The 70799-nt window shown below is 42.5% G+C and overlaps 1 protein-coding gene and 2 long non-coding RNA genes across 6 annotated transcripts; 1 reads left to right on the top strand and 2 right to left on the bottom strand.

Moving 5' to 3' along the window:
* Nucleotides 1-14806: 14806 nt before the first annotated feature.
* Nucleotides 14807-28762, bottom strand: LOC115253182 (uncharacterized). Of its 3 annotated transcripts, XR_003891464.1 has the most exons (5): nucleotides 28588-28762; nucleotides 27897-28122; nucleotides 19823-19910; nucleotides 15838-18663; nucleotides 14807-15633 (listed from the first exon to the last, which is right to left on the bottom strand). It is a non-coding gene; the product is annotated as an uncharacterized lncRNA (long non-coding RNA). The 3 variants fall into 3 exon arrangements; XR_003891462.1 differs by having other exon boundaries at nucleotides 14807-18663; XR_003891463.1 differs by lacking the exons at nucleotides 14807-15633; nucleotides 15838-18663; nucleotides 19823-19910 and adding an exon at nucleotides 27011-27753.
* Nucleotides 19918-26866, top strand: LOC115253186 (uncharacterized). The gene is made up of 3 exons (XR_003891465.1): nucleotides 19918-21128; nucleotides 21229-21492; nucleotides 22391-26866. It is a non-coding gene; the product is annotated as an uncharacterized lncRNA (long non-coding RNA).
* Nucleotides 28763-59452: 30690 nt separating the features above from the next.
* LOC101070798 (transcription factor Sox-9-A) lies at nucleotides 59453-62887 on the bottom strand. 2 transcript variants are annotated; one of them, XM_029846978.1, is made up of 3 exons: nucleotides 62158-62887; nucleotides 61737-61975; nucleotides 59453-61609 (listed from the first exon to the last, which is right to left on the bottom strand). In XM_029846978.1, exons 1-3 carry the CDS (start codon nucleotides 62583-62585, stop codon nucleotides 60819-60821), a joined length of 1458 nt encoding a protein of 485 aa, XP_029702838.1. In that variant the 5' UTR covers nucleotides 62586-62887; the 3' UTR covers nucleotides 59453-60818. The 2 variants fall into 2 exon arrangements, with proteins under 2 accessions (XP_029702838.1, XP_003961414.1); XM_003961365.3 differs by having other exon boundaries at nucleotides 61725-61975.
* Nucleotides 62888-70799: the final 7912 nt, after the last annotated feature.

Genomic DNA, 70799 nt, shown 5'->3' on the forward strand with positions numbered 1-70799 from the left:
CTCTAGCAGAGGCCTGGGAGTCTGAGGGTTCTGTCCAGGATCTTAGCTGTTCCTAGGACTGCACACCTCTGAACATATGAGGACAGGCCCTGGTTTAGTCACTCTGGGTGGTCCCCTGATGTTAGCAGCTGTTCATCTGTGCTGCCAGGCGTTCATGGAATGCAGTCAGCTTCTTAAGCCAGTAGGCATGAATGTTATCCAGCCCTGGTGTTGTCCAGCTCTTCATTTTGGACACCCTTGTTTGGATGATAACTACTGGGTCTTGTTCTAGAAGTTGGCTGTTTTCTGTCTGTACGTCTTGCAGCCATTGGGCGTTAATGTTATGTGTTGCCTCTTTCTCCCGGGTACTCTTCCGTTATTGCTATTGACAACAGACCCTGTTGTCATCTCGTTGCCCTGCCATTGTGAGTAGACCTTCGCTGGATTGGTGGAGAACACCTCGTTTATTCTCCTTGACTCTACTTCTCTTGTTTGCCTCTTTAGTCCGGTGGCCAGGGCTGTGAGCCTTTCCTTAGCGGTCTCCAGCATCTGATTTAAAGCAACCAGAAAAGCAAATGAAGGCTAAAGACTAAGTCTCATTTCATGTTTATCTCTACATTTGACAGACTTGGGAAAGCCTGCAGCCACAGAGGAAAAGATCCTCGAGGTGCAGATTGATGTTTTTAGAGAGATCATCAGCTGCTTTTCGACGATACTGGAGAAACTTTCTTTAGACTGGATCCACAAGATTCCTTTTGGCATCACCTTAAGATGTTTGTGATTTCTTTTGACCAGACCATTAAACATCCCTTGGATGCACAAATATGTGTTTCCTGGACTTTGGCACAAACATTTTCAAAGAGGCAAATGTGGTCAGAGCTGTTTTTTCCCAAGCACAGATGGGAAACTGATATACCAACCACCTGATGAACACATATTCCCAGTGAGCTGTTCTACAACTGAATCAGAGTTGTAATCATCAGTGCCACTGTGCGACGGTGATCTATTGCCGTGAGGTGTCAGTGAGGTTCAGTAGCAGCTGTGAGAGTCTGCATTCAGGAAAAGTTGGCAGAGTTTGGGGCCCCAATTTGCTTCTAGAATCTTGTTCAAGCTAAATGAGACATTAAACTGTCAGGCTGCACTTCAGCCACTGTTGTTACGGTACGTGTTTGGCACGCTTTCAAATCAAATTAACTGAAAATCATCACAGATATGAATAACAAAGCTTTCTATCCACCACTGAATTATAAGCCCACATTCATGCTTTAATAGAGGGCAAACATGGGCTGCTCAAGGGCAGCTGGAGTGCGCGTCTGACACCGTTATTTCTGTCAGCACATGCACAGCATCATACAGAAGGTGAACAAATGCATGTATTTCATGATCCTGAGTATTTTGCGGGTGCGTTCCCTTGTGTATTTTTCCATCATGCGTGTTGTTTACTGCCTTTTTAATGGCTTTCACCCTTATTACCAGGCACTGCAGTGCACATAAGTGGTTTCTCAACATGGTACGCTCATGTGTTGCCAGTGTAATAATGAAACCCACAACACATATAAGAGGAGGAAATGATGGTGGTCAGGGGGTGCGGACTTGGATGGAAATCAGCCTTGGTAGGGGTTTTTCCAGTAATGTATGTCTGTGAAATTCACATGGAAACATGCTTGGACGTAGATGCCAGCCTCTGCAGAAAGGTATTGCTGTCAAAGGGGGGACCGCAAGATTAGGTTTCTTCGCTAAATGTCAGCCGAATATTGTTACCATCGAGGGATCAGAGAGCCGTCAGGCACCAATGAACCGTTTCGGGATGGAAATGACTTCTGCTGGATTTCTTGTCGTCAGCCTGGCCTCTCACTTTCCACACCACTCATATAGCTTTCACATGGCTCGATGTGGGGTTTGAGGGGCTTAAACGCAACAGGATTATGTCTGCATGTGTGGTTTTTGACATGTACAAGTAAAAACTACCTTAGCCTTTTACTTTATTATAGTTTAGCCCTGATGTTATGGATGTGTTCCTTGAAAGTGCTTATAAAGTGACTAGTTGCCCATGATTGTGAAAAGTGGCGACAAATGCCACCTTTTTCCTGCACATGCTCATTTCCCGCAATCATAAAGAGACAATGCAAATTGAAGTTTCTATATTTTAAAATTGCTTCATGTCAAAAACCATTGTGATATATTGGCCTTTAAAGTCTGTGGTGTCACCTAAATGAAGCTGTTGTCCTTGCACAGGAGCCCAAAATGAGCTTAAATGAATTGGATTGCGGTTCTCATTACATCCCAGAACGACCACACTTACGCTGGCAGCACTTATTTGTAAATCCAGGGCAGTTTTTGCAAAGTTTGATTGGAACCTTCATCACTTCTAACATTCGGGTGCTTTATTCCTTAAACATTATAATTTCCATATATTATTTCCCCAACAAATTAGGACAATGTAAACACAAATTCTAGAATACAGAGACTCAACACTGCTGAGCTCATGTGTCAGACTGTATTTTTTCATTTCACCTCTAGTTTCACAAGTACAGCTGACGTGAAATCGAACCTGTCCAATAACAACATACCTCAGTATTTAATCAGTACAGACCCGAAGCAGCACACAAGTTATTTTACAACGGTGGCAACAACACGATTATAAAAGACAGTTCCAAACCTGAACTCTTTGTAGCCATTATAACCAACAAACTAGTTTAGTTTCAGCCAGTGCAGTTTTTGTCGGTCTGCTTAGATTTATAGACCATCGACATCATAAATACACTGGAGAAGAATTTATACCATAACAACAATAACTTGGAGTATTTTTAAACAAACCACATTAAGACTCAGTAAAAAAAGAAACACATCAGTTCTCAACAATGATTAGATTTACTGTTACTTTCCTGCTGTATTTTGTAGCCTCATTGTCCCTTTTAATATCAACCTCACCAAAGCAACACATTGAGCACAACCATCTACAGCAATGTGATCAAACCAATTCAGTCGCCATGTCGGCCATTTAAAAAAAAAATGCTGGTAAAAAAAGATTGTGACACACAGAAATGGCACCTCTGCCAATACTGCCAGTGCCGACAGTATGACAAGAAAATGCACTAAGTTTTGCTTTTAGCTCATTTGTTTGTCAGTCACAAATTAAAGGGAAACTAAGACTCAACAAATGTGTGTGTGTCTGTCTCTGTGTGTGTGTGTGCGTGTCTGTCTGTGTGTTGCTGAAAGCTTCAGACTGACCTCATATTCTCCCATTGTGACTGAGGGCCTATCTTGAGGACACCCATGTTCCAGTGTCTGAATTGACTGAAAAGGTTTTTGCACATCTGTTCATGAAATCAACACATTTCCAAATGTTGATTCACCCATCACTCCCTCTTCTGCCTCTCTGCTTCCATCTACTGTCATCTCGAATATTAAACTTTTCAATTTGATATAATTCACAGATGACAAACAAAATTGAGTGAATCCAGATCCCTGCAGCCAGTGGGTCCACCAGATCTGGTGTCTTCCTCAGTTTTAGACACTCTGAGGTTCATCAGTAGTGCTGGGGAAGACTTTCAAACATAGCATTATAAACCAATAGATTTTTTTTTCTTAATCATGGATATTGCTGCTGTTCTACAATATTGTTATTTTGGATGCTGCACTGTATCATTTCCCCCCCTCTATTTTACAGTATATGTCATTTTAATACACTTTTACGTTATTATAATGTCAATGACAAAAAGCCCAAAGCCATTAAAGACGGCTTGTATTTTGCCTGGATTTCACAGAAATCTTTGTGCCTGGAGTAGCCCAGCCACAATATGGCTACTTTTGAAGTTCAGGATCCATTATGACATTTTCAAAGCACTTCATGTCCTGTCCCGTGTACATTTCAGAACTTTCCACCCCGTCATCGAGCAACCACTCGTGTCATCAGTCAAAATTTACGGGCTGTATCCTGCAGTGCAGCTGCTCACTTGCTGTTCCCCCTACTATCACCTAAGAGTTTGTTGACAGTTTTAAACAGCTTTAAACACACTTTGGCATTTTATTGGTCTAAAAATGTAATTTGGTAGGATCTTTGCTGCTTTAATCATTACTCCATGTGCCATTTTCATGGATTACCTAGCAGGGGGTTTTCTATATCTGTGCATCTTTACTGTATTTCTACAAGCAAACAGCACAAAATGACCTTCAGCATCTTCCTGCTCCACCTCCAGAGAAGGTCATCTCATTTTAACAGAAAATAGAATTTGTTCTAAGTGCTGATGCATGTGTTTTCCTTGTATTTGTGCCATTAAATCAATTGGAGCTCGACTTGGATAACATTTCCTACTTTGACACATTTTGCTCCAGTTTTTTTAAGTGACTGGAAGTGCTTCATAAACATCGTCTCATATTAAATCAACAGCCTTTTATTTAGATGAAATGATTAATGAACGTCAGTGTCAGGCAGAATCAAAGCTGCATTCAAAACACGCCTCCCTGTCGGTGTTTATACTTTCTCCATTTGTATTCCCCAGTCGCATGACGCAGCTCTAAATTAGCGTGTTACCTAATTTACTGGAGATAATGGAGCTCAGAGGGGAGCAGTTAGGACCGAATGTGACGCCATTCGCCTGAAAAGTGACAGCAGGGTTTAGTCCACTGGGCTTCGTCACCATCCACCACCTTGTCCTGCTCAGTGCCTCAATCCAGATGCCTCAGAAAGGATGAATTAAAACCTTTCCAGTTTTTGCTTTTCAACACCTTTTTTTTAAGTGCAGATAAGATGTTAAGCGCAGCATTTCACATCACTCCAATATAATTAGAAGTGAACACAAATCAGTGTGGGCAAGTTCCGTGATCTGTCAGTAGATGGTTTCCTCTGGGATCTCCTCCCAGACCTGACGATATCTTGGGCAGCAACTTATGCACTGATACATAACTCACCACAGCTGTTCTTTGGGCGCTATGTCAGAGGAATGACACAGCCAGACAATGGCATCATGTCTTTCTCATTCACCCATCTGTCTCTGGACTCCTGCCATCAGGCTGGCCACTGTCGCGCACCTGGAGGAACCCCAGGATCCACCCGAACCTGCATGAGTTTCATCCCGGTACCCACAGGAATGAAGCTATATTAACTGTAGCTGTGTCAATATGAAGGGTGGAGCAACCTAAGAGGGTAAAACACATAAAATTTCTGCAGCTCATCATGAAGATATGGATTTTCACTTTGCATTTGCTTTAACAATACAAACCATCAGCACTGAAGGTCTTCTCCACGCTAATACACTTTTGTCATTGTTATGCTGCTCTTTTGGCCTTCAATTGCCTTGGGGACAAATAAAGCCTTTTGAGTCGAGCCCAATTGAATAATGTCGATCAAAGCCTTGACAGCATCCAGAATCCCAAACTGCCCACCACTTCGCCTCCTTGGCACATGTCACAAATTCACAAAAGTCAGATGGCTGACATGTGCACATCTCGCATTTGCCTCTCTGTAGCTCTTATACAGCACAGATCCAGCACTATAGATCATCAATTTCAAGAAAATTCCCACTTCAGCTCGGATAAGTACAAATCCATAAATCTTCTTGGCACTCTTCTCTCAAATGTTGTTTGGGGTCCTATTTGACGACTTCTGATTAGTATATTGTTACACAAAACTCTATCTGAACCACTCCAATCTTTTCTTGGAAGTTCTGGCAGCTGGAAATGAGCAAAAACTCTCTATTTTCCAACTTGGATTGGGAGCTGAGGTGCCGCATGGGGTAAGAATAAGGCTTTTTAGACTTGATGAGATTAAATCAGATGAAGCTTAAATGATATCCTTTGAGAAATATCGTTATTGCAGGAGCAAGAAGTAATAGGATACATCAAAGAAAAACAGGATATGAATATAACCAGAGTAAATGGGGGTTATATAAACAGACAAAACTGAGAATAATCTACAATGACTACGTCTATGCAATTTATTTTATGGCAAATCTTCAACACCAAATGTGTAGTATTGAATTATGGGCCACATGCTCCAAGCATCTTAGGGAATTTAGCCTTTATTTCTAAAGAAATGATTATAGATTGTGCAGTTCAGATTTCCTAAATTCACATAAAGAATGTAAGAACGATAGCAGAACACACGCCACAGTGTGTTTATACTCCATATGAGCCAGTGTGTGTGAGTGTCGTTGCATTTGCGCACAGCTGTACTGTGTGTGTGTGTTTGTGTGGTTGACAGGGCTGATAAACAGGCAACGGGTTGGAGGTGGAAGAACACCACCGCCTCAGATTATTGACACAATTCTGGCAGAAAATGATGCTTCATGCTCCAAAAAACCCGGCTGGTGGGGTTCAGTGCTGCAATCCGATCCCCCTTCCATCTAACAGATCGCAAACACACACACATACGGGCAGCTCGGGACAGAGCTCTTCTATTCCTATACTATAAATGCTGCAGCTTGTTTTACCCTAGATTTTCCTCAGTACCTCTCCTCTGTGTTGTGTCATGGTAAGAGATTTTAAGACCACATGCAGGATTTTGGGTTCAATGGATTGTGCATTCCAAACTGTAGGACAGAATGTGCATTTGTGAGGACATATGTAAAAGTTTGGGAATGCAGAGTTTAGGTAAAATGGCCTTGACTCTAAAGTGAAGAAGGGAACATTTTGTTCCTCAAAAACATGACACTCGGATCACATTTGCTTTGTTGATCTTGCTCCCCTCCGTTGGAAGTCCATACCTAACCCATGACTGATCGACTGCACGTTGGGTTTATTTTACTATTGATTGTGTTTCCGTAAACTACACTGTCTTCGCTGTTGTGTTGATATTATGAATCATTTTGCCAGTAGGTCAAAATTCACGTTGGTTTGGATGATCGGCTGCTCTAAGCGGGACGACTCGGACATGGACACATTCACAGGTGTGTCCAAGCAGTGTCGCGGAGGATTCCCTATAGTTGAGCGATTACTGAACCTAAAGAAAGTGGCTGCGAAGAGATGCATGGGCGAAGTTAATCTCCTTTGGTAAACAGCAGAAATCAGAGTTGCATCAACATCTTATCTGAAATGTAAACTTCATGGCCGAGTATAAGCCAACGTGTTTGTGCTCTCAGCAACACTTTAATGACTACAAGATGCCATCTTCAGAAACTCCAATTAGACTCTTGTACGACACCAGAAAATTACAATCAATCAACTTTTTGTTGAGTTACCTGATGATCGTGGATTTCCCATTGTGCACCTGGCATGTGTGTTTAATTAGACCCCACTGTCAACAGTGCTGACTTCTTGAACTTTGGAATGTTTTTTTTTTTCAGAAACTTGCTGAAAAAGCGGATAAACCACTTCTAAGTCTTTCTGGTGATGAATGGCCTGAATCTCATGTGTAACATGAAGTAAATCTATAAATCTCAGGTTTGAAACCCCCAGTTTTATGGTGCACATACAGACAAATGAGCCTGGTGGTGCAGTGGTGAGTGCTGTGGCCTCTTAGTAACAAGGATTCTGGGATTGAGTCCCACATTGGGGCTTTTCTAGTGCTCTTTCTCCTACAGCAAAAGGACACACACATTATTGCTGCCGTTACATTGTTGTGTGATTGAATAATGCCTGTGTTGTAATACACACGCACACATACACACACACAGGGAAAGTGGATAAACGTGGTAAAAATGGGGAAACATGAACCATATTGATGTTGTGTTCTACTCTGCAGGTGATTCTGAAGCAATCTGATCCTTCAAATCGTTTTTCATCCACTGACAGAAAACATGTTGAGGTCAGCAAATCAGCAGCACATGTTTCATAAAGTTGCCGTTTACTGTTGTTATCATGACATCACCGGCCATTGTCTCAGCCTTGATTATAAGTCAAGATACGTGCTTTTTAAAATAAACATTAAGACTAACTCAAATTCTCCTCCTTAAACAATCCCACTGATCAGCTTCTGTGGGGAACAACTGGTGAGGAAGACATAGCAGCACATTCTTAATTTAATTATTCAATTATAAAAAAATGTTTCATTTGATTAAAGTTCTACAACTTTATCATCTTCACAACCAACAAAACCATAATAAATGGGTTGTTTCAACGTCAGGGCCAATATCTAAATTAGCCACTTTAATTTACTGCTGTATGTTTACAGGAGAGAACCCGAGTAAGGGTTAAGAACATAAGCACTGCCATGTGTTTTGCTAGTTTGAGTGCATCTGTTTTGCCAGGCCAATCTTTTACTCTTGGCTGTTTAAACAACAGAGCTGGAAACTGGTACCATCCTCCGTTGCCAGTAAACTTGGCTTAGTGCAACCCCTTCCCTCGGTGGCACTTACTGCAGCGCCACGCAGCCAGTAGATGAAGATCGTTTGCAGAGATGGACTTGAAACAAGAGTGTAGGCTGGGATATCATCTGCAGCAGCGTGCCCGGCAGCTCTCCAGTAGCTTCTTGTGTGACTGATGCGAGGCCATGCTGCTTGACTAATGAATGCTGTTTTGCTAGCAACAGCAATGTTTACATTGATGAAAACTGATCAGAAAATGATAATGTGTGTGTTGGTTGTAAACCAACATAAGGACAACTTATTCCCAGAAGAGTGATGTGTTCATTTTAATGCTTTTAAAAGAAGACACTTTTAAAAATGGTCTTCCTGTTTCTGATCGGCTAATGTGTTTTTAGCTTTTAGTATTACCAGAATGAGAGTTGATGTAAGGAAAAAATTTTATTCAACGATGATCTAAATTTTATTCACAAATTGACTTTGTGCTGAGGAATGCTGATTGGTGGAACACAGCCTTTACAATATTTAATTTCTACAAGATTCTCTTTTGTTTTTGTCTTGATCATTTGGGAAATAGAGCAAAAGCTGAGAAGCCAGTGGTTGGAGGATGAGGTGTGGGATCAGTGAAGTGGATTTTGCAAAGGAACAAATTCAGCGTAACTTTGAGGATTCATCGCAAGAATAACCAAGCTGGCAGAGATAAATATCAGACACACACTGAAGCAAGATTGTGAAAAGATGAACAAAGCTTTAACAAATTCTAAGAAGGTGAAAATCTGCAGTGGGTCTGACCACTGAATCACTCTTCTATATGCCCTGATTTGATCAGATTCTCTAAGTTTGAAGTGTGGTGAAAAGGGAAAGCACGCAATTTTACCCATGTACAAAACCTCTGGAAAAGTTGGTGGAAAAGGGCCAATTGTTGTAGTTATAATTGTGGAGATTGAACTTTTATTTTGCAAAATGGGTTGTAGTCCCACTCATGAGATTTAAATCATGCAGAGCAACACTGAATCATGCAAAGCACATCAATAATCTGATAAACGATGTGTCTAATTCATGACCCATACTGGAACTTACAGGAAAAGTTTAACATCCAAGTGCGATAATGGTCACAAATTAGTTGATGTGGCAGAACCAGTTTTGGGGGGGTTGAAAATAGCTCAATTAAAACAACTGTAAAACAGATTTTTTACAGTATGGTGAAACAATTTTGATAGGAAGTAAACTGGAGCAAGTTAACAACAAACATCCATCCTGTCAATAGTGATCCTCGCTGACAACAAAAACCAGGGAACAAAGAGTTTTTCGGCAAACTAGGAAGTGGTGTGGTTTCAGAGTAGCAGCTCACTGACTCCTTGTTTCCTAGTTTACAGGAGAGTCTAAGTGTATAATGAGGGCCCTGTAAACCTTTGGTGCTGCGGTCACAGAAAGCTGCCTTGCATTTGACATAATTAGGCCCAGTACTGCTGCACTACCACACGAAGGGCTTCGTTTTTTGTTTTTTTCTTTGGACTGCCGGACCGAGCTGGCTCCATTTCAGCTGCAAATATCAATTTTAGATTATGTAACAAACGTGTGATGTACTAAGGCGTCACAATTTTGTTGTTTTCTGCTCATTAGGGAAGAGGAAAGCTTCATTAAACTAGATCATTTAAAGCATTTTGTAGAAATATAGATTAGATTCAAAAGTGAAGGTATTATACGTTAATGTGTGAGCTGTTTTTTTTTTTTTTTTGTAGATGTTATAGTCCCTCCAGCTCTTCTGTGGATCATACATCTGCCATTAAACCAACCATCCAGAAGAAATGTTACAAGTGATGCAGATTCTTCCCAGATTTTCCCATAAAAAGTAGGAGTGCGATTCTCTTGCAAAATCGATTTTGTGGAGGAACAAAAAAAACAAAAAACAAAAAAGGCACCGAAGGCGAAGTTGCTGGCCAACCTCAGCGTGGAGATCTTTTATTTTGAAGGTGGTGAAAAGCTCTTGATCTCTGCCAGACGAAAACCGTCTGAGGAGATGGGCTAGGTCAAGCAAAACGAATGATAGCGCTGGAAGCCTAATGACAGGATGATGCCAAGTGAGGACATTTTGTGTTTACAAAAAAAAAAAAAAGTTGCTCATTTATGTTGCTGTGAGCATGTTGCTTTAGCTTTTTCCTGGCAGGTACCGCACAGGCCGCAAATCTCAACAGTTAGTGACTGATCCTGTTAATTACCACGGTGACTGATAATATACAAACCCCACCACATTCATTTTCCCAGTGTATACACTCGGCAGCCACAGCTTGGCATGTCATCTTCTGGCTCGGTCAGGACCAACCACAGAAGTTCACTCCTACTCTGAGCGTTATCTAACGTACATGGCGAGTGGCACATGGTCTTTTAGGATGAGTGAGAATCAAACTCTCAGCGTGTTGCAACTCCCATTTGTTTCTGGTTTAATGTAATTGGAGCTTGGCTGCAGTGAGGTGCTGGATTATCACACACAGACACACACACACACACCGACACACACACACACACACAGTTCCCTCACTGCTGGAGGTTTGGCCAAGAACCCGGTGGTCATGGTCTGTCTTCAGACACTGCTGGGGGTGGTGGAGACGCCTGCTCATTTAAACCCCAGCCACGTGAGCTTGTATGTGTGTGTTTGAGTGCCCCACAGCGCGTATGAAGCTTTAGCAACACACTGCATACCTCAACCAGCTACTGTACTGTCGTTATGGAGATCTGATGAAAGCCCGGTTAGCAAATCTGCCCTTTTGTTTCACCAGTCTCCATGTGAGCTTTTCAGCAAAGATTTTGGCTCTTTTTTTAATCAGACCTGTATCAATATCGCCCACAGCACTCCAAAATATGCTTGATAGAATTAAAAAGGCAATAAATTAGTGTAAACTAGCCTGCCACCACAGCATTTTTCCAACAAGCTAAAGGATTCGGAAAGTTGCAAACCACTTACAAGAGGACTGTCAATTACGACATGGAGTGAAAGATGTTCTGGTAGCGGGAGGATGCCAAGACACCCTCAATGCACTGCTGCAGTTTGCTTGAGCAACATGCCGGCCTCCCAAATGCTCACAGGAGGTGCATTTGCCAATACATGCCTGAAATAGGCCCCAGGACCCTCCCCATGACCCTAAAAGGGATATAGTGGGCAAGGGAAAAAAACTACTTTAGCAGAACTTTTTATTGTTTTTGATTGCTGTCTGTATGTATAAATGCTTCTATGTTATCATCTAATTCTCCCGGCTGTATCTATTGTCGTATCCTAATGTGTTGCACCTGTACCCACTGCTATCTCCGTCTTCTCTGAACATTCAAATCCACATGCTCCTTTCTGTATGAGACAAATTATTTTCCCCGAGTTCCACGTGTCATTTCCCTCGCGGATTGTGCGTTTGCCTCTCCCTGTTTTCAGACCATTTGGTTTAGATTTGCCTTTCCCCGTCGTTTTGGACTGATTACATTCTAATCCACGCCTGTCATTTCAGCTGTGAATTCCCTTGTCCAAGTAAATGTAATTTTCCCCTGATGTTTTTTTCAGCAGTATTCCCAGATCGCTGATCCTGTCATGATTCTAGGAGTTGTTGTCAAACAATTTAATATTTCCCGATGATTGAACCAGAGAAATGTTGTGAAACCGAGTGCCAAAACGTGGCCTTTGACTTGTCTTATAATCTTAACCTACCACCCATCCTCTCATCATTGCTAAAAACTGCACACAGTTTATACAGGGATTCAGCAGGATTCAAATCGTGTCCAAAGATATGTCATAGATATTAGAATTCTGCGGACCTGTACAGGAATGAGATTTCACCATTTGGTTATTCAGAATATTAAAAAGACACCTTGGAAAACCGGATTAATTATTGGTGCACTTTGTACATTCAATAGTTAAGGAAGTAAAACATGTGGGACTTGTTAGGTAATGCCATTGGGCACTGAATCAGAATTAAACTGGTGTACTGAAAATTCGAGGGATACTGTAAACTCGAGAACATGTAATGTGTAGTAAATGCAAAAGTCAACCGTCAACATACTGTATAAGCTCCCTCCTTGGCAGTTTTACTCACTACGGCTTGTTAGAGCCAAGTTCAGCCTTGCCACACTGTGCAGCCCAGTGTTTGGGAAGAAATGGTTAGGCTTTTAGTCCACCACCGTGTCTAGTGTCCCTTAAAAGGGAGTATTAATGCTCAAGATTCCATGAATGTTGAATGCAATTGTATCTAGGTTTTAATCTAAAACCCGCACAAAGTGTTTTCTCAAAATCAAAAATCATCTCCGTAAATTGAAACTTTGACTAATTTTACTGTTCTGATATGTTTTTGGCCACTTTGTCACACTGTGTGGTTTCTTGTGTTTCTAATAATCACTTCTTTCCAATCTTCCTCTGTTTTCATATTTTTCTCAGCACTCCGCCATATGCCAAGTCTCAGTCTGGTTCAGATTATGAACCATCATGTCATTTTGATCACTTTATTACATCCAGCAGATCTCTGGCAGAGTGCTTGTAACCCTTACAGTGTAGTCACAGATGTAGAATTTGAAATAACATAACCCCGTGTTTCTTCATGTTGTTCTCATTCCGAGCTAAACGGTCCATATGAACTGGTGGATGATCTATAATATGTCTTACTGCACCTTAAACACACAGGTGTGTCATTGTCAGTGTGAAGATTTGTTCTTATAACGTATGGTGACATGTGAGCTGCTGTTGAAGGAAAAAGTGGGGACATCCAATATTCACCTCACTTGCAAACACAACTGATTCGTGCACACATCCCAAAAAAATTCTAATTAGCAGATTGACTGAATTGTCACTACTTTCAATGAGTGAAAATGCTCCTCATAGGCCACTGTAGCTTAGGCCCTGTTCACACTACCTGATTTTACCCAGTCGTAAGGTCGCTGACTGGTTCTTGCGCTCATCTGAGATGGCCTGACAAAAACTGGATATCTAATGTGCTCAATATCCAGTCGCAATGATGTAAAAAGGGCTGCAGCTAATATGAGCAGGCATGGGGGTGTTGCACGAAATGCAGATGTGACCAGAGCAGCGGCAGCATGAACAACAAAAACAGCTCTTTTCTGCTGCGTGTCCGTGTTTGGAGTGAAAAACATCAGCACACGTGTGCGTTGCATTTAGATATTTCCTGTGTCATTTCTCACATAAGTTTTTAAAACAAAACGTTGTTTGGAGACCAAGTAGAGCAGTCAGTCAACGAAGCTGCATGCTTTGAGTCACACATATCACAAAATGTCAAGATCTGACATCAAAACCATACCTAATGGGCAGCTATCACTGTGCGGAGCTGCATCTGAATTAGTATCATTATTTGACGAGAACAAGTTCACATAGATGGCCAGTCTTGGGTCCTGAACTATTCAAACACTGCATGTCATGTAAAAAATAAACAATTAGAAAAAGCCCACAAACAACTATACATAGTAATTGGCTTTGCTTATTCACTGCAAAATGACATTTATTAAGTCATTAGACTGCTTTATAGCAAGTGTTAATCTTGATTCCAGTCTCAAATTTGCCAGCTCGAATCATGATATGGCCATATATATGCTAGAGCCTGCGGAGCTTGTTCAGGCAGACATCTCAAAGCGTGTGATTCTGGACAGGCTGATTGGTCACATGACCCTCTCTACTAATTAGCGCAGGTATTTAATCCAATGACTTTAACTGGTCACTTTTTATTGCTCCATGCTGCTCATGCTGCTTTGCCTTCTGCTGCCTCAGTTATTTTGCTGCTGTGCAGTATTCTGCGCTGTGCTTTGGAGCTCAATTCCACCACCTCCCCAGCATCCTTGATTTCTTCAAATCCTCTGTGTGTGTGTGTGTGTGTGTGTGTGTGTGGGGGGGGGGGGGGTGATATCTAATATCTTGGCAGACTATTATCAGGAAAATAATGCATTGAGACAAGGCCTGATGCCAAAGTTGCTTTTATGTTGCTAAATTAATGCTGTATTAATTTTGCTAATATTTGTGCACAATAAAGTATTTGGTTTAATGAAGAGTTGTTTGAATGAACTAGTATAAAACATTACTGGAGTGTGTTACACATAGCAGGGAAACTGTGACTCATAGGAGCATTAACTAGCCTGGTGCTGCTCTGCCAGCACAATGTGTCAGCCTCTGGTTCGATAACGATCTCAGTTACACTTCTCTTTATACTCAGAGCTTTATACAAGCCAGAGTGTAAAGACTTTAATCTGATTCTGTGACTTCAGTGACATTTACAGATTCAGGTTCCTGGATCACCTAAAACAGGATAATGGAAAAATAAGTCTACTGTCCAAGTCTCTCACCCACGAGTGTTGCTTTATTCTTCCTCATCTATGTCCCATTCATGCACTTCTAAAATTTCCCTGGCAGGACTGATGACCTGACCTGCAGGTTATGTGTCTGCTGGCTGAGACCGCTCTGCTCTCGCTGCAGGTTCGAGACTGTGATTTTAAGATAAGTTTAATCATTTTTGGTTTTCATTATTTCCAAAATGTGAAATAACTGAGGTTTGCAAAATTCTAACTTAATTTATTGAACTTGAAATCCAATAACATACTGAAGATTAAGATCAATGTGCTCAAAAGTGGGAAGGTATTTTTATTATGTAAATGTTTTTGAAAGGGTGACAAGTAGAATAATTAAAATAAACAAAAAACCCAGATGTAACCACATAGTCATGAGTTGAACAACCAAGGCCTCATCTGCTGAGTCATCATCTTTGGATCTAGCTCCAGATCCTTTTACAGTGGTTTCAGTGACACAAATGTCCATGCCCTGTCCTTGAGCAAGATTCTAAACCTTTTTTCAAATTCTTTGTTTTCGGCTATTTCCAACGAGCATGTGGTGTGCCCTGTCAGTAGTCGTGAATGTAGACTTCTCCCCTAGTCCCATTTACTTTTATGCAATATGAATTTTGTGTTCAGAGTCTCCTCATTCTTTCTTTCACACCATCTTTATCATTTCTTCACTCATCAACGCCACCTCTGCCAAGAGTGGAAAAACAAGATGGGCCGCCGTTGCTGATGACATCATACCGGCAGCTGTTAAGTAGTGATGGAGTGATGTCCTGCGCACTTGCTTAAGTACTTGACTCGCACTCATGTGCAGTCCCGTAAGCCTTTTGGTAGCCGAGAGACCCCATTTCTGCTTCACTGCTCCTGATTTACCACTAAGCATCCTCACCAGTGTGTAAAGTTACTTATGGGGTGATGGTGAGATGTCAGCCGACGTTCACACGCGCCGGCCTGACACTCCGTGGAACATTCACAACCACTAATGGCTTTCAATGGTGAATGAGGTCAGCGTTGTCACATCTCTCGTTATGACTGACTCTTTTTCTCCTGACATGATGATTCAGAGAGGATGCTGAGGACTGATGGAGCACCTGCTTTTTGTCTGCAAAAGAAATCAAATCTCCGTGGAGGTCAAAAGAAGTAAAGAAATTATACAGCTATTGATTTGGACCAAATATCAACTGATGGCTTGTATAAACAAAGCTCAGAGGATTTTAAGAGCACGTTGGTGCTTTGACTTCATTTTCATTGTTGCCTCATTGAGAGCTGCCAGAAGTCTGATTTTTGTCTCAGCAGATTAGCTTACCGGTAATGCTGATTTCCGCTGATGGGGCTCATGTAGGTGGAACATGTTCAGTGCCTCAAGGTCACAATTCCTAAAACATGTCAATTGTGTTTAGACAGAAACCAAACAAATGTTGCAATATGCGCTATTAACAGTGATTTGAAGATATCAGACCCATGTGGAAGATTGAGGATACATGCCTGTATGTTTGCCTTTAGGACACATAATTGTTTCATAATTTTTGATGTGACCCACCAAATATGTAACTGCTTATATGTAAAAAATTACATTGACAATATCTAAATAAAATAACTTTATTTATATCTTCCACAATCATTTATGACCTCCAAGCAAGTAACAGTCAAAGAAAAACCCATTTAAACAGGAAGAAACCTTGTGGAAGACCATGCTTATGACTTTGAATACTGGAGATCAGTGTTCACTGCCATGGCAACAAACCAGCAACCTTGGGTTCTAATCACAACATAAATGCATCATAATTCAATATTAATCGTCCCCCAGTGACATTATTTTATGTAGGCAGTTCACTCAAAGGTTTGAGATGATCAAGTGGCTGTGGAATTACTGTAGGTAGTTAAGAAGGTTATCAGTCAGGGATTAAAAGTGTATGGGTGTGGATGAGACAGCGGCGAGTTGTGGCAGATTTCACTGAGGCGCAACACATCCCAGTATAAAAGGGCCCTCACATCAACTGTGAGAACTCACAGTAGCATCCTGGTAATGAAATGGTAGGCTGGATGTAGATCTAGGAGCTTTTGAGCTTCTTTTAAAAAATGCATAAACTAAGTGTAGCGAGTGCTCCAAATGGATATATTTCACTGCATGACTAAAAACTATAAATAACATTTTTTTTTTCCAAGGATCAAAGGACTTCTGTTTTATCATCAACACCATTCAACACCAGAGTTTGATAAATGCATGGTTTTGTACAACATTAGCACACCCATTTGAAAGCCAGGTGTGCAGAAGTGATGCAGTGTGAAGAGTTTAAACTCTTTCAGGATCTAGTCATTTATAGATTTAATGAATATTTATGCAATTTATAAAATGTGTTACCAAATAGGGATATAATTTGGATGTTAATTGTCGCACCTATGGGGCACCTGATGTAAATATGTCACCTAAAAATTGTTTTCTTACATTTAGCTAACCGCAAAGTCTAAAAGTAAATGTAATTTGTAACCTGGATTAAATATTATATACAAATTTTAAATATAAATGTTTAATGTAAATCTTAATATTGTATATAAATGTAAAAAGTTACGAGTAAATGTTAAATGTAAATTGCAGGACAGAGAATGACTCCAGATATGAAAGTGTTTCTTTGTCAGTTTTCTTTAGGAACACTGAAACCATCAAAGTATGCTATAACACGCTTCCCCAACCCGTAATCCTCCTGGGTGAGAGATACGCCCATGCCCACCACACAGCACCCAGAGGAAACCCAGGGACAAAGATCAGTCCCTTGCTGGAGGCTTGATCAGCCTGCCGTAACGGCTGCATGCCTCTCATCCAAAACCGCAGGCTCGTGACAAACAGGAGAATCTATCTATCTATAAACAGGACTATCTATAGCACTCTGCAAATCAAATCTGCTCACCAGAGTCTAAATATTCGATATAAATATAAATGTTAAATGTAACTGTTAAATAGAAGTATAATTACTATACATAAATGTTAAATGTCTTTCCGAGTGTAAAACTAAAGTTACACTGAAATGCACAGAGCAAATGTGGTTGTGAAAGTGATGAGGTATTGTCCCTGCACAGAGCCGCAGAGTAGCAGAAATGGACAGATCATTGAACGTAATGGACATGTTGTCCACTGATCCAGAGCCACTTGTGGGCAGGGCTGCGCACTGTTTGAGTTGGAGCTTTAGTTTTACACCTGACTGTTCATTTTAACATTTACATTTAACATTTGACCATGTGAGAGTACAGCTGCACATTTCTATATCAGCAATCAAAGCCTTTAATGAATGCTTGCATGAAGTAATGGATGTGACATTTTGCTAAGCAGAACGAGGCACTTTTGAAAGTAGTTACTGTAAATATAAAATATAAATTCTGGGAATAAATACATGTGCTAAAGATGCAAATGTACCTGCATAAGATGGACCCACTGTCTTTTATGAACCATTCGACCAGTTCCAGTACGGCTCTGTGGAATCTTATGGCTATTGAAATTAGTTTTCACCATAAATCCGATACCCTATCTGAGGTCTACCGGGCAAATATGATGTAAATCTGACCCTCTGATGTAAAACCTGAGCTGCAGAACAGATGACTCAGGCTCTCCTCCCAGCTTATCCATCTGTCTAAACCTCCATCTGGAACGTGTTTGTGTGGATGTCTCCTATTCTTCAGCTTCTGTCTCAGCAAATCCTGCATGCTGTCAGTGCCAGCAGAGGCATCAGACAATGGCTGTTACCCCTGGGCAAGGGATGTTGGCCTCATCTGGATTGGGAGCCCAATTGGCATCCCTCTGGAGGGAATGGAACATGTTCCGTGTGAGAGCAATGGTCTGATAAAGTGGGATCAATTAGATGGGCATGGCTTCAGAGTGAAATACAAAAGGATTTGGTTTCTGGGCGGCCTGGGTTGGAATAGCAGCTGACAGTTCATGGTTAAAGATGGGATTAGATGAGGGGAAAATGTACCACTCTTTAACTTCAACTTGGATCTTTTTGTCCGGGGGAAAAATTCCGGCTGAGGACCGAGGCATCACAGCATCTTTGGATGCGAGCGGGTTTGGCACAAAAGGCAGGGTGTGGAATGACACAGTGCACCATCCATCCTCCTTACTTGAAGTGGTGTTGATGGGCCTCTGTGTGGAGGACAACAGCCCAGATTAGCTTGAGACCCATTTAAGCCATCATGGCTGACGCCACAAGACGCTGCATGTTAAAAAGGTTCAAAGGCTCAAGCAAATTCTCTTGCATTTATGACAGCAGGAACATCCATTTAGGATTTTTTTTCTCCTTTTTGAAATGACGAAAGGTTGACGTGCCAGATACATGTGTTGTAAAAAAAATAGCAGTGAGAACATCCAGAGTGAATGCTTGTGTTCCCCCAGTATTTAAGTCTATGTTAAAATGAAAAGGTTCTATCACAGTCCTCATCTTCTCATCAAATTTACCTGGAAATCATCTTTCCTTTCATAATCCTGGCAATATGACTCTTTATTGAACCCCATGTGAGGATTGTCGATGCTGATTGATCAGATCTTTTGTTGGATCATTGCAGCAACATACTGTATGTTGATAAATGTATAATAAATGAGTGTGTTTGCAGGCCTTTTATCCAATATAGACAGGCTATCCGATTCAATGGGGAGGGGGGAAAAGCCTGCATCAGGAGTTCAGCTGATTGTAATACATCAACACTAGTCTGGCCTTGGCATCAGCTTATGTGATTTGGGGGTATGCAGGCATGCAACAGCAACAATTATCCCTCTCAGTCATGCCGGCATGGCAAAACATGATTATCTATTAGAAGCAGCCTGGAGTTAGAGACCGAGTCTTACCAGAAGTTATATAACATGTCTGGATTTTTATTCTCATGCAGTGTCATTTACTGTAATATGCTGGCATGATTTTGACATGGTTTAGCCAGCAAAACTCTTCATCCAAAAGCCTTTTTGAAAGCCTTTAACTCTCGTATCACCTCACAAACATGAATCATGAGAGGATCTTTGTCCCTTTGTATCACTAGGCTATATTTAGTCATAGATAGGCGTTAGCTTGTGTGAAAGTTCCATGCAAGAAAAAGGTTCACACATTGTCTTTGGATTGGAATGTGCCTTGGAGGACTGCATTGAAATTAGAATGCTGCATGATCTTAATAATTTAATGAATCATTGAATGAAAGTGATTGTCTTAGATGCTGTCACAAACTAGATGATGCTGTAAATATAGTTTATTTACATTATTAATATTTTCCTTCTTATTATTGACTTAGGAGGGTAAGTTATACTTTCTACTCACAGAGGTATGTGCAGAAGATTTATATTTGTCCTTGTTCATCTGGTGTCCTCATCCCGTCATTTTGGCTTACAGCTCACAACTCCATCACCTTGATAGGAAAAGTGGTTGAGTTTAATATTAATGCTAAATAAGTGCACTTCATGAGATTATCATTTCATTTTTAGGCATTTATTCAAAATTCTTGGGTTTCCTTTCCAGTAGTACCCTGTGTTAGTCTTGCTGCTGCTGTTAGTTTTGTGTTAGTTTTGCTCTGCAGAGTTGGTCCAGATGTTCAAATGGTCCAAAGACTGTATAAAAATAGACAGAGCCTTTGACTACCCCAAATAAATTGCTGTATTTGCACATTTTTTCCTTGCCAAAAACTATTTTATGTAAAATATGACTTGTAGCAGCCTGTACAATTTTTTAGTTGAGCACCACAGTCAACTTTTTGAAAAGCAATAGTGGCAAAATCTTTTTAGCTCTAGTAGTCAGGCCATTGGTTTATGTGTTTTTGGGGTTTTTTGGGGATCTTCTGCTGTTCTTTCAAGTTCTTATACACACTGAGAATTTAATACTGTTGAGTGCATGAATCAAAATTGATGATAATCAAAATTGTGACCTAAACTCAGTTACTCCCTGTTGGTGGAGCACATTAAAAGAAGCTCCACACCACAAGGTCAGTGTTGAGCTAAGCTTTGTTGTACAGTGCAAGGAAGTGGTGACATTTCATCCATTTTATTTAGTTGGCAGTCTAGTGATTGTAGTTTTATTAAGCAAAACAATCCTAAAGGTTGGGCCAGCAAGGATGTCTCATGAACCTGCTGATGGTTCCATTTATGATGCACGGCCAGTAGACATGGTTCCACTTGGCAGACACTCAAGCTTTTTCCTTTTTGACCATCAAACTTCAAGATTACATTTTCATTTCTTGTCATTTTACTGCGTGTGATTGCATATGTTTGTTGGCTAGGTGGCAGTGGTTAGTCGCAGAGCAAAGCTTTTGTAGATGACATCTTCATTGTGATTATGCACAGCCCCCCCCAGCCACCCACACACACACATCACCACCACCAGCAGAAGCGGCAGGGACCTCACCATCAATGCATTATTAAAACATGAAAATGTCCCATCTCTCCCCCCAGATCATAATTTAACCCGATCCAACATGAGGAGCAACGTGATGTCCAGCCACTCCTTGCTGACATCATAAACCCCGTTGTAACTCTTCCTGGGAGTCAGGGTACTCCACAATGCACACGAAGCCTGGATTAAGTCATCGGTTTGTCAGCCCCCCTGAAGTTTGACAAGACCCTGCACTTTTTTGGTAAAACAAACATTTTGATCAGCATGCGGAAACAAGGGTGGGGGAGGCAATCTGGTGTGAGGTAAACATCACTAACGGGTTTCCCTCTACTTTTTTGCAGCTGAGTGTGGCAGCACTCCTGAGTATATGCACACGGCGGGAGCCACCATGGCGACAGGGCCCGTCTCCACTGACGAGCCAAAGTTTGCTCTTCCCATGGTGCTTTGTGTTCGGGTGATATCCCTCTGAACTCCCACAACTTCATCAAAGGGGAGCGAGCCGAGCAAGAAGGGGCAGAGGAAGGAAAAAACAAAAGAAAGGAAAAAAGAGAGGAGGGAGCCCTGCTTTCCTAATCACAAAGCCCACTGGGGCTTCAGCTGCGGAGGTGAGGGTGAAGTAAACAATTTTGTTTTTTCTTTGCTCTTTCATTTCACGGCCTCTTTTGTTTCAAGCTTTTCTTTTTTTTCTGTAGCGGAGGGAAAGCGGGATGATTAATGCAGATCCCCTCCTTATTTACTCTCTAGTCTCACCCTTCTCTGTTTTGGGAAGATTCCCCCCTGGTAATTAATTCACAGAAGAAATAATTAGACTGAGAGCAGCGCAGAGAGGGGAGAGGGTGGTATCTGGAGAGGAAGCCCTGAAAAGACAGTTCGAAAAATAAAGAGAAGTGATAATGACGCCTGGTTGAAAACTCAGATTGGGCCATTATGGACTCAGGGCTATAGTGGCCAAGAATATTAAGGCTCTAGTTTGGGTCGACTTGGAGGTGCCCATATTTTTTAGATAACAGGGATGTTAACAAATGTAAAATGATGCATGGATGAAAGGGACACGTTCCAGTACCCTGTTAAAATCTGATTGGTCGGCCTGTTTGCTGTATAATGATGTCTCCAACAGCAAAGGGAAAAGGGTTACTGACATCCAAGTCCTGCCCTCCTTCCTACATAAAGGCACAAGTATTCCTAATTTAAAGGCTTCCAAACACAATTAAGCACTTTTCAGTTTCAATTCTCTTGGTGTCATTTTGTGTGAGCGTGAATGACTCGATTGAGTCTGTAACAAATTTTTTGGAATGGGCAATGCAACCCCTTTGAAAGGCCCACAGAGTGCTTTTTCACCCTGATTCTCCGCTCGTTTTCTTCTCCTTTTGTCAGTTTCCCTCCCTCACCTCCATTTCCCTCACTTCTCCAAAGCTTTGTTCTCTCACTTGCTTTACGAATGCTTCCCTCTCTCTCACATGTGCTCAGTTTCACCCTGTTCCTCCTCTGTGCTCATTATTCAAGCTCTCCTTCTGATGCAGCCAAGGAAGAGGACGCATTCACAGCCTCTGCTGAACCGGCGCGGCCCTTTGACTTCGTTCTCAGGAGGAATGTGTCGGAAACGTGCTTTAGCTCTTTCGTCGGTTTCTCTGGAAAGTAATTTGGGCTTAACTTATGATGAGGCAACTTCATCACTCATTAAATCTTTTGAGATACTTTTGAAAGTGATCCGTGTTTTCTAAATGAAAGTAATACCACACGGAAAAACATGCAATCAACCCTACGCTGAAAATATGGCTTCCCAGAAAGCCTCACATGAAAGCTCTTCATCATGCTCGGGGCACCGATGTCAGATTTTGATTCAAACACTGCTAAGCGGTTACACAGAAGATGCAAAAGCAGAGTCACAGTCAGACAGAAACTATTCAGAACTTTGCGAGCACAGGAAGGCAACATACATCAGTCAACTGTGCCCATGAATCAACCCATCCACTTTATCACCTTGGTCTTTCAGCCATGCAAACAGACAGGATACGTGGGTTGACAATATGTGTGTGTGTGAGTGCATGGTGTGGGTGTGCACGCACCGAGGTGGCGTGGTGTAAAGTGATAAGGCTAAGTGAATGATTCCCTCCAGTAAACAGAGCGGAGCAGCAGACCAGACGGAGGGCAGGAACGCTGCCATTGGAATCTGGATAATCCATTCTGTCCACTTTATTAACATCATCATGGTGGAAGCAGAGAGTGAGAGACTGAAGTAAACACAGAAAAGGAATGAAGGAGTGACAGATCTGTGGGATGATGACATGCTGTGAAAATAAATAAAGATTCGGTTCAGCGCATTACAGCAGCACGTATATTCATTTAAAGCGGATGTGAACCTTCATTTGTGCCTATTACAGTAGATATCTGCACCAGGTGGTCCTGCAGCCATCGAAAGACATAAGACATTTATAGAATCTGAGGAGACGAGGGACTGTCTATCCCCCTTTGACCTCCAAGCCCCCAAATTTAATCACTACTAAAAGCGCTTACTAGTTCATGGAGGGAGAGGATGAATGGACTGGTTATAGTAGGACAGGGAGGATAAACTGACTGGTTATCGTGGGACAAATCAAATCACCAGAGTTGTTTCAGTGGAGCAGGGAGGATAATTGGACAAGTTATAGTGCGACAAATGGACTGGTTTAGAGAGACAGAGGATGACTGGACTGGTCGTTGTTGGTTAGAATATTGATACAGAGGATCAACGGACTAGTTATAGTGCGACAGAAGCAATAAAAGCAGTGGTTATGGTGGGACACAGGATCAGTGGACTGGTTATAGCAGGACAGAGGGAATAAAAAAAGACTGTTGTGGTAGGACACAGAATCAATGCACTGGTTATAGTGGGGCAGAGTTAATAATTGGACTGACTATAACAGAACAGAGCAGTTAAATGGACTGGTTATGGTAGGGGACTGAGGACAAGTGGACTGGTTATGGAGCAATAGGAATGCTATTTGGACTGGTTACAGTGGGAGTGAAAGGCTGAGCCATGATTTGAAAATCCTGGTTCGTGCACAGCAGATGTCCTTTATTGTTTTTACGCCATAAATTTGGTTCAGTAGAAAAGTCTTAACACAAAGAAACAAGATTAGTTTGATTTATTATTTCTGTTTGGAGTAAATCCCTTCTAAAGCCACAACCACACAGTTTATTGTTGTGGATTAGGTTTTCATGTTACCAATTCTTTCTCTTTAACGTTTCTGTCACTAGAACACAGTCGCGTTCTAGTGTCCTCTTTACCCTCAGACCCTTGAGGAAAGCTCATTTTACAATGTTTGGATTCAACTGATTTAGTTAATCTGCTTATTGTCAATTATGCCTTGGCCCTTTCGGAAAATGCAGCTCAGGAAAAAAAAAAGAAAAAAAAAAAAGGTCCCAGCACGTTGAGAGGAGCCGAGCGGACGGCCAGGGAAATTTCCAAATAAAAGCAGGCCATGCACGAGCATTAGCAGCGTCACACAAACAGCTTTCTCATTGTGGAAAAAAGCAAAAGTCTCCAATTTTGATTCGTTTCACATCAAGAGCTGCTGTTTTATTCTGGACGTGCGGGTTTTGAGGTCAGAGTTGTCATGGATTTTATGTGTATGATGAAATAGTACACACAAATGGACATGCACACACACATGCACACAAGCATTACCATTTTATACTCACACTAAAAAATGAACTAAAACCCAAAGACACACCTATATGCCATATTTAGCAACAGCATTACAAGTCTTTCACTGTACACACATGCACACACAAACGCCCACATGTGCACACACATACACATGCAGGATTCAGAAAAAAGCAACACTTAGAAGTACCAGAAGTAACAAATAATTCTTTGAAAAGTCTCCAGTTGATCCAAAGCGCTGCAGCACTTCTGACAGGAAATAGCAAGCTTGACCACATTTTACAATAGACTTTAAAATGCTCTTCCTGATCTACAAGGGCCATTGGAGCCCTGGATCCATCATATTTGGAACAGCTGATAGCTCCAAATCATCCCAACAGACCACACTGCTCTCACAATGCTGGTTTACTTCCCAGAATCTTTAAAAGTAGACTGGTGGAGGTTTGAAATCTTCCTCTTTGAGAACATTTAGAGAACAGGTTATAAGCATACTAACACTCATAGTTAGGACAGGCTAAGCTTATCTTTAGAATTATCAATCAAATGCTCTCTCCTCTCCTCTCCTCTCCTCTCCTCTCCTCTCCTCTCCTCTCCTCTCCTCTCCTCTCCTCTCCTCTCCATTATTGGATGCAATTTCATTGAGACATATGGCAAATATCTCCTTTTTATTAATTTTTTTTCCTCCTTCCTAATTTTTCTTTAGAATTGGGAAAAGAAAAAAAAATGTGAAAGAGACTGAAAAGTTGAAATGTTTCCATTTTTGGTAATGACTCAGTGTATTTCCGTGGTTTGCCCTTTAATGAAGCGTGTGCTTCATGGGTGTTTCTAGCTGATGTGCGCTGTAAATATTGTAGGTGTTTATGTGTACATCTGCAGCCCACAACATCCATGTGGGTGTGAACACTCTTTAACACATTTGTGTACACACACATGTGTACATAACACATACAGTGTTTGTGTATTAATTTAAGTAATGTATAGATGGGAACCTATAATGATCCACTGGAAGCTGTGGGTGAACTCTTAAAACCACTAATCCTGGAAGGTGACATCAGTTAATCTTGGCATACAAGCCTAGTGGTTAGTGCAGTTGCCTCACCACAGGTCCTGCTGTCAGGATGTCACACTTCTTCTCGAGTGTGCATGTGTGGGGGAATATTGTTCTTCAGAAGATCAGTGATATTAAAAGAGGAGGAAAAATTGAAAATCATTCTTAAATGTATGGGTGGCCAGTGGATAGAGGCCAGACTTGTGGTCCCATTTACTGGTTATTGTAAGGAGGCATGAATCTGCATTCTGAACTAACTAAAGGAGGAAAAGGGAAGCCTGAAGCCATAATCAAGTGCTTTGCAACAGGGCATATAAAAGCATGTCAAATGCTTCCAAATTCATCAAAAGTTAGAAAATGTTTGACCTTCGTAAAAAGCCACAGTCAGAATAATCCTTGTTTGACCACAGAGTTGATTTTTTTTTTAATTATCTAATTTAAAATCAGCCTGCAGTTTGAAGCCTAATTTTGGTTACTTCACATATGGTTCAAAGTGGCTCAGGTCCAACTTGGAGGCATCAAAGGCACCACTGGCTATAATATGTGCTCAGTTTAATTTTCAGTAAAGCTTAAAAGTCCGACTAGGTTTTGACAACACACCAACAAAATATTTGTATGTAAATTAGAGACTAATCTGCACAAAATGGGAATTGATGCCCTTTTTTGAATGGAATCATTTACCATGAGAACAGTATTGGCCCAAGAATCGTACCATGGGGAACTCCATGTGAGTAAAGGCGAACTTGATATCCCAAAGCAGCCTCTCTGTAAAGGACTCAAACTGTTCCTTTAAGTTCTACATTGCATTCAAGGTGAAAGAGGATACATTTGTCTACAGTGTAGGAGCACTCCAGGATAGTTATAGCGAGAGACTTTAAAATGGCTTTACATATGCTAAAATAAGACTGTCTAGAAAACAAGTCATAACATTTGCCTGTCCACGCTGCTCTATGAATGCTAAACTTCAGTTGAATTGCCACTGCAAACTCAAATTCCAGCAGCCACACCGTAAATCCTGAGGGTGGAGAGGTAAGGTTTGATGATTATCACAGAGAACGGATACATTAGGACGGAAACAGCTGCGTTTATAATGGTCAAAGGAATGTAAAGGTGAAAACGTAAAATGAGCAACTGGGTTTTATCTGGTCAGTGAAACATGATGCATTGGAAACAACTGAAAAATGCCCTGAGGAGCATGCTGGCACGAGGGAACTTTGGCTTGGTTTAGTAGATTCGAGTCCCCTCTAAAGGTAATGAGAGAGAAATACTGGTTTCATCTTTAGTGAAAACAGGTTCATCGTCCAGGGATGAGGTATGTGTGCCTGTGTCACCCTGGGACAGGTTGTCTATTTCAAATGAGAGGGTTTTTGTACACCTACACACCCATCTCATCTGTCTCCTGTGCCTTCACTTAGCAACAGGCCCGTCAGATCCTTCCACCCTCTACTGTTTTTCATTAGTTATGTTCAGAGAGCAGCTGACACTTTTATACTAGAGCAGATGCCATATATACGGGACGTGGCTAATGAGGGGGAAGCCTTCACAGCCACCACTGAGCCCTGTTTCCAATTTATCTACACTACATACATATACAAAATATGTGTAGCTTTACCCAGTCTTCTAAACGCAATAATGCCCAATTTCTTCATTAATCAGGAAAACAAATTCCCTTATTCAGAGGATTGACATTTTAATTGCTTTGAATAAACATTGCTGGATGTCAAGAGACCACCCAATGAAAATTCTTTTAAAATTAAAATTGACTCTTTCTGTCACGTTGTCTTGTTCTTGAGACACCTAATGCAAATCTAGCATAACATTTCTATGTGGACTGGTTACAGCAGGACAGAGATAATGGTTTCTCAGTGCAGCCTTTTTGAGGGTGGAGGGGGCTTCTCAGGAAGTCCAAATGGTGATTTGGATGAACACAGAATAAAAGATGGCAGCATCGTGTCACACTGACAGATGCTTGAAGAATGTGGCTGAGAGGCTACACCATAAAACACATTAGACATCACCTGCAGAGCTCCCACATTCAGTCAGAAAGAAGCAAAGCTGAACACAGCAGCAATTACTGGGTTTTTCTCTGGAGTCCTTCCGACCACGAGAGAAACTCGACACCCCGGCGTGACCTCCACCACAGACAGATCACCACGTGATGACGGTAAAGCTCTGGAAAATTAGCAGGAGAAATGTGATCTCTACTGTTTATGATCTTCTGATTATCTCACACATGTGCAGTCCACCAGACTCATCATTAAGTCCTGTGGAGCAGCAGAAAACATACGTTGATAGAGAGAGGAAATGTTTTTTACTCAGTTCTGCAGAATCCTGCAATTGAACTTTCTTGTTGTTTGCACAGTGTTGTTGCTCTGATTCCATCAGCCTCTGCAGTTTCAGATGCTTTCCCACTTGACAGCCGCCGAGACGAGCCACTAATCTGTGAAGGTGTTGCAAACTCGCAGCGTGTCAATATTTATCAGTCCGGAAGCGCGCTGATCAATACAGACGGCTGGTGATAAGGAGCTCTTTAAGTTAACTCTATTAACACAAAGAAAGGAAATAAAAGAGATCAAAATGAAAACATCTGTCTTACACAAATCTAAGGCTTTTATTCTGTGATATCCTGAACATTTTTATACTTTTACAAGTTTGACAATACCAGAGCTCAAGCAAATGCATTTACATGTATTGAGACATTTTGTATTATTTCAACATTTAAATCCATTCAATGTTTGTTTACATAGATAAATACTTGGTGCCTTTTAAAAGCTTTGAGCTTGTCTACTATGATTGAAATATCATGTATTTTGATAAAGCGTAAAATTTTATATGATGAAAAATAAATCCTATTTCTGCACGAATATTCACCCTTAATACATTTAATCAAAACACGGTTTCAGTCAATTTGTGTTAATTAAATCTGTTTAACAGCATTGTTTTAGGGGAGGGTAATTAAATTTAAAATGTGTGAGGAAAATAATATAATTTAATTCCACAGCCTACCTGGACCCCCTGTAGGGTGAGTGTCTGGAAGTATATGAGTGCGTTTCCTTTCTGGAGCTGGAGGGAAACATTCGGCCCCGTAAGTGCTCCACCTCGCCTTAAGATCATCAAGAGTCCTGCTCTGATAGGAGCTGTTGTTCTTGACTCCATAAAATCCTGCTCAATCATTGCTCAGTTCATACCAGGAACTGTCTGAAAACGAGCAGTGCAGGGTCGATACTGGAGCAGAGTTCAGATGAGGTTTTCAGCAGCAGTTTTCAGTCTTTATTAGTTATTTACCAGAGGTGTCCAGCAGACAACATATTTGCATGCTGGGACCTGTCTCAGATATGTATTTACTACAGATCCAGATTCATAAAGTGAATTCATTTGGTTAATGATTGCATTGTCTTTGGTCTGGTCTGGTCTAGACTCAATGGCTGGAAACTTCTTACAGGACAATTTGTTATGGTCTGTTAAGTTACTGGCTGGAATTTGCTTTGAAAGTGTTTGTTTTTCAGCATTTCCTCACATTTTTAGGGGGACATCTTTTAAATGACATCACTATTTTTCTAAAGCCAAAGTCCCCAGCTTCCTCCATAAGATTCTCATCATAAGTCTTTTGAGAGATCCAAATAGTTGTGGAAAATTTGGTGAGATAATTCAGAATAGTATGACATAAATATAATCAGCCACTTTAATATCTGGTGGCCTGCAGAATTTGGTAATGTTTTACCCTCCAGGGAGTCATTAACTCCCAACACCACTCTTGCCTCAGCCAGTGCAGTAAACACAGAATTTGCCACCTTTCCTCCACATGCTCATCAGTATCCAAACTCCCAGACTGTGATGTCATCACAGAAAGCAGAAAAGAATTCCTCTTTGGTGACAAACCGGTAAATGATCATGGGCATCATCAATGACATCACAGAGTCAAACCTCAGGGTGTTGACGAGCAACTGGTTATTAACTTTTGTCTTTGTTGCGCTTTGTGTTCTACTTCTGTTTTAATCCTTTCCCCAATGTCATGCGTTTTCTATCTTCCCTTTTCATGTGTTCTGCAAGATTACCTTTGTTGTTCATGTCTGTCCTCTTAAAGACCCCACCCCAATATGTTGCACGTGTTCACTTTCAAGTACACAGTGGACATATAAAGGTGTTGGACAGATACTAATTTTAAACAAATGCTGGCTAAATATGCTAAAGAACAAGGATTATCGCACATTTCCATGCCAGATGTTATATTAATCTAAGTAATAGTCACACAGAGTAATAGCATTTCAAGTTATTAAGCCTCGCTGAACCTGCGTGAATAACAGGAATGTGACACAGCTTCATCACATGATGTCCGTGACCTTTAAAGCTCAAAAACAGCAAGATATAAATTTATTTTGGACAGCTACCACTTGTAAACTGTAAATCAATTCAGCTGAACTAACATAAGCTGCAGTTAATGTTTAGCTAACATTAACCTTTAAGTTCTTTTCACAGTATCAGTAATGGCAATATGTTGTCAATGTTATTGTTTTTAGTTAATTAATGGTTAGCTACAGCCAACAGGAATTTGAAAATGATCCCGTATTTGTCTCATTTCTGTGTTAAGGGTTTTCCTTGTAAATATTGTTTGGTGATGCTGTTTTAACAAATTCAGACAGTGGTTGCAGAGTGTTCTATTGAGGACACATGTTGTTCTCTAATGAGAACAATGTTTTGTGCTAAATTCCGGGAGGCTAACTCTGTCGTGTGGGGTAGCACCATCCGTTTGCTCTTTGTTTTGTTTGGTTTCTTTTTGTAGATGTTTTGAGTAAGCTGCTACTTGGCACTTTTAGCTGTATTTTTAGGGGATTTATTTAAAGAGCCAAAACCAGCCAAACTACTAATCGCAGCAGGATGCAGTCAGGAAGGAACATGCACACATAAGCAGAGAGAGGAAAGTAAAATATCAACCTGTTTCTATAAAAGGAAGATAACGAGCAGCAGTACTACTTAGCGGAAGCATGCCTCAGGACACAAACACACGCAGGTGGGCCAGTGAGGTCATCCGGGATCACTTTCATTATCTCCGCTGCTGCTGTTCAACTATTTGCCAGCTGGCCTTAGACAGTCTGACTGCTGGGAAGATGAGAGGGATCAATAAGAATGGAGAGTTCTGCAGCACACTGTTGTATTTATCATCAATGCCACTTGCTAGAAAATCACACAGAATGTTTAGATTATGTTGGCATGGTGCACTAGCCTTTGCATGAATTAAGGAAAATATGTCGGTCTGGGCAGTTCATGCAAATGAGCAACGTGTTTGCAATCAACTACAGTATAGTACAGTACATATCAAACATTGCTGCATAATGGAAAAATGCAACTTAATCCATTACATTGTTGACATAAATGGTTAAAGGTGCTCTGTAATTGTCACGGTGGAGAACCTTGCTGGCCATGTATCCCTCAATTGGGGCTTATTGCTGATCTTTTTTTTTGAAAAGTTTGAAAAGCTTAAAATATGCTAGGAGATTATTCCCACAGGAAATTATAAAACATACATTAAAACAAGACCTTGCTCACCCGAGCTGGAAGTTCTCCACTTTGACTGGAACAGAATTTAACAAATTTTGCCCTATTTTTGAGTGGCAAAAGGAGGAGCCATTCCAAAAATTAGCTGCAGGTATCCTTGTTTCAAAAAATCTGTATCCTTTTTTGCTTGTTTTTTCCAGTCAGACAGTGCTCCACAAGCCCACAACCATTTGCTTTCTAGAGCTACAGCTTATTTGTTGGGATTTCTGGTTTGTGTCTGTCTTTGGCCTGCAGGGTGTGGTGTTGAGCACAATTGGGTGCAGCTGGCACTGCAGGCGGGCGCACCTGTAGGCAATTTACATCTTGCTGCCTATTTAAGCAGGTTGTGCCTGCCTGTCAGTGCTGGGGTGTCTGTTCATGGTCCTGAGTGTGTCGGTTTGTGTGGGGAGTGCGTTTGTTCGTCTAGTGTAGGTGCTTGTTCGGGTTCCTTGGTGTTGGTAGGGTGTCTGTTTGTGGTGAAGCTGTTTGGTTGCTTCCCCTGTCGTATGTTGGTGCTCTGAGTTTCCTGGAGGGTCGCTCCTATTTCCATGCTTCTGGTTTCCCTGGAGGACCGCTCCTGTTCCTGTGTTCCTGTTGCCCTGGAGGGCTGCTCCTGTCCCTGAGCTTCCGGTTTTCCTGGAGGGCTGCTCCTGTTCCTATTCCTGGTCTCCTGGAGGACCGCTCCTGCTCCCCTTGCAGTCTGGGAGGGCTGCCTCTGCCCTCAGTGTCTCGGGGCACGTTTGTGTGGTGAGCGTGTCGCGCCGGACTCCCGAGTCCTCGCCGGTCCAGGAGGACTGCAGCTTGTTGAAGACTCACCGGTGTTCCGAGTTCCCAGCAGGGGGACTGCGTTTGGTGTGAGGACTCGCAGATGGACCTGGGATGGGTGGACGCTGCCTCCCGATCCCCCTGCGGTCCAGGAGGACTGTTTCTGTTAATGTGTGCTCCCCTTCCCTGTAAATAAAGCCTTTGACCTCTCCACCACTGTGTCCTTGTCTGCGTTCGGGTCCGCTACCACCTCGTATCGTAACATAATTAACCCCTGAAGGTTTCTCAAAGAGATTTCTGGATTTGCTATCTCTCACATCTCAATTGCAACATTATTAAAAAGACACCAGGACATAGGCCGCTACAATAAAAACGGTAACAATCCAGCAGCAGGCCCACTGTACTAGGAGGGGCACTTCCAGAGCACTACAAAATGGCCTGCAACAGACCACTGTCAGAGCAAGACCCTGTGTGGTGGAACGAGGGACTTTTGTCCACAGGTGGGTCATTTTCTCGCACCAGAATTTACCGATTAACCACTGGTGGCCTGTTTTAGTGACCGATGAGACCAGGTTCACATGGACTGTATCAGACAGATATGAGAGACTCTGGAGATGCTGTTGACAATAGTCTGTCAGAACATTCTCCATGATGATCAGTTTGTTAGCGGGCATCAATATTCTCAGGAGGATTATCCATGGAGAGCTACACAAACCCTCGTGTCGAATAGAGGTGCCCTGGAAGCTGTTTGGCACCAGGATCTTCAGGCACAGATCAGATTATTTGCTGCTCCAGTGGGCCCTGGGTTCCTGCTGGTGCATTACAGTACCCAGCTTCATGCGAATGGAGTGTGTCAGTAGTTCCTGGACAGTTAAGGCATTGACTCTATTCTCTTTTCCACCCTCCTCCTAGACCTGAATTCAATCAAGTACCTCTGGGACATCATGTATTGTTGCATCCACCACTGCCACGTCACACCACAGGATGTCCAGGAGCTGACTGTTGCCCTAATCCAGGTCTGGGAGGAGATCCCCCTGGAGACCATTTGTCATCTTATCAAGCGCATGCCCAAATTTTTGTAGGCAGCGTGTTCAGGCACAGAGGCTATAAACACTACTGAGCAACAGTATGAGTTGTCTTAAGTAAATCCGATCCAGTTTGTGATCTAATTTTTCCAATTTGATTTTAAGAAAGATTCTGAATCCAGCCCTCAGTGGGTTAACAATATGAGTTACCATTGTAACATTATTTGTTTTTTAATGAATTACACTATGTTATCCAAAAGACTTCTAACTGGAATATTTCATTCATCGAGATCTGGGATATGGGATTTACATGTTACCTTTATTTGGTTTTTTTTACAAGCAGGGTAGAAACATTACAATTTTACACAACTTACATCTGAGTCACACAGCCTGACTCTTAGCCCAGTCTTCCACTTGTTTTCTTCCAAATGTTAAATGGTAAATTGTTTTGTCTTGTGATGTGCTTGGGTCATTTCAAATCAGGTTCTAACGGCAATCATGCAAATTTCTTGTCTCCTGCTGAGTGAGAATGACATCACACATTTCCTGACTCACTCCAGGTTTGTTTTTCAGGAGTAAACAGAAGTGATTGTACTTAATTTCCTTTACACTGCCATTTGTTTCTAATAGGTCACCTGTACATGCAGGCAATAGATAATGTCAACGACGACACCCCTAATTATAAATAGTTGTGTTTGCAAACTACACTTGACTTTAGGACTACCGTAATTTCTGGACTATAAACCGCTACTTTTTTCCTACACTAAACACTGCGGCTTATTTTACGGTGCGGCTTATTTATGTTTTTTTTCGTGGCGCTCTATCACAACTATTGTGAATCAGTCATTTTTACTAACCCTCATCAACATGGAAAATACTAGAAGAAAAGTATATGATGCGACTTTTAAGTTAAAAGCGATCACTCTGGCGGTTGAAGAAGGAAATCGAGCTGCTGCGCGTAATCTTGGCATACATTACGGTAATCAATGGCGAGAAGGTGGAGACGCCCGCCTGAAGAACGGATCCAAAGCAAAAAGACGACAAAAGCTTTTAGACGTAAACATCGCTGGTGGCCCGAGCTTAAAAACGTTCTGGAAGACTGGGTCAACACACAGAGAGCAGGCGGCTGCGGTGTTTCCGCTGTACAAATCAGACGATCGCCACCGCGATGAAAATAGAGGATTTTAGAGGTGGGCCATCGGGGAGTTTTAGATTGTTCATTGTTTGAGTAAAAAAGCATAAACAACGTAATTTGTGTGTACTGAATGTTTTCGATCTAATTTTTTATATGACTACGTAGGATACCTGCGGCTTAAAATCCGGCACGGCTTGTATAAGTACAAAATTGATTTTCTTTCTAAAATTAGATTATGCGGCATATAAACAGGTGCGCTCTATAGTCCGGAAATTACGGTACTTGTAAAGATGTTAGCTCAGAAGAATTCAAAGGTTAAGAGTCAAGCTAACACACCCAGATAATGTAATCAAAATTATATCTGTTCTGGTCATGCGCGAGAGCTGTCTGCGAAAGCCTGACCTGGAAGTCAAACAACAGGTAAAAAGATACCATAACAGAACTTGGCGAAAAGTGGAGTTCAATTCTGGATGTATAAATGCAATGTTGCAACATTGTCCACTGTTGTGCCAGTTTACCTCTGGGTTGCTAACACGGTAGCTTGCAATTGACAACTGCTTTAGTCTGTGACACTGTAGTTGTTAAATGTCTGCTACAAGGAAAATAAAAGAGTACACATTGATACCTACATGATTCCAACAATAAAGCCATAATTCTCAGTCTTATTTAACAGCTACACTAAGCTATGTCTGTAGCTCATAACTGTACCTGTTGTTTAAAGCAACACCATGTAATTATCAAACCAAACTATTCACATCTATCAGGGTAACCTCAGTTCAATGGTAGGCACTTCATTTTTCTGCTAATCTATTGTACGCTCGTATTAGAGCCCATTTCATCAATGACTGCATGTAAAAATGTAGCTGTGTCACATGGCCTGTATCATAAAACCAAAGTTTACTTCTAAGTTACTTCACATTGCAATCTTCAGCACTGGCTACTGTATCCTGTTGTTGATTTATTGGCTGGCGTGAAGGGCATTTTCCAATCTCAATCATAGAGGAGCTTCATGGTGTGTAATCATCCAAATCTTCTCTGCATAAATCTGTCCCCAGGCTGTCTTTGAGCCAAGGCTTCTTTTGGAGTTTTGGCTCTACCGATAACGCTCCCATCTGCAGATGTAACATTCCCAATGCATAAAAACGACTGGAAAAATCTACAACTTAACACTTTCAAGATGCCAAACTGTTCAAGTGTGAGGCATCACTTCTAGATTTCTAGCACCTATGCCATGACGGGAGATCTCGCTTTCTTAAAGCCATGTGTCCAGTACATGCAATCAATCATCCCAGGCGTCATAGGCAAACACATTTGTTACTGTTATAGAGAAGCCTGACTATATAATTGATTACCGTTTTATTTCCAGATTTGTCTTGTGCGAGGAAAGACATGACTTCACTTCCACTAAATCCTCTGCAGCATTTTGTTCCCATGTGACGCACCCTATAACAGCCCACTTGTCATGGTGGCAAAAGCAGATATGACATTAAAGAATGGCTCCAACACAATAAAGTGAAACCATCCCGCACGACGCTGAAAATTCTCCCCATGATGAATCAGAATGGGACGAACCCAGATGTCTTCTGCAATATGCAATAGGTTCAGTCTTTCTGCAGCAATTATGAAACAAGCTAGTGTTTGTCGTTGATTTATCCACTTTCCACAAATCATTTGGTTATGTGCCACCAGCAGAGATTTGCTAGACATAAAAAAAAAAAAAATCAAAACTACAGGTGAAAATTTACCACCTGAACTCCAATGTATATTATATATTAGATTACAGCTACGGACCATGATGAGTGCACTTGCGCACAAGACCACATTATGTGAATCCAAATTTGTAAATAATTTTGGGTTTTGAAAGTACAGATATCCAATTTGAATCATTTTCATGCCCTCCAAAAAAAATCTTGCACGTCATCCATCTTCTTCTACTTATCTGGAGTTGAGTTGTGGGGCCAGTAACCTAAGCAAAGAGGCACAGACCCCCTCTTCCAGGGGGATCCTGTGGCATTCCCAGGTCAGCTGCTCCTGCAGATAAGCTTTCTGCACAGGAAACCACAGACTCAGAGGACATTTTCACCTCTTCTAATCTTGAATATTTGGTCACTACCTACAGCCTGTGTCAAAAGGTGAGGATAGGAATGTGTTCCCCTAGTAAACCGAAAGCTACCAAATAACAATAATGTATCAAGATACCCAATGAAGAAGTCTGTGTCACTACTGATGCCACACCAATCAGCTCCCTGCTGCTGTCACTCTTGAACTGGTTCCAGAGATGCTCAGACCGATTCACATGGTGCAGGATGTCCCGGGATCCCAGACCCAGAGATGGCACTCCACCCTTTCTTTGTAGTGAATACCTGTAATATGTTTGGCCTTCTGCTCCGTGTTGCCAGGTTTCTGTTTTCTGAAATGACTGGTGTTTGGTCACATGGTGACACAGATATTTGATAACTGGACAAGCATAGGGAAGATATCTTGGTTGCCAAATTGAAATTGAAAAAGGCGGTAACAACAACAACAAATTCCATAATCCAAAACATATTTTACTAATCTCTGGAAAAATCAACAAAAGCCACAGAAATCAGCAAAACTCAATTTCTTTGATAATTCTCAAACCTTGTTTTCATCTTCAAGTCTGACAATCATATACTTTTTGGAGGTTTGACTGAATATTGTTCCATCTGACTAATGATACCTTCTCAAACTAAAGTACCATATATGAAGGAGAACCTTTTAGATTTCTGATGTTACTTTTTGCTCGTAGTACTAGCCTGCCCAACTGTAGTCATGAAGGATCAAAAACCCTGTTGAGCAGTCAGTCATGTTAATAACCCAATAAAATCCCACTGTTGCCCATTACAGCAGGATCTTTGGTAAGTGGTTGTTGCCCGGTTGAGTTTCTGTCATCCTGGCATATTTCCACCTCCATAAATGGGGCTAAAGGTGCACCTTTTTTCCAAATTCAGCTCTTGCGTTTCCTTATTGATGAGATGACGTGAGTGGAGGTTTGAAGAGCTTGTTTTTAAAATTTCTTTTGTCTCCCTGAGGGCAGATGTTGCTACTCCTGTATGCTGACGCAAATTACCATTTTTATATCTGAGGTGGGAACAACACAGGTGGGACTGTTAGAAGAAAGTTCATTATGTTAAAATAACTGTTGCTGTACAGATTACACATTTAATCCCGTGAGGCTGACCTGACGACAACACACAAAGATGAGAGTGAGCGTTTCATGTGAGCAGCATTTGACACACACACACACGCACGCATGCACACACGCACACACACACAGACTGACTGAGTGATCGATTGATTGATTGATTCCATGCCCACCTGGATGGTGCCTCCTTCAGACTCGGATCCTCTACCAGAGGCCTGGGAGTGTAAGGGTTCCATGCAGGATCTTAGCTGTTCCTAGGACTGCGCTCTTCTGGACAGAGATCTCTGGTGTTGTTCCTGGTATTTGCTGGAGCCAGGCCAGATCCTGTGGGACTTCCAGATCCAGACTCACAAGATGGTGGTGGCCAATCAGCCTGACATAATGGTGGTGGATAAACACCAAAAGACAGTGGTGGTGATTGATGTAGCAATCCCAAGTGATAGCAACATCAGAAAGAAAGAAAACGAGAAGCTAGAAAAATACCAAGAGCTGAAAGAGGAGATAGAGAAAATGTGGGGTGTGAAGGCAACAGTGGTCCCAGTAGTGATTGGGACACTGGGGGCAGTAACCCCTAGTAGAGGGCTCCAACAGATTCCTCGCCCAGGTGGGTGAGGAAGAGATTTTTTTTATATATATTTATATGCTGCCCCTATTTCCATATTAATCAAGTAAACCTATCATGAGTCAAATTTCTAACAAGAGATTATATTCATATTCAAAATATGTACCTTTACTTTGATACACTAGTTTTGGATAAACAAACGTTATTTAGTTAGATTTGCAGAAAGTAGGGGAAATGTTGGAAGCTACAGCATACTGTGTGGGAAGCTTCTTCATATAAATGCAGATGTGTAAGCATACATTAAGAACTAACACCTTTTTTTGTTGTTTCTCAGTACACAAGTGTAACATTCCAATTATCATTGGCTTTTGCAGTTTGGAAATATTTCGGTTGTTCGGCAGCATCTAAGCTAATTTCTGTCACTATCTGTGGAAAAGTCGTTAATGTCTCTTCAAAAAAGGATTTTCCACCGCACATCAGTTTCACAGTTCATTCAAAAGTTGAGGTTTGAGCTTGTTTGATGTTCTGGTGGACCAGATATGATACCCTCTCATTTCACGGGGACAACCTCAACATCTGCCATCTTTATACCACATGAAATGTGTGGTTTGGCCTGTCTCTGTGGTTACCGTGGCAACCATTACATATTTTGCACAAAAACATTTGTTTCTTTCATTTTAAAATTTTTGCTTCTTTCATTTTTGTTGCTAGCGTCCTTGTAGGTGGCCTCCTGTCCACACTGGGATGAGATCACATGTTCGCAGGTATGCTTACTCCGGGCGCTGCACTGACCAAATGAACCATAATGCTGAGCTAAACATCCACAAGTTGATCTGATCCTGTGTTTGCAGGGGGAGGCCAGTGTGTGTTCGTCCTCTGCACTGCAGCACTATCTGAGCTAATCTGATCTCAGGCTGTGGTGGAGCAGAGAATGCTGCTCAGTTGAAAAACATTGACGTTACTGCTACATTAATTTCACTGACACAAAGTATTGAGGACAGCAATGCAGATATCAGATTTTCTGCATGAAAAATGTTGGAAAATAAGAGAAAAGATTAAAAACCCACAAAAATTTAAGTCAAACCATTTTACTGCTTCCAGTTGTTTGTCATGACAAGAACTGGTTTCTTTTTTGTTTGTTTTTTGCAAAATCCTGACATGCTTCCTCCTGACAGGATATTTACCTCTGATGGGGTTGTTCTGTTTTGAGGTTGGCTTGTTCACAGGATTATGGAAAGGCTTCTGGCCTGACTTCACTGGAACTTGATGGAAGAGAGTAGCCAGGGGCGAGCAATGGCCAATTGAATATTGAAGTCAAACCAAATCACGGACAGATGTACAGTGGAAACAAATTTTCACTCCCATTACCACTGCACCACGAGGGATTCGCAGAAGACAGTCAAGAGATCTAAAAATACTGCATGTTTGACAGACACAGATTGGCCAATAATAGAAATATAGCAATTAAATATTGCAATTGCGATTCATGAGTGCCAAGTAATTGGGTCTCTGGGGTTACACCCACTTCCGTCACCACACAAATATAAAATTTCATGCAAATGATGTTGACGCCATTGAAAATTGTGCAAACACACAGTATGGTGATATGTTCCAGCTATGTAGAAAAGTGCAAATATTGTAAAATTTATACCTGTACATATGGCTTCTAAGCCATATGTTTCACCATTGTGATATGTGATGTCAAACACCGGACACATGTTCATGCCTTTACACCATTAAAGATACAACTTCTTGATTACAGACTGAATAATGGATGTTGTCTTTCTGCTTCCATGAATGAATCATTAAAGTGTAACTATGACCCTAGGTTATGGCAAACATACGTCTAGGCTGGAACTTCAAGGGGGTTGACAGAACAAACAAACAGCATCATCTATAAATTCAACACTTCTTTAAGAAAATTTATTCCAAAACATGCTTCAAGTTGCATTTCAGTGGAGTCATTCCATTGTTGAAGGCGTTAGGGCTGATGGTTTTCTGTCTCTTAAGCATATTGTAATGTTTGACTACTGTTTTGTGAAACATGGCTACTGTTGCTACAGGTGATCCCTGGTTGCTAGTTGAGCCAACCTAACACCATATAATATTATGTCTCTCTAAGCTCCCCAGCTCGCTGGTTGCATTCGATTCACTTGTTTTCCACATATCGCGCAGCGCCAGCTCCACTGTTAGCGGCAGAGCACTCTCAAGGGGCAAGACTCTCTTTGGTTTTGGACTTGAGCACTCTTTCTGCCAGTTAATGAGGCCCCTCTTTAAAAATGAACGACAGAGAAAGCGGGTGAGAGAAACTTATCCCTCGCTCGGCTGCATCTGAACAGCTGCGACTGTGGTTTCCTCCTTTTCTGTGGTTTTGGGAGTCGTGCCCTTTAGACAATGTACCTCTGCTGCGATGTTTAATGGCAGCTCATCTGAGATGGAACCAGAGAGAGAGAAAAAAGAAGAGACAGACAGAATGAGATACACGCTGCTGGCAAAAAGTGGGCTGTACCCTTAGAAAGTGATAGATAGCAGGTAATTAAAAGACATTTGTTACGCAACTTACCAAAAATCCCACTTACAAATCAAATCGTCAATAATTACAATGCTGGGTAATTATTCTCTCCTTGAGCAGAGAGAGAACATTTTGAAATTTAATAGCAGCTGGCTCATCTGCTGTAACCAAAACACCACACCGTGCACACTATTAGCCGGCTCCCCTGCCTTTTCCAGAATGCTTCGGCATAAGACTGATATCTAAGACATCCAGACACATGCTGTTAGAGCGGCATGGAGAAGTAATCATCAGGAAAGAAAGACGAAAAGGGTTTGGAGGAGATGAGAGGTTACACAACTGAAGCGTGATGTCGCAGCCAGGCCTTGTGGTTACGGATCTGTGAGTTGGTGGCAAAGACTCCAGCATTTCAGTTTTGGAGCTTGATTATATGAGCCTATCTAAAAGGCTTTCAAAGTTTGTTAAGGGATCGGGAGTGCACAGGATAAACTGGTTGTCAAAAAAAATTGTAAGACACATAAACCAGCAACAATAACACAACTTCAACATTATCAGTTTAGTGGTTGCAGTGCCTTGACACTTTCATTGGAAAGGACACTCTCTGACACTCCGTGATTCCTCCTAGGATAATTTGCAGGTTACTTGTGGTATCTAGTGATTTAGTTTGTGGTCCCTAATTTGAGGTACTACTACTTTCTGGTGGTTTCTGTGCACTCCACTTGGGCCTTCGAGGAGAGTTTTATAATTAAATTTCTTCCCCAAATGGTTTCACAGCTCTGAAAGCAAGGAAAGGGTGCTGGCAAGAACTCAAAGACAAAAGAAGATAAAGAAGCAAAGTTGGAAGGTGGAGAGATAAAAAAGTCAAGGACAGTTTATGAAGGAAGGGAGGAAAGACTTGTTGCTAGACAGGGAGACGTTTAATCTTATTCATGACAGGAGTCAGCCATCCTTGCCTTCATGCCATTTTTAAAAAAAATATTTTGCTCTTTCCTCATCTTTCTTTGACTCAATACAAGTAGTAGTGTTTTGTCTGTCTTTTTGTTTGCAGGACATGACACAAAGTATTTAGTTTAAATTTTTGATGGCAATTCCTGCGTGATCTGGACTGCTATTTTCACGAATGAGGATTTTTAAATGTGCCCTAGCAGACTTCCTGTTTATGCAGCACTTGCCTGTATAGCTACATCTGCTCTCCAATAGGGTTGAAAAGGTAGTTCAGGTCTCCAAAATGGAACACAGCTCTGAACGCAGCTACGATGATGGTCACAGGTTTGCATCACTGTCATTGTAGGAGTACAATATGCTCAAGCTAACTGTCAAAACCAGTGCGAAGAGCAAAAGGAAGAGATTAAATCACGGCAGATAAAATGACACTAATTGTTGCTGGCTGTCCATTCATCCATCTTCTTCCGCATCTTTGGAGTATCCTGAAGGATTGTAAGATTGGCTCTGAAACTTAACCCTGTCTTGTGGGTCCTTAGAGATCTATAGGGTCTTCCTAAATAGGACATACCTGGTAAACCTCACCAAGGAGGTGTCCAGGAGGCATCCTCACTAGTTGCTTCAATGGCTGTATTCAGAGTTCTCTCTCACTCTTTTACACTATTTAGGACAGCTGCATTGTTATTTTTCACATGCATGCGTTGTTTGGTTGCAGGTAAACATACAGACATCTTTGTCATTTGAAAATTGAAACAATTCAGTGGTAGGGCAGGACAAGTGACTGTGGAATCCAGAAGGAGCCCTCGGTTTACCACTAACAGCAACCAGAGGCTTTCCAGTGCAGACCGTGCTGTGCTTTAAACAACCACTTTGTTACCGCAGCGAGGGATTCCAGGTGCCCATCGAGAGCGCCACGCTAGCTGGACACTCACCAGTAATCCCTGTTCACACATACTTAAGGCATCGGAAATTTGACTGTTCCAGGATCTATGATCAGTAGGTAATTAAGAATGGTTAGCATGAAAATGCTGATTAGTAGCATCATTCCTATTATTACCAGTCAAACTGGACTTGCTTCAACACTCTCTAGTCAATAAAGATGGGAGATTTATACAAGTGGCAAAATGAGAGAAAAGCACCAACGCTCATGATGATGCTTTGCTCGTGATCGACCAAATCAACTTTTTGCTTACTGACTGTTCCTCTGTGAGAGGTGCTCTGCCAGGGGTGTGTGGGCCAATGCAACAATAAAAACCATTGTTGCATTTGTTTAGGCAAACCATCCAGGGTGTACCCTCCCCTTTGGACATGATTTGTGGGTCTAATATGGGCATCTGATTTGATTCAAGAGAAGCTGGAAAACATCCTGTTTTCAACCAACTTCACAGTTAGAACCCTACATACAATGGATATTTAGTAGATTTGAGGTTCTATCATCTCATAGCTTTCTATGTTTTGTTTAATTATTTTATTCAGGAGCAGAGGTGGAAATTATATAGGTGTATGATTCTTATTTTATTTTTGTCCTCTTTGGGCAGCCAGATAGTCTGCAGATGGGTAATTTTAAATGGCTCTACATTGAATATAACGGCAGCATGAATATGGGCTAATACCTACTTGACTAAAGATAAGTAATGGAAAAAGTCCAGACATTTAAACTGCCTAATTAACCCTATCCCACAAACAAACGGTACACGTCACCATTCTTCGTAGCACATGCTCGTATTGCCATTGCATTACATCCACTTTTGAAAATGGGACCTTTTGCCACATGTCCTGTGAACCTAAGGCTGTTTGATGACACATCTAAATCAGTGAAAGCATTTTGAATGCTGCTGTGTGCTAAAATGCATTTATGGTTATGTCTGTGTGTAACCAAGCTTTGGTAATAACATGGCTCACTAGCCAAGCTGCCCAAATACCACAGAGGCCAGCCAGTCAGTCACCATAGAGGCTCCAACACACACGCACAGACACACACACACAGACACACGTGGAGCCACACACAGCATGCTCCCGCTGTAAAGGTACACTCTGCTCCTGTGGCGACTTCACAAATAGACTTGTTTTCTTCACACTGGAAAGTATGACACAACGCAACACACAACGCCCTCAGCCCTTTTCAACCACACCCACCTACGCCTTCACACATGAAGGGAGATGGCAGAAGACGGGCGGGGTCGATTTGATTCAGGAGATGTTTCGAGCGGATGCCAATAAACACTTAGTGATGACGGGTGAAAGAGTGGATACTTTAGAGGAATCTTTTGATGTCGGAATAGACGGGCCACGCTGTTCTGTGCAAAGACTCAGCAGGTTAACATGACGCAGAAAAAAAAATTATGTTGGAAGTTGTGAAAGTTCAGCCAGACCGGAATGGGACATGATGTTCTGTGCATGGCATGGTATGGCCAAAGCTAGGCTTCATTTTTGGCCATACCAGTGCAACATTGTGTCATTATCAACTGCCATGGCTGGGTTGCTAACTTAATAGCTAGCTATTAGTATTTTTACGGTCTGTGACTGTCATAGCAGTGGCAACATTACTTCAACAATAACTCAATAACACTCCTGCATATGTACTTATAGTCTACTTAAATTCCCTTTAATCATTGGTTGAATCTCATTTTAATTAAATCTTTTTTCCTAGCGCACGCAGATGTTGCCATACTGATAAAGTTCTAAGCAGTAAATGGTGTCGGCTGTGCAAACCGATACCTGTGGACTTCTTTAAGAAGACTGAGGTAATCACACAGTTTTATTTTCTCCTTTTAGTTCCCCCTTCTGTGAATGGAAATGACGACAATGATAAGTGGCTCATGAAATCAGACCTCTGCATCGATAGCCACTGCAGCAGTTTATCTGAGCTCGGCACACACTTGTCAACAGTCGAATTGGTACTACCGTGCTCCCCTTTCAGCTGCTTGCACAAACAGTTGGATTGGACTGACGTAGCAGGAGCTGGTAGAGGAGGAAGAGAAAAGAAACAAATAGGAAAAAAGAGGCCGTGACTCTTGACGAAATGTCTAACAGATGTTGTGCAGCCGTCTCCAGCATCATTGCATCTGATGGGTACATGTGCTAACACATTTCCAGTGGGGGTAAATTGTTCACAGTGCTCTCACATTATGTTCTTTTTACAATTTGCATGATTTGTTTGGGCAGGTAATGTCATTTACAGTCAAGTGGATGAAGTAAACAATAACAAACAGCGCAGAAACGCTCAGGTTATTCAACTAACCTTATAGAAATTTGACTAGCTCATTTTGAGTCTCCTTATTGCCAAACTTTATACTCTGGCAGGATGACAGGTAAGAAAACAGTGTAATAAATGAGCTCCTTATGAGGTTTAATGTTTACAAGTCCTGGTTTACTCACATTAAACCAGCATGAAGCTGAACAAACCCAGTCATTTAAAGATCAAGAGTCAATGCAGTGCTGGCTTGGTGGGGGTTGTCAATGGCAAAACAATGCTACAAGCTAAATACTAATATTAGAGTGGCTATACACATACAGTATCAACATCCTAACGTATACACGTGCTATTATAGTGTGTATGTGTGGTTTGTCATGGACATATGAGTGGTGGAGAACATTGCACAGGGGGTTTTGGCAGGGTAGAAATCATAACAAGTTAGAAAAGCCTCCACCAGAAGTCTTACAGTGACAAAACGGGCAGGATGGTATAAACTCTGAGGACATGTAAGGGGTCTTTGATCATGATCCTGTCCTCTTCAGCTTCACCTTTGTCTTATATTCCTCCCATCATCTCAGTCCTGCACAGGAGGCCAGTGTGATGTTGCAGCTGCAGGTCGACAGACACAATTCTCTTTTCTGCAAAGGACATCAGCATTTTCTGACCTTTTGGAGGACACTGAATCCTCTGCTGTTTTCCACCTTTCACCCTCTGGTATTTTTCCTTTATTTCCACTGTCAGACTCGAGCTCGGTGATGAATTTTCCTGTCTCGGTCCCGAGGCTCCTCTCCTTCTTCCTCTCCCATGGGGTCTCATCTACTCTACTGTATCAGCCATTCATTATACTCCATACTGCTTCAATAATGCTGCCTCCACTGCATCTGCTTAATGCAAATGTGATGCATCTAGTGAGAGCAAACATCGTGGAGGAGGATTCACTTAATGTTTTTGAGTTGGTCCTACGTATAAGGATAATCTCCCACACATCCATCATCGCACCACCTCACCTAAAATTAGGGTATAGTGTTTCCTACAGGCAGAAACATAGTTACTTTAAGATGTAGGAGAAATTAGCAATGATAGAGCAGTAGGTAATCCAAGAAGCTTCCCATAATTGATTGGCATTAACTGGGCAAATAACGAGACTCACACGAATGCTGTTCTTGGCACATGTCATCTACCACAGATTGCTACACGAAACTGGATCGTCTGTTGTTCTCTGAAACAACAGGAAGGGAACAATGTCCACCACTTGGACACACATTATTATCACGTGCACACATTTTTCTATCCTGAATTAGGATTCTGCTCAGCACTCTTCTTTTTTTTAAGATTCCTGCCCCTAAAGAGTGAGAGTTTTATAAAAGAGTTCACTGCTTTCTCTGTTGCTAACTGTACCTGAAGATTATAGGCAGATGCGCTGACTTGTAATAGGACTGGAGCTTTTTTTCTTCTGTTTGAACAGTTTCGCTCAAATTCACTGCAACATCCAGCTAGTCAGTCTAGCAACCACATATTCCAGCAAAACCCATTGATTGTTTTCATCTCTCCTTGTGTAACGTGAGGGTTGGTTGGCTGGTTGGTTGATGGATCACTCTTTATAAAATGAGACAGCAGGATGGAGACAGATTTCTGTAAACAGCGCTTTACTTCACAGTGGATCAAATGGTACCGCCACACACTTCCTGACACTTCCTGGAACCTGACCAAAAATTGACCAATTACCAGACAGGATTCAAACAGGCAAATACAAGCATCTGAAAAGGCAGTTCTAATATCCCAACTTAAATGTTTGCAAGTGCACCAACATCAATATGTTACCATATTATAATATAAATAATAATTCTGCATTGAGAACATTGATAATAAACCTATAAAAAAAACACTTATAAACCGTGTCAGTTGTGCAGCAAATTATTTTACATCAGATAGAATCCTGAAATGAGTAAAAAATATAAAAATGAACTAATGGTAATTTGCATTGGATGTCAGAAATAGAGTTGTGAAACCAAGCAGGCTAGAATAAAAGACTAACAGCTGAGAGAGAACAAATCTAATGGTGTTAATACTCCTTCTATCGCAACAAATGTGTGCAATGTTGTAACAGTTAAGACAGGGCTCCAGGACAAGGAATGCTGAGTTTATATTCCTCTCTTGGGAAAGGATTTAGGTAAAAATTTGCTGAAATATTTCGGGATTCATGGTCACTTTAAAGTAACTTCTTGATTCAATGCGGTTGTTGGGGCTCCACAATGGTTCGTTCAGGCCTTTATGAAAAAAAAATCACATTTGTTCCACTACAATATGTGGAAAGGAGCAATATATTCACTTAAAACAACCCAAAATTAGCCTTTCTAAACTCCCCCAGTGCATGATTTGGAGTTACTTTGGTGAACACTGTGGTTCTGCATGATTAGATGTTATTAGGTTTAACTACAATGTTTAAACTGGTCTTCACTTGTTCTTGAACCACGGTGACCATGGCAGCTATGGATATTTTTGTGGGGAGAAAGACAGAAAGTGACCATCCACGAGAGATAGCGAGAAATAGAAAGGGGGAGAAAGGAAGGAATGAATCTGCCACTGTCAGGGTTCACAGTCGGGGTCAGCTTGCCATACCGTAATCAGGTTTTTAAATGGACGCATCTCCTTAGCACAAAAACACAAACCCATACACACAAACGTATGCAATTAGTCCCAAGACCAACCATAATCAGCATCCTGCCACCACAATCACTGTCAGTGGACGTATAATCACTGCAGCTCTGTTCTGCTCACTCAAGTGATGGATGAGCGATGAGGTCATCAGGATGTTATCATCTGATTGGCTAATGAGGGGAAGTTCTCAGTGAAGAGGCCGTGGCCTCCATGTGTTGTCAGGACCCTTGAACAGCCTGGGACTGTCCTGAGTCATTTCAAGTCTAAAAAAGCCCAAAAGCCTTTAGTGAATATTTTCACTTGTAGCAGGCAGTCCACATGCACTTTTAACTGACAGACTAATATTTAGACATTATCGTGTTAAATTAACCTGTAGAATAGCCTCCCCTCTGATTTAAAATGAATATATTTTTAGTACAATTATCTGATGTTGAGATGTATCCTCAGTGTTTCATGATTGGACAGGTTAAGGTTGTTTTTTTCTGTAATATATTTTCCATTGCAGAAACTGGACCAGTAAACTGTAAATGGACCAAAGGGACACGATCAGTAGTTGTGGGTTCCTGTCCAATTATAAGTTAATAAATACATTTTGGATGGTCCATTACAAGAAAACCTTGTATAGATATAGTAAATCTTAAAAGGTTACACAGCAAAACACAATGCTTCATAAATCATTATTGCATTCCATTCCATTTATTTTAAAGAAATGAATTTGAGAAGACAATTATTCATTGAACACACATACATATATACATTTATCATTCTACTACTGTTTGAGGTACCTCATTACAACAAGGCTCCTCATTCCCTAACTCATAAGAATAACTCCTGACCTTAAAGCAAAATCTTTCCTCCCAAACACTCATTAGAAATTTTAAGAACCAGATCCTCACAGCCTAAAATGTCCTCAGTTTGTGAGTAAAACATAATGCCAGTTGTGTTTTGGTCATTAGTACTGTAGGACGTGGACGAACACACACACATTAAGACACACAGATGCACACGTGCACACAGGATCATTAATCAATGTCAACCCCCTCCTCTTCCTCCCCCACTGTCCTCATCCATCTTCCCTTACTTTCGTCTGTCCGTTACTTTCACACTCAGCTCTTCAGTCTCGACACGATGGCCCATCTGTCAAACCATCATCCATCTCTGATCCACCTAATCCCACTTTCCCTGCATGCCAGTTCCAACTACCAGTCTTGCACCTTTACTGTTAAATAAATGGCTCTGTCATTTTTACCATGATGTCACTGCAGCTGGATCAGGAAGAAAAGTTTGACAAAGTAAGGAACCATTTCATGAAGAACACCTGTTCCAGCCGCTGTTCGGTGGAGCTGAGAATTCTCAGTCTCAACAGCGAAGAACACAACTCTTGTATGGCTGGAAAAGACAATAAACAGGCGCCAACAGCAGCAGTTCCACAGGGTAGAGTTATCCAAGGGTTGTTATCCTCATCTTATCCGGGGTCAAGCGGGCCAGTTTCCTATTACAATTACCTACAGAGGTTTAATTATTCTCACCTTGAGATATTTCCAGAGCTCTGAACTTGCTCTGACAGATATCTGCATTTCCTATTTTAGAGCACTCTCTCCTCTCTTCCCCGTCTCCGTCTTGAAATTAAATCAAGAAGTCACGCAACAGCGACAGGCTGACCCGCCACTTTGCCCCCCTCCACCCTGTAACAATGCCAGCTGTCAATCACAATGACTAATGAGCAGTTGATTACATCATTGCCCCTCTAATGGTCCGTCAGGGACCTCGAGGTCCTCGAAGAAAAAGAGAGCGCAAAAAAAAGAAGCCAGTCAGAGAACATGAGGGAGATTGTATTTGTGTTTGGGAATAAAAGGGGAATGTAATGAGGGGGATAATGAGGCCGGGACATCCCAGTGCAACATCCAGACTGGAGATGAGAGATCTGATTTCCAGTTTAAACCGCTGGGGGTTTCCTGAATGAGGAAGGGAGAAAAGGGGAGGAGGTAGAGGGCTGAGAGGAGGCCTAAGAAAGTAGAGAAGATGGGTGGAGGGATGAGGGGTTGACTTTGTATCTCAGAATTCCTTTACCCTCCTCCATCTCTACCCTGCCTCCAGTTGCTCCTCTGTGTGTCCTAAACACTCCCCGGCTGAGTGAGTGTTGTTTTGACAGCTGGACTGTTTCTGTTTGTTGCTAGCTGCTACTAGTGCCCGCATATTGTCCATATGAATGAGAACAACAGTTCAATGAAGAAGTCCAGGTCATCATGTCAGGCACGGGTAAATAAATGAGACCATTATCCAGATGAGGTCAGGATCTCTCAGAAGATGTGTTCCCCCAGTTGTTTCCTACAACACTGTTCCTATATGCTATTTTCTGAAAAAGACTAACTTTACGAAAACCTGTCGGTTCTTGATGGACTGAATAGTCGTTTTAATGTTCAGGTGTCACATCTGGCTGAGCTCAGTGATGCTGTGGGCAGTTGGGAGAAAGGTCTCGAAGGTCTACCCTCAATGCAGCACTCCATCAATCTGAGCTTTAGTGTCATGACAGAAGCCTCTATTCAGTAAAAGACACCTGAAATCCTACCAGAACTTTACAAAAATGGTTGGATTAAACTGAGATGGAACTTTTTGGCCTTGATTCTCAGCCTCAGAAGGTAACCTGGAACAGATCAATCTATCAATCAATCATTATTTATATAGCATCTGTTACAATCAAAATTGTTTCTAGGCGCTTTCCAGAATCCCAGGGCCTAACCCCAAACAAGCAACAGTGGCAAGGAAAAACTCCCCTTTAACAGGAAGAAGCCTTGAGCAGGACCAGGCTCATACATGGGGACCCTCCTGCTGATGGCCGGCAGGGTAGAGAGATAGGAGAGGAGAGGAGAGGAGAGGAGAGGAGAGGAGAGGAGAGGAGAGGAGAGGAGAGGAGAGGAGAGGAGAGGAGAGGAGAGGAGAGGAGAGAGGTAGAGAATAGGTAGAGCATAGAAATACATTATATTAAGTAAAGTAAGCTGCCGGTAGAGTCGAGTTGAGTGGGTCAGAGGGGGCGGAGGTCAGTATGCAGCTCTGAAGGCGGCGATACCTGTAGAGCATCACCTGTCCAACCCACCCTACAGTGAAGCATGGGGATAGCAGCTTCAGGTCCTGGGGTGTTTTTCAGCTATCAGGAGGCTTTATAGGGTCAGCTGGATGGAATGAATAAAAACCTGATCCAGAGTATTCATGATCTCACTTTGGGTTGAAGGTTCACCTATCAGACAAGACAATAACCTTAAACACAATAGGGACAACTCTGCAAATGTCTGACTGAAATCATGGATCTCTGGAAGCACCTGAAAATGCCCTTATCAATTGTAACCATTTTGAGAGGGTCTATTATCTCCACATGTGACTGTGCTTCGACTAAATACTGAGTAACAGGCACATATTGTGTTTCATTTTGAATGCCTCTACACAAAATAGAGGGCTCTGTTGATACTTTACCCTTGAGAGAATATTTTCTTATTTTATTCTAGCAGAAAGCCACAGTATGAACTGGCTTTGCTACCTGTCAGGGTGGACACACAGATATCAACCTTATTTATCATGAGGCGTCTTTTAAAACCCTATTGGCTTCACATACATTAAGATTGATTCTAAATGGCCTCACCCGTCTTTGTGCACACAGACGCTGTATTGCTCTGCTTTTATTTTAAGGCAATAATGGCAGAGGACATCGCCATCTTTGAAGGCTTTAACAGTCGACTTTAATACCCGCTCGTTTCTTCTGCTGATTTGCAGTTGGCAGCAGAACCACAACACAATACATAATAAAGCTTAACCAAACACAGGATGTAATCAACAATGGACAGAGGAGTATGGGCTGATTAATCTAGGGAGAGGGGTCATCAGCTGAAGGGATCATCTTGGACCAAATGTGTTGGATCCACTGGAACAATGAATTTCCTGAGGCAAGTTCCACATGAATGCTGAACAAAATTGGATGATCTAGTTGGATAGTTTGGGAATTTTTTTCTTTCCAAAATGTACTTCAGTAACAATGTTTAACTTCTTCAATATGTGCACAGTATTTTCTTAAGTTGTGTAGTAAAAGAGCTCCCAGAAGTGGCATTAGTCTTGATGTTTCTCCAGGCCGACGTCTTCTGCCTTGGAAAACAGGACATCACAGTTAGAAAACCCAGACTCTAGACACGGCTGTGTCTTAGACTCTTGCGCTAATTATCATTGTTTCCTCTTTTTAAATTCACCACCATCCATCACATCTTAGTGTACATAATATTTTGTTTGCTGGAGAAAAAAAGGTCAGACTCGTGTACAGTAAATCTTTTAACATTTTGGGTTATTCCAAGAAAAGAGGAAGCATTTGGAAGAGAGGAAACAGTGCTGGGATTTATAGCAGAAGGAACCCATTAAAATTTCAAAACAGTTTATATCGTAAGAGAACAAATAGGAAAATGTTATTTAAATTATTAAAGTAGTGGTTTGACATTTTGGGGAGAAGGTTGTTTTGTTGTTTCTTGTGTACAGTTCAGGCCAAAAAACCTTCGCAAGACCCTCATCCTGATCCTGAATAAGCTTTAGAAAAAAGCAATACTCTCAGTTCTGTCATCATTGTTAAATGGACACTCCTCGTGATAATTTTACAAAGTCACACATAGTGTGCTGTTTTAAGGCAGGAAATTAAAAGAGTGAGAGGTCAAAAACGATCAGACTGGAGATTTATGGGGTTTCTGTCCAGCAGGGGTCATCAATGACGCCAACTGCTGCCATACATCTCCGAAGAGGAAGAAGACAAAAAGACAAAAAGAGCTCCTTAAAAATTGGGAAACTTTTCCATCATTTTTATATATTTTAACTTTAGCACATTCTACATTAGTTCACAACTTATAGGTGCTCTGATGTACACACCATTGTGATCTATAACTTTACCATAATTTGCCATGAACTTTGACCCTATTACAGTACCATGGTTTCCACTGGGGTATAAATTGCGGGTAGGAACAGCCAACTAGTGCAGCAAATCCCAGTATGCATACCGAAGCCTCCCGAATCAGGTACGATTGACAGTTTTATGTTTATGGTCCCTCAAACTCTCATATAAGAGATTAAAGCAGAAGATGATTAACTCTGAAGTCTATTTTGCTTCTGCCGCAAACACAGCTCCCTCTGGGTTGACTGCTTTTCCTATTATTTTCCGCATCACATTTCCAAACTCTTTAAGGTTGAGATGATGCAATATGATGAAAGATCGGTCCGGGTGATGGGCTTTCCATCAGGTACATCTGAAACCTCTGCTACATATACACACTGCCTCTGTGTGTGTGTGTGTGTGTGTGTGTGTGTGTGTGTGTGTGTACGCGCATGTGCACTGCGCCGTGACTCAGATTTCACCGGTCTGGATCCTCCATCCTTATGCATCACAAAACCAGAAACCATCCCTCTGGCAGGTCTCCTGTCCATCGCTCCAATTATTCTCTCTCTGACCTGTTGTGTCTGTGTTTGCTGACTCCTCGATTCCTCCTGTACCAAAGTGTGGTGTCTCATTAGTGCAAAACAGACACCCCAGTCCCCCTAAAAGGCTTGTTGCCTCCCCCGCAGACATTCTAACAGTTTGCTTGTGGAATATTCGCTCATTTAAGAAGTGAAAACTTAACGGGATAAAAATGCTAAAGCAGTGACACATGCAAAGGGATGATGAAAGCTTACTGAAGGTGATTTGGAAATGAAAAAAAACTGTAAAAACACCAAAAAAGAGCTTTTCTGGAGCAAATGCTGCCAGCTTAAAAATAAAAAAGTCATTTTTTTCTGCATTTTTGGCACAACTGTCACAAAGGCAAATGCTGCAACAACGTCATGATATTTCATTTCTATACTCTTTCATTTGCCCTCATCACAAAGTGACCTGTGTTTCACCAGCCCGACATCTGCAGTAGTTCAGAACCCACCGCGATCGGATTTTAATGGTGAGGGTTCGTGTTCCAGCCTAAATTAAACATCACATCACCTCACTGGAACACCTACGTGTTAGTTCTGCTCAGCATTGTTTGACTCTTGCAGCGAAGCCATAACGTAAACAAGTAATAACATCTTGACAGTTTGCAGTTGGGTCCATCCAGCGGCCGAAGATGATCCAATGATTTATGAGAGGAGGTAGCTTTTTTGGAAATTAACATGAAATTGACCACTTTCCCTCTCCTGTCCTGCGTTGCTTCAAACTTGCCCAGCTCCAACCACTTTCATTTATATTTTCTACATCCAGGAATATTTCAGACAGATGATCTGGCCCTGCTCCTAGTATTACAAACCCTTTCTACCATGTGTTTACTTACTCTGAAGAGTGATGTCTGAGTGTGTGTGTGTGTGTGTGTGCGCGCGCGCGCGTGTGTGTGTGTGTACCGCGTGGCGGTCCACTCCTGTAAATCATAACTTTGAGATTAGCGATAAGCCCTGATGCTAAGGGCTGGAGGGAGATAAAACTGGGAGAACAAGCGCAGCCAGATACTGACATCATAAACCTCAAGCTGCTGTCCAACAAATCTACACGTGTTCCCAATACATCAAAACATATACACAGCGTGCGTACATGTGATTCCCCTCTTTGCCATGTGTGAACCATTAACCGTGCTCCCTTGGTTTGGTAACAGTGAGCAGAATGCTGAATATCTTGACGCTGCTCTCTGCAATGTCCCCATAACTTTGCAGAGTATATTTCAGCTCTATGCTTTGGTTAGAACTGCATCTACTTTGCTTCCCAGCTGAGACACAAGAAAATGACCTTAAACGAGTCTATTTAGATGCTAATATCCAATTATACTATGCAAAACTGTGGTCTTGACATGCATGTCGTATCATCTTCCGTTCGTCCCTTCACTCATTTTCAAATGGATCTGCCTTAAGGGCCACTTAGTTTGAATAAATCATTGGAACAGACGGCTCCATAATATAATACATAATATAAACTCAAAAATTCTTCATTCACACATTTTTCTAATTCAAGAAAAGAATCACATAGATACCTACGCCATATCATAGATACTGTATATTGTTGAGTCAGTCATGGAAAAGCTAGTTGTGATTCCTGACAGGTGCTACATATTGTAGAATCTTGTATCATGTTAACCAATTTCCCTGCATAATTTCAGTTTTGTGGCTAAACCTGCTAATATCGTTATTCAGTCTGATAGATGAGGGAAGTTAAGGCTGTCTTCTATCCATGGAGAAATCTAGATGTAGACGGAGCAAAGATGGAGATGTTCTGTTATTTTTCCCCTAAAAATCACCAAAAAATCTTTGAGGAGGACCTGAGGCAGCAGAGAAGAATCACCTTGATGAAAGATTTTCTCCTCTCTGGCCCTAAACAGCTGCTACTCCCCAGTGCATGATTTGATGATCAGCATCTCGCCTCACCGTTTTTTTTTCCCAACACAGCGCCTTATTTACACGCGTGAGCGGCTGTAGAAACCCGGTGTGTTCAGCTACGGGTGAAACTTACTGGTGATCATTTAGAGAGAAACTCCGAGTTTATCTGTAATGATAAGTTACTGAAAACAATTGAGTTCCTGTTTCTTCATCTAACCCTCCTGTGGCTGCTATTGTTGATTCTGAGCTGTGTTCATCAGTTCTCTGAGTTCTCTGTTTTATATTTGGGCTGGCCAGCGAGTGAGGCCCAGGTTTATCAGCTTTTTTTCCATCTTGGTATCATGGCACTGATTAGAGGAAGCAGGGGAGATCCCAAATCTGTAGAATTTTGAACAGAAGTGAAGCCTAATACATCTGATAACCAGACACCCCCCCCCACACACACACACACACACACACACGCACACACACACGCACACACCTCCCCCCATTGTTCTTTTTACTGATCCTTTAAGCAAATATGTGTCCGGTAGTTGTGAGTGTCGTTCTGCCCACAATGAAATGCTCCACCACTGTGAAACGACTCACTGGGATTTATCAGTGCTGGACACTTGTCAAGGCCCCTGGAAGCTGGTAATCCCCGACATTACAAGAGGCCCTCTCTCCCAAACCGCAAACCACCACCAAGATAGAAGAAGACCGCCCCCCCACCCCCAACAATACTGGATGCCACAGCTGCATGTGGGTTACCTTTTGGAATTGCACAGGCTTTTTCATGTATTCATTTAGTTTCCTGATTTAAATGAAGAAAGCCATAATTAACTATCATCTAAAATTTGAATATTTCAGCTTTCTGTCCGGTTGCTACTGGCAATGAGGCTAAAACTCCATCTTTAGAGTTGTTTACCCCTCAGCTCGGTTGAAATATTGAGGCTCCACAAACACCACCACAACAACAGTGTGTTCATGGGAACACACGCACCAATTAGAATCTAATCAGAGTCCTTCATGCATGTTGACCATCTTTCCCACGTAGATTTTTTTCATTTATCTCCTTCTGCCTGAATGCTTTAACCAGTCCTCACGTTCCCCCTCTTTGTACATCAGTGCATTCTAATTTGTCAGCTTTGTTTTTTTTTCCATCCATGTTTTGAGTGTGCCTATCACAGGCTCTTGGTATCTAACCCTCATCTATCTCTTTGTGCACTGGTTTGCATTTGAAAAGGCCACCCGCGAGTCTAGAAGAGGGCAGATCCTGAGAAACATGGGTTGGAATATTAATTGCTGCTACTTTTATTTCAGTTCTTGTCCTATTTGTGACAAAGTTCAATACACTTAAAGCTAGCATAGGAGAGAAAAGTTAGCTACAATAAGTTGTAAGCATTGCTAGTGGACAACCAGACCACGCACAATAATGTGAAATTAAAATGAAATCTTGTTGTATTCATATAACTGTGACCAAAATTAACAGCTTTTAGGCCAAAAACATCAATAATTATATAAACTGCATATGCAACAATTTAAGTTTTTTTTAAATCATTTTAAGTAATGTACTGTTTGCAATATTCCTCTCTTAATATTCATTCTCTATTTACAATGTTAAACTATTTGCTTGTTATCAGATCTGAATCTGAATTTACCAAAGTTACCAAATTTACCAAAATTATGTTATTAATCATAATTTTAGGGTGTAATTGGGCGTTCTTGGAAACAAATTCATTTTAAATGAAGTTGAACACAATACCATTGTTAAAAGCAATAATGCATTTATATAAAAGTAAACCATGGTGACATTTACATATGCACATTAGCTTGTTATTTGTAGATTCATTAAAGTTTAAGAACTATAGTGTTTGTGTCCTGCTGAGCATCATTCCTCCTAAAGGGACCACTGATTGATGTGATAAGCATTTGTTTCCACCCTTCTATTCACATCAAACACCAGAGTTGCCCCTCGTGCCTTTGGCCTATCAGCCTTCTCCCTACCCCAACAATGGCTGGGTCCTCAGATTGTCACCTATATCGAACCTCCACCGAGACCACTCGCCCGGGTATCGGGTGGTAATCAACGCAGCGTCCTTCGGTTGGCGTCGTCTCAGAGACCTTCTGATGTCACTCCGACATGCCTGCATGATTTGTTCCAGCTCACTTCCAGCTGACCTGCATTGTCACACGTGATCAACATCGTGCAAATGCTTATAACAAGCCTGCAAAGTTCCGTCTGGAGCCTCGCATTTAGGAATTTGTTATACTGATTACAGCACGCAGTACTTCAGTTTTTCTATAACCAATTGTGTATTTATTTCTGTTTTGCCATTTTGATTTTCAAGCCCTGGTAGAAGTTTGTTCTTGGCACAGAGGCCAACACAACCCACTTTGATACTCCCACTACACAATCAATCAAATTCTTCATTTACGATATGGTGGAACTGTTCAGGTAAACCTGTTCAGACAATTTACCATTCATTCTGGAACCCAAGAAGATTTAGGGAAAACATTCAAACTAGAGAAAAGCCAAATATAAGAACCTTGGTGCTTCCTGTTAAAGCAGTCCATATAAGTCTAAAGTTCCACCCCACCAATGATGGAGAGATTGATACCAAACGTATGATGAAGTTACACCTTTTGTCTTTTCTTCTGAGCTCATCCAGGCCTTTAGTATCTGTTGTACCTCTGTGACTGGTGCAGAGACTTTTTCAGGTGCACAAATGAACCTAAACTGAGTCGGTCTACCTTCCTGGAACCCTCAACCCATCATCGTTAGCTCCATTTTGCTGTTTTATTTTCTCAATCAGTTCCACATTATGAAGACTGAGTGTTTTGCAAACTTTTCCATATAGTATAAATACCGAGTAGCTTTTTTTTCATTTTGGCCAAATATTTAAAAAAAAAAAATCAGATTTAATGAAACCATCCAGGATAAAACAAAAACCAAAACTTCATATTCAGCTAAACTAAGTTCAGTTCAAGATTTTCCAATATCAAGAACTTCATGCTTTTATTTCACAAAGTGCTCTTCACTCTCCACATCAGCAGTTGACCTCTGTATTGGGTTCTTGACCTTTTTACCCTACATCTTTCTCCGTATCATCGTTGGTCTCCTGGGATCTCTTCGCGCCTCAGCGTTGTGATCCCGTTGGGCAAATTTGTCCATCCATCAGAATCCAAATTCTAATGCAAAAGGACAACACCGCTGCACTTTCCTGTGACCATGGTCTTAAACAAGGCAGTTAAATGGAAAAAGAAGGAAGAGCTGAGAAGAAAACTTTTTTTTTCTTACATTCGGGTTTGCAACAGATCCCATTGCATCAATCATCCGGCAAACGTATATCCAAAACGTAATCACGGCAGAACTGTCTACGGCTCTCGACTGACTTGTTACCAAAGCGGTTGTGATAACCAAAAACCTTTAGTCGATTCCAAGTGCCTCCTCATGGGGATGCAGTTGGAATGGCGTCAGCGCTCGCACAGCATGGAGTAAGTCTTGGCCGCGGCCTGCTCCGTGTTCAAGAGCTGCTTCCAATCAGAGCAATAGCGCCGTGTCGCCTCGCACATAATCCACATCAGAGGGGAAAAAGGGTGTTTGGTCCTCTGGCAGAGTTACATCACTCACTGTTTCCCCTCCTTGACCTTTGTCAGAAGCCAGGACCCTGAGGGGAGGGGGTCCGCTGTAGAGCAACAGCTCAGATAGCCATTATCTGACGTGTCTCCAGCTCATAACAGGCAACCCTAATAATCTGTTGGTTTTGAGTTAATTATTACGTGACTCAGCTTCCTGTTTCCTACAAATATTAAACTGTGCCGCTGCCAACGCAATGTTCCATTTAAGTGTCTGTAGAACTTTATCCGCACCTCTGGAGAACCTAATAATCAATATCAATCGCAATCGCTCCGATTACACTGAGGTTTTACAAGCTGGGGCCAACATGACCTCAGCGCAGTTTACAATCTACACACCATGTGACCTCCTCTCTGCTGACGGCCTTCAGAGGCTTGACTTCATTCGTGGTGTTTGAGAGAAAATGGAACATTGAGGGACATCTCAGCTGAGGTGGCGCTCCATTTAAATGCACACGGAGGTGAAACACTGTTCAAACAGTGAGGTCTTCCTGTTACTGTTTAACACCCTGCAGATGGCAAAATCAATGAAGCTAAATGCTATTAGCCAGCTTCAAGACAGAAGAGCTTTATGATGACCTTCTGGTAGCTCTGTAGGTTGCAATGCTGTGGAAAATGGTCTGTATTTAACAATATTAAGTTACTATTTGAAATATCTTAGGGGTGCTGACATGCCCACTATCTTCAATGCTGCCTTATTCTGATTAGCTGTTACAAGTCATTAGTAGTTGTTAAACTGATTCCCACGTTTTGCTGACATTTCCTACAGTTCCCATACATGTAATGCATGTTTTTCATTAATTCACTGATGAATAATCCGGTTTGCTCTATAAAATCTGATTGTTCAAGCTTGATCAGGGATTGAGCTGTTCACTGTCAGGAATCAAAAGAACTATTTCTGAATGTAAATTCCGTTTTTATCCCATATGGAAATTATAAAGTCCACTATTGTGACAAGACGATGTGTTTGCAGGTTATGATGTGTCGGTGATGTAGATATTCCACAGCTGGCTTACATTTAAGATGATCTTTCTCTCCTCAAATTCCTTTTTAAACTACCTATTAAAATGGGCTCTCTTTCTTTTGTTTAAGAATTCTCTCTATGAAGGAAGGAACACATACACACGCATACACAGACACACACACAAAACCACACGCCCACGTCACCTCCTGCCTAACCCCCTGCTGCTACCAGCTGACACAGAGCGAGGAAGAAAATGAAAGCGGGGGAAGAAAACAGGGCTTCTGGGAGAACAAACAGCGGTCCGGTTTCTCGGCTTTCTCCGATTAACCCTCTCACCAACTCCAGTGTGGTGAAAACAGTCAAAGTGTGAGTCAGTGGGGGTCTTTCTGGAACCCCCATCCCCACGCGCTGCTTCATATCGGAACATTTATTGATTTAGTCAGAAGCGAAGATGCATGGATAGCATTTTACTGTTTTATTGCAAATACTTAATACAAAAGACAGTACAAATACAAGATTGCAGGAGAAAAGCCAAAAAGAGTACTGAGGATCAGAGATTTGATACCGAGAGAAAATCAAAAGTGTTTGCGGAGCATAAAGGACAGCGCCGAGCCAAGAGTTATTCCGAACTCTTTGTGACTGAAATGACTTCCAGTTCTTTGAGTATAAAGTCCAAAACAAACAGGAAACTCACAAATAACAGATAATACACATTTTGTTAGATATCCCACTCAGACCCTCAGGAAAAGAGCAAATACATACTTAAAATAGACATTTACAGAAGATAAATAAAAAAGAAAGGTTACAGCGGGTACCATTTTTGTTTGGGCTGAGAACACAAATAAAAAGAGGGGAAATATATTTGTCTACAGTGGGAGGGGGCATTTCATTAGTTGTAAGAATAGAATGAAAAATAATTACTTTGAAATAAAATTAAAGCTAATAAATAAATAAAGTTTTCAATGGAATTAGACCAACCAGAGTGAATGAGCGAAGAGAGTCCTGGATTGGGGGGAAATGCAGGGATGTGGGGCTTCACCCCAAGGGTCAAAGGTGACTTCCTGTAGCTGTCAAACAGGCCCTGCTGGATACTAAGTGGAATCTCAGCTGTGGCCACAGCGTGCACGCTCATACCCGAAACCAAGCGGACCAAAAACACACTGAAGAAAATGTCCAACGAATCCAAGGCACAGATGGTGGAAATGGGTTGCAACCCCCCTCAGTCAGGACAACATTGTGAAAGCTCTCCTCTGCATTCTCAAACACTCTCCAAAAAGATGCTGGCACAGGCGTTAAGGGGACCCCCTTTTTTTTAAGAAAAAACAAAAAAATAAAAGCTCCCAATTCGAATCAGAAACGGATCAATTTGAGACTCCAGAACAGTCTAAGAGGAGCAGTAAGCTGAACTAATTTATTATCAGACTTTTCGCTACAGGGACAAATAATTATTCCCACCCTGCCCCACCCGCATGGGATACAAACTGCCAGCACGTGAAGGGGAAAATACAAAAAAAAATATACACAGTACCTACTGAAATATGAACAGTCAATAAGTCCTCACAGAGGATTTTTCCCTAAGTCATTTCTTCTCTCTAAAAATATATATATTTATATAGTTTCTGTTACGATATAATAAAGGCACGATGTGAACCAATCACAAGTCCAGCTCTCTTTCTATTCAAGTGATTCAGGGAGGAGCCCTCTGTATAAAATGTAACGTGTATGTGTGTGTGTGTGTGTGTGTCGGTGTGTGTGTGTGTTGGGGGGGCGTATGTGTCATGGTGTCATCATGTCAGTCTGCACAGATGGGGGCGGAGCTCAGGGTCTGGTGAGCTGGGTGTAAACTGGCGCCTGCTCCCAGTGCTGCGGGCTGCTCTGCGGGATGGTGGGCACACCCGTGTTGTCGGCGATGGGTGTGTACATGGGCCTCTGGCTGGGGCTGCTCACGTAGCTGAAAGTTGAGTACAGCCCCGACCCCTGCCCCGCCCCTGCGTGGCTGTAGTAGGAGGCATTCGTACCGCTGTTGTTCGCTGCCTGGTGCTCAGAGAAGTCGTACTGTTGGGCTCTGGAGATGGCCGGGTAAGGGGAAGGGGGGCTGTAGTGCTGCAGATTGAAGGGGCTGTAGGTGACGTGCTGCGGCGAGCTCTGCTGGTCGTTGTAATGGCTCGGGCTCAGCTGTTCTGTCTTGATCTGGGTCCTGTGCTGGGCTTCTGTGCTGCTGCCCACCAGAGTGGTCAGGGTGTGCTGTCCCTGCTGGTTCTGGTTGGGTTTAGTCAGCCAGGCTGCCACGCCTCCCGTCTGTGGGCTGACAGGGCCGCTGCTACTGATGCTGTAAGTGCCACTGTACGCGACCGGGGTGGCGTTAGCAGAGCCGGGATGCCCGTTAGGCGGGAGGTACTGGTCAAACTCGTTGACATCGAAGGTCTCGATGTGGGAGATGACGTCACTGCTCAGCTCGCCAATATCCACGTCACGGAAGTCGATGTTGAGCTGACGTCCTCCGGGGCCATCGTTCAGAGAGCGGAGGCCGCCTTCACGCTTTAGATCCATCTTGACTGAGGTGACATCAGTCTTTGGGGTAGTGGGAGGGGTAGGAGGGCCCTGAGAGCCTGGAGATCATAAAAAAAAAGTATGATCAGCCTGAACTGCATTAAATTAGTATGACTTTTTGGTTCTGCACTACACTTTTCTTTACAAATATATATATATGATAGTTCGGCTCACCTGAGTGCTCACCTGGAGAGTGTACCTCTCCCATGCTGGAGGCTGGGGAGTCCGCCTGTTGGAGAGCTTTGAAAATGGCGTTGGGGGAAATGTGCGTCTGCTCGCTGCCGTCGTCCGACTCGTTCTGGCCGTTCTTCACAGACTTCCTCCGCCTCGGCTGGTACTTGTAGTCCGGGTGATCCTTCTTGTGCTGCACCCGAAGCCGCTCAGCCTCTTCCACAAACGGCCGCTTCTCGACTTCATTCAAAAGTCTGTGCGTAAAAAGTGCGCTCATTAATTTAATAACCCTTTTTTTAAACACAAAAAACTAATATAATAGTTTCGAGTACGGTGGGCATTTACGGATGCATAAGTAATAAATCTGTATCAGTCACTATATCCAAGTGACGTCGTATTTAATTCGGATAAAAAGGCTGGAAACTGTCCCACTCACCTCCAGAGTTTCCCCAGTGTCTTGCTGAGCTCTGCGTTATGCAAGTGGGGGTATTGATCCGCCAGCTTCCTCCGCGCAGCCTGGGCCCACACCATGAAAGCGTTCATCGGTCTCTTGACGTGAGGTTTGTTTTTGGAAGATCCATTTACGCGCACTGGCATAGGGACGAGGGTCCAGTCGTAGCCTTTGAGGACCTGGGACACGGCATCGCGAATGCACGCTGGAAACTTGTCTTCCTCATCCTTCTTTAGGTCTCCGTCCGCCCGCATCAGCCCGTTCTCCGACGGCCGGGTGTTCTCCGTGTCTGACCCCGAACCGGACGGGCACGGAGAGCCCGCGGAGTCATCAGACATGCTCGGGCTCGGGGCGTCAGAGAGACCCTTATCTTGTTCCTCCGTCATCTTCAGGTAAGGATCGAGGAGATTCATACGAAAAACGGGTTGGTGCCAAATTACGCACGAAACAGGAGGGTTATGTCTGGTTTCTCGGTGGAGAAGAAGCCTCTTGGACTTCAACTCTCCCAGAGATGAGTTCAAAGTCCTGAGTCAAATGAGTGCAACTGATTCTCCTTTGATTTCGTGCGTAAAATGAGCTGATGGTCCTTGGCGCGCGAAGAAAAAAAAAACAAGCCAAAAAGAAATAGTTCGCCTTTAGAGCTGCAGAAACGGTACAGTGCTCCTCTCAGGTCTCCAGGTTTACAGGTACAATCCTCAGAAGGCGTGGATGCCAGTTTGAAGCGCAACCGGTCAGTTCACTGGCTTTATAACGGCTTGTGGGTGCCGCATAGGAAAACCCGCGTCTGATTGGGCGAAAGAGTGTGACGCCAAAGTAGAGGAATTCGAGCCAGTTTCTTTCTCCCTCTCAGAAAACACAGAAAGTTTGTTTCAAACATACAGTCGTTGTCGACCACGAAATTGATTTGTTTGAATGTTTGAGATGTAAAAGAATCCTTTTCAAACTTGATTCATCAATAGAGTTCTTCACTATAATCGAAAATCAATATTCCCGCATGATATTGACATCCCCAAAGGGTTTAAAAGTTATTTTCCAAAATAACTACCCTTAAATAACACCCCAAACCTCAACATAACTCTCAATATCTACTTTGCTCAGCATTTTTGTCCCTCTTTCCACTGCTTACTCTAGAAATACAGTTACGTAATCTTCCCAATAGGGGGCGACAACACTCAAGAAACCTGCAGGAACTGCTCTTTCTCTGCTGAGCGGCAGCAGCAGCGGCAGCGGCAGCAGCAGCAGGAGGGGGCGAGTGCAGCAGCTCAACTGTCAAATATCGGCTCTTGATTTGCGTCACTTATCTCACTACCAAAAAAAGAGAAAAAGACCGCAGCAAAATTGTTGAATATTTATTTATAAATGAATACTCAGTTATAAATTCATTTGTAACCAAACGTCTGGATCATACCTTGCAGTAGATGAGTGATAATGAGTGAATGTTAATGAGTGTTGTTGGTTTTTGTTGTTGGGTGTCAAGTTTTTCCCTAATTTTTCCTCATCATACAAAATTAAATAGGATTCTAAAACTAAGTGAAGAGCGGTTGAGATGTTTAACTAGATATTATGAAGCATGTTGGTGGACTCAGACACTCGTGGGTCAGGGCTCAATCCAACATGTTACATCATACTTAAAATTAAAATTTAAGTCATTTAAAACTGTTTCTGTGCTCAGCTCCTATATTTTCAGAAACGCACACTCACACATCCCAAGCGCAGCCTGACCCGTGATGAGAAAAAGCCCTGTGGTTGTTGAGGGTAACCTGGCTGCAGCCACCCAACTTTGATTGTTTATTATCCTTTGTGGAGATGTGGAAATGTAAATCGAACTCGGGGCTAATGTGCACAACATGTGCTACCTGAAGTTGCTTCTAATAGCTCACAGATGTCTGGTAGAGCTCAGGCCATCGCTGCACCTCCATGTTTCGGCTGCTTTTTCCTTCAGATGATGAAGGTACATTTTCTCTCACCCTGCTTGTGCTTCTGTCGTGCTGCTTGTTTTGACTTCAGTGAGACTGTTCGGCCTCTGAATCGCTCTAATTCCCTTTCTCACCAATAAGGCCTGTGGCCTCAAAACAGCAGAGAACCTAAAACGGACGGCTCCTTCACTCCACGGCTGGTTTATGTACAAGGTTCATGCTTATTTAAGATACTCACTTTGAACACAAATAGACAGGAGAAGCTCAGCTCAGTGCTAATAGCCAGTGGGACGCCACTGTACGCCGGCACACGAGGCCACCGAAATGCGACCTTGTTTGTTTGCATGTGGAGCTTACAAAGGTGCAAAGCCACTGACTCAGACCTGCGGACGGCGGTGGAAAAACTGCTGTTGTTGTTGACAGACTAAATACAACTATTTCAAGGGTTGAAGAGGAGGGAGGGAGAAGGTGGTGACCTGAAAGAGTTTTTTTTTTTTTTTTACAACAAAAACGGCAAAAAGAATGAGCCTATCGGCACAGATCAGGAGAGTCGGTGTAGTCTGGGCTTCCTGAGGCCGGTGGGTGGGCACAGCCAGCGGGCTGCAGGAGGGGCGAGGTCTTGGGAAACTTCTCATCTTAACTTGGAGCTACAGCGTAAAAAATCTGAGCAAACATGGAGAGCCCACTGCTAAACCCTGTCTGCTGGTCTCTGGAAGTGCTGCAGGCATTTCGGAGTGTCATGTCTGGGAGAGTAACAAGCGTGCGTTTCCAGGTTTCAGCAGAAGTTCCCAGTGGAATTCCATCTTACTCACTCCATAATTTGTCAGGACTCACAAGAAACCTCCGCGAACGTGTGAATAGGGGACTGAAGGAGCCAAAGAGTTTGAAAATGATTGGCATTTGATTAGCAATCCTGTCTGCCTCCCTTTGGAGACCTGCAAACCTTTTTGAATACAAACAAATTGGATTTGGTCGCACAAATGGGTGCATGGAGTTGAGATTTGTATTGGCCTATTTAGTGGGTTTAGTGAATTGTCCTCAGGCAATATGCTTTAACCAGTAGCCTCTCTAGTCCACGCACATGTGCAGCAGTGAGTGTTCTTCCAGCAATGCTGAGGCTGCATTTTCACACCAAGGGACAGTGCCCACGTCTCCCGCTCAGAGGAAATACACAAACCCAACAGGGCACCGAAACAAGCAGGTGCCAAAGAAACTGTGTGCACACAACAGAGTGTAAAACTGCTTTAGAAATGGAAAGCGCTTGAGGCATTCAGACGTCCACGAAACACCCCGAAGGCTGCGTTCCTGCACCAGCGCCCGAAGCTGCCACCTAAGTGCGACGTGCCATTCTTCGAAAGTTCAGAGTGATTAATAACAGTCGCAAGCCTGTGTATGTCCGTCCCGCTTTGATCCGGATGTCTGAGCAGCGGCTGCATGTTGACCGAACGTCATTCCGCTCCTTGTGTTGTTTGAACAGGCCAGGCAACTCCGAGGAGGAGTCCTCCGTCTCTCATCCATCACGGACCCTGCTGCTCCTGCCAGGCCTTCCCTGCGTGCCTCTGCTCCTGCCTTAATCCTAGAACTCTTTTCCTTTTTCTTTTTTTTTGCTTTGAAATGACATTAGCTAAGCAAAAACCTGCCTTCCAGACTAAATCCTGTAGAAAATTGACCCGATCAGCCCCTTTTTGCCCCGGGATACGTTCTCCAGCAAACTTGAGTTGTTGCTTATTAAAATATGTACATTAGCTGATCATGCCACACTCCGCAAGAGGTTCTGGAAAGCAAGAGGAAATCCAATCCATTTGGGCCGTGTGGAAGAAAGCCACATAGGAGTAGCGTTTCCCTCCGAAGATATGGCCTGTGCAAACAGCCCACACTTTAAAAATAACAGTGGTCTCACCCAGCCAGGCCGACCTAACTAATGACAGATCCACACCTTAATGCTCAGCACTTGTTTGGGTTCAGGCAAAAGTGTGTGTGTGTATTAGAAGGTTAGTGGGGGGGAAAAATGGCTGTTGTCAGCGGGTGGCTCGTGCCACTGGGAAGCTCCCCTCCTTCTTTCCTTCTTTTGCCAGGCAGAGAGCAGGACCCATCATTCTGTCGGAGGTTGCGGGGGGTGGGGGATCTCTGACACAGCGAAATGCTAGCCCGAGCGACGGCGAACATCCAGCTGTAACGCGGCACATTCTTCAAGCTTAATTGAATTGCGCTGTGGGAGGCGGGGGGAGGGCAGGGGTCTGAAATGATTCCTCGGCGCACTTTCATGTGCTCGCACTTCTCCGACAGGCACAGACCGTCTCGCGCTCAGTTAAACTTCATTTTCCTCTCACATGATTCTGTAATTGGTGCTTGGCAGAGTGTGATCAGTCCCTTAAGACTCCACAGTAAACTACATTTTATTAGCAGAGCTTTCAGCTAAATTGAGATGAAGTTAGCTCTGCAAAGGGCCTGTGAAGCTATCATATTTAGCAGTTGGTGCTTTTGCACTTGCCTGCTGGCCTTGCTCTACGATCATACATCAAACCTCCCTGCAGACGCTCCCCAACCTCAGCTGTCTGTCGTCCAGCTGTTCTACTGGGTTTAAAAAAAGAAAGAAAAGCAGTCTTCCTGAACGTTGGGTCCTCTCAGAAACTCAGATCGATTTAATGAAGCAGCGATGATATCAGGCTACTTTGGCCGCTTCGGACTCATCCCTCAGTCAAACCTCCATCCTGCTGTAACCGCAGCCATCCGGATTAGAAGACCACATTTATGGGAGAAAAGCTTTGGAAATGTGATGATATAAATAGTCACCGCCAATTCGGCAAAACAGAAAAGTCCTTTGGCAAACAGCGGCATTATTTCTGCAAAGGAGTTTTGTCTGCAGTCACTCTATCTTCGGCCAACAGCCAGTCTATCATACGTTTCATGTTTGTCAAAGCTGTTTCTTAGTCGTGGCTGTTGGTTTAATCTCACCATTAAAAAAAAGGAAAAATTATTCTTTTGTCCTTTGTGGAATAGTGTTTGTAGTACAATCAACATGGGCAACAAACATCACTAACAGATGGCCTTCAGTATGCTAACTTTGTCTTGTTCTATTCGTTATGTTTGCATGACAAAATTTGGAGAGCGCTAACTGCCGTTAGCAGTCATCCATCCAAGTAACCTAGCAAAACATGTGGCGGGCTGGTGACCACATCATCAGGACAGTGAGGGTACAGGATTACATCACTGTGGAGCACGTGGGAGAGAGCAGGCTGCAGATTTAGGGCTGCGGTTTCGGCACTGTGTGTGAGATTAATTGGATGTGTAGGCAGAGCAGATCTGGCCTGGTAACACGAGGCAGCTGTGGCAGCATGGCCGTGCTTTAGGTCCCATCACATTATATTATCCTCACTTCGCTTCAATATTATATTTACTCCCTTATAAGCGTGATTGAATATTAGAAATCTGTGCATGGCAAAACTATATTAGGTGTGACATTTGCAGTTAATCAGAGTTAAGGTGTTGTTTAGGGTTGTCTCACTGTGTGGGTGAGAGGTTTAGAATGGTCCCATGCTCTATTAAGTATGTATTAAAGTTTGATCTGTGCAGCATGCTAAAAGCTCCCCGAGGAGCTTGAGGGCCTCCCACACTTTGGCGAGTAATCATCATGTTTACAGACTGGAGATGACTGAGCGTCAGTGATTGGGCCAGAAGGTTGTTGGGAAAGGTTGTTGGGAAAATGTTTAACGGATGGACAGGTCCAGAAGTTTTGAGGTAACTTGGCCGTACGGCAAATTTCTGTTGTGATCCTTGAGTAAATCTGATGCTGTTATAAAACTAAAGGATTTACTGTCTTTCAAGCACCACTGACGCTCTGAATGTGCTGCCCTGAACCCAACAGTCGACCATTGTGTTCAGACATGTTAAATGGCATTTCCACTCGCAACAAGTCATTTAAAAAAAAAAACAGGGAATATCATGGAAGGTAAGAATGGAAGCGAGAGTGGCAGTTATGGCGAAGCTGACTCAACATATCCACCGCCCCGCCAGGTCTGCTCTGTTTAGCCTCACTAAAAGTTCTAGATTCTGGATTTCTTCCAACTTTATTGGTTAAGCTAGTTTTTCTACCCTTAATACAGGTCTTTGTGTTTTATATTGTCTCATGTCAGCGCCAGATTACCATGCTAATGTTTCATGTGGCACTAGGAAATAGCTTGGCCCGATCTCCTGCTGCCAGGATGCAGTGGAGACGGAGTGCAGAAAGTGGTAATGAAAGGCCTTCCTTTTATCAGACAGAATCATCTGAGAGGAATTCAGCATGGGAATTCTTACGGACTCATTCTATTTCAGTTCTCTCCGGCACCATAGCCATGAACATGTTACACGCAACTGATGAACTGATTGTAAATTAATTTTTTTATTTGTTCCTGTAGAAACGGGGTCGGCACACTCTGATCCAGAACAGGTAAAAAGTAGGAATACGTGACTGGAGAGGATTACAGTAATTAGAGTTGGATGCCAAACATCTCTCAGACTGGACAAAAGTGTCCAGTCTGAGTCTGGTTTTTGTCTTCAGTGAGACTCAGACGGGAGCAAGCGTTCATTCCCAGGTAAACGACTCTACAGAAGTCGCAGGTATTTACTGGCTGTGATGGAAAAGTGATTTCAGCTCATTTGGATAGGTGGAAAAAAAAGGATTGTAAGTTTTGGAAGGTTAGCTTTGAGTCAGTCCAACCTCTACTCGGCCCACTGGAAGCCACGAGCTACGCTACACATGGCTAAGTAAAAAATCTCCACTTACGTCCCCCCCCGCTGAACCTGGAGTCAGGGTACCAGCGCCAGAAAGCCACCCTAGGGGAGCCACGGGAGAGAGTTGGCCTTGGCTCCGGGTGGACGCGTGGCGACCGGATGACGGTGGGAAGTAGCGGGGATGTTGATTCAAGGGTGACTGCTGATGAAGAGCGTGCCAGGTAAACACATCCTGGCACACCATGCCAGCATGTAAACAGCCAGTGGGCATTATATAACCCCCCCCCCCCCCCCCCCCCCCCCACGGAGCTTTGAATACAAGCAACAGGAACAAAGATGGAGGTGAGTGGACAGGATCTTGCATCTCTGGGGCTCTGCTACCAGAACGCAGGTAGCGGCTGAGGAGCGGAACGGATGTGTGAGGATTCCAGCGTGATACTGCATTCACCCTCAAAGCGACCTCGGCAACAAGCTGCCATTTATTTCCAATGAACGCTCTTGTAGATGGGCAGCAGTGAGTGACCTGATGTGAGTGATGTGTGCTGAAGTGAAGCTGAGAGAAGCTCGACTTTATTCGAATGAGCAGTGACACGACCACAGTCGATCTTGATTCTCTCCGCCAAAATAATTTTAAAAAGGAAATAAAATGGAGGGAAATGAATAGTCTCAGTCCCCGGTTTGAATATGGAGACATAAAAAGTAACTATGATGCCAAGAAGAATGCTAACTTACCATTTTAGCTCGGTGTCTGTGTCTATATGCAAAGGGGGGGGTGATGCTGATGTTGCTTGTGCTGTTTACAGCTGATGATTGTAGGAGGAGATGAAAAAAATTGAGGCACATGTACAGAAGGGAGAGAAAAACAAAGACACATCTGCGCCACAAAGAGCCGCCCCTTGGGTCGCTTGGGTGAGTGGCCAGAGCAACTGCGGGCCATTCTGTCGCACTTTGGTGTGAATCTGGCATTAGAAAAGCATCCAAAACTCACACCCGGAGTGGAAGATTGGAACCTTTCAATCATAAAGGTGAAAGAGTCAAAAACAATTACCAACACACACAGCTTTCCTTTGCTATTTCTTAATATTTTACATCAAATTCTGGTGATAATGGGTAGAAGTAAATGTCAATCAGGACTTGGAAAGGGCCCGAATGTTGACAATACCGCATCTAAATATAGTTCTTCATTCAACTCTTGCTTTAGGACATGTTGTCTTTGACCAAATTTGAGGAAAAATTTTGTTTGTCTGCTGCACAATTGCAGTCAAGCAGCAAAGAATGTGACTACGGTAATTATTTCATATACAAAGCTGGAAATTAAACTTATTTAAACTTGGTCACTGATCAATTTCAGCGCAAGGACAGAGTCTTTTCCATGAGGCGGGCGGAAGAACAACAGACGCAAAACGATAAATTGGAGCAAGGAAAGAAGCTTCCAGTGAAATCGTGATGGCCTTCACAGAGAGTGTACCGGGGCTAAAGGTAACACTGGCCCTCTGTCACTGGGACCTCCTCCTGGAACACCAGACCACTGTGGTGAGAGAGCGGTAGAGTGGCAGAGGGGTGCAGGTACAGTGAACGCTCTGTCCACCTCATAGGCCCATCCAGCCGTGTGGTTTTGGTAGATGAAACGGCGAGGTAGGTGGCTTCCAGTGAAGATATTGAGACCGATGTGTGCCAAGCTTAAGTATTTGATTCGCCTACGTTACACATTGAGCCTGTGTGTGCGGATGAGGCAAAACTGTTGGCTTATGGTGGCTAATCCCTGCCACTTAGACAGCATTTGGCATTGTTCACCGCTTTATAGCTGCCATGCAACTCCTCAGGTTTTAAGATTCTATTAAGGAAGTCGGGGCTTAAGCTTCTGCAAACAGCGCAGGAAAAACAGCCACTGTCAGCTGAGTGGCTGAGGGGGAGTCCAGCAAGGCTCCTACGGCCTGTGCATGGGTACAGCCAGGCATGGATCAGCACTGTTTCCGATCAAAGGCCTTTATTTTGGCC

Source organism: Takifugu rubripes, chromosome 1 (assembly GCF_901000725.2).
Source record: "Takifugu rubripes chromosome 1, fTakRub1.2, whole genome shotgun sequence".
In the NCBI taxonomy this organism is placed as follows: domain Eukaryota; kingdom Metazoa; phylum Chordata; class Actinopteri; order Tetraodontiformes; family Tetraodontidae; genus Takifugu; species Takifugu rubripes.

Excerpts from the sequence above, each read along its gene's own strand:
- LOC101070798 (XM_003961365.3), bottom strand. The coding sequence starts at position 62,585 with ATGAATCTCCTCGATCCTTACCTGAAGATGACGGAGGAACAAGATAAG. Across the intron at positions 61,976-62,157 it reads ACACTGGGGAAACTCTGGAG|ACTTTTGAATGAAGTCGAGA; the intron begins GTGAGTGGGACA and ends TTTTACGCACAG. Across the intron at positions 61,610-61,724 it reads CTCTCCAGGTGAGCACTCAG|GCTCTCAGGGCCCTCCTACC; the intron begins GTGAGCCGAACT and ends TATGATCTCCAG.